Below are 71,927 nucleotides of genomic sequence, written 5' to 3'. Positions count from 1 at the left end.
ACCAGGGGGCATAGATTTAAAGTAATCGATAGAAGGATTAGAGGGGAGTTGAGGAGAACTTTTTTCACCCAGAGGGTGGTGGGGGTCTGGAACTCACTGCCTGAAAGGGTGGGAGAGGCAGAGACCCTCATCACATTTAAAAAGTACTTGGATGTGCACTTGAAGCGCCGTAACCTACAGGGCTACGGACCAAGAGCTGGAAAGTGGGATTAGGCTGGATGGCTCTTTGTCGGCCGGCACGGACACGATGGGCCCAATGGCCTCCTTCTGTGCCGTAAATTTCTATGATAGATTTTTGGGCACTGAGAGAATCGAGGGATTTGGGGATAGGGCGGGAAAGTGGAGTTGAGGTCGAAGATCAGCCGTGATCTTATCGAATGGCGGAGCAGGTTCGAAAGGCTGTGTGGCCTACTCTTACTCCTATTTTGTATGTTCTAATCGCCCAAGTTTGTATTCATGCCCGGGCTGTCACTGGCAAGGCCAGCATTTATTGCCCGTCCCCTACTTTGACACAACTGAGGGGCTTGCTGGGTCACTTCAAAGGGCGGTAAAGAGCCAACTATGTCAGTGCGGGATAAGGATTGGCTCTAAGGGCTGGGTCGGTCGGGCTGGGGTGCGAAGCGGGGCTGGGCACGCGCCGCGGCTGGACGAGGCGCCGCCCTCCGGGGCGGTGGCGACTCTGGACGCGCGCTGGAAAAAAGACCTCCTATGTTTCTATCCAGAGAGTGGTGAACCTGTGGAATTGTCTACCACAGAAGGCAGTAGAGGCCAATTCATTAAATATTCAAGAAGGAGTTGGATATATTTCTTAAGGCTAAAGGGATCAAGGGATATGGGGAGAAGGCAGGGACAGGGTACTGAATTTGGATGATCAGCCATGATCTCATTGAATGGCGGAGCAGGCTCGAGGGGCCGAATGGCCTACTCCTGCTCCTATCCTATCTTCTATAGGCCCAGACCGGGTAAGGACGGCAGGTATCCTTCCTTAAGAGGACATTTGCGAAGCTGTTGGGTCAAATTGGTGACCTTATCCCAAAGTTACACTATAGCCAGGATAGGATAGATAGAAACTATTTCCTCTGGTGGCGGGAGTCCAGAACAAGAGGGCATAACCTTAAAAATTAGAGTCAGGCCGTTCAGGGGTGATGTCAGGAAGCACTTCTTCACACAAAGGGTAGCGGGAATCTGGAACTCTCTCATCCAGAAAGCTGTTGAGGCTGGGGGGTCAATCGGAAACTTTCAAAACTGAGATTGATCGATTCTTGTTAGGCAAAGAGTATCAAGGGATATGGATCCGAAGTGGGCAAATGGAGTTGCGATACAGGTCATCCATGACCTCATTGAATGGCGGAACAGGCTCGAGGGGCTGAATGGCCTCCTCCTGTTCCTATGTTCACACATGGGAATGGTGGCCTAGTGGCCATGTTACTGGACCGGTAATCCAGAGGCCTAGACTGATGATCCTGGAGACTAGAGTTCAAAATCCCACCACGGCAGCTGGAGAATTTTGGCTCAGTTAATTAAATAAATCTGGAATTAAAAAAAGCTAGCATTCAGTAATGGAAAGTACCAGATTGTCATTAAAAAAAAAAACCCCTATCTGGTTCACTAACGACCTTTTAGACTGTCTGGCCTATACGTGACTCCAGACCCACAGCAATGCGGTTGACTCTTAACTGCCCCTCTGGGGGGGGGGAAAAACCCAGCATGTCACTCGGTTGTAACGAAGAAGGCATGCCAACGCCTGTTCTTCCTCAGGAGACTGAAGAAATTTGGAATGGCCACCCAGATTCTCACCAACTTCTACCGGTGCACCATCGAGAGTATCCTGTCCGGCTGCATCACTACCTGGTATGGCAACTGCACCGCCACAGACCGCAAGGCTCTACAGATGGGGGTGAAAGCTGCACAACATACTATAGGAATTAAACTACCTGCTGTGCAGGATATCTACCCCGAGAGGTGCCGGGGGAAGGCCCTGAGAATCATTAAAGACGCGAGCCACCCCAGCCACAACCTCTTCGCCCTGCTCCCATCCGGTAAGAGATACCGAAGCATACGGTCTCGTACCAGCAGGTTTCGAAAGAGCTTCTACCCCCAGGCCATAAGACTCATGAACGATTAATTTATTATTATTTATTACTGTTGTTTTATTTATTATTACTGTATTTCTATTAGTATTTTTATCATTGTTATGCCATATTTATTCCACTGTTGGGGAGGACTCGTAAAAATCAACATTTCATTGTGCAGTACACACGTCTGCTGCATATATGACAAATAAAATTGAATTGAATTGAATTTTGTCAAGAAGGTAGCTCGCCACCACCTTCTCGAGGGCAATTAGGGATGGGCAATAAACACCAGTGGTGCCCTCATCCCGTGACTGAATTTTTTTAAAAATTTAAAAATTGCACCATGCTAAAGTCGTAGGGTGAATGCTGAGTTGGACTGAAACTCAACCGGGAAGGCGGGTGGAAGGAGAGAAGAGAAGCCTTGAGTGGTTTTACCTGCTGTGGAACAATTAGGAAATTCTGAGCACATCTTTCCAGCGATTAACGTTCAGATTGTGATCTATCTCTCTGTGTACGGCACTTCAAATCCCAGCCGGGGATTTGAAGAGAAGTGAATCTGCTCAGCAGTGATGGAAAGAGTCTCTTAAATGCTTCGCGATCATCGATCTGTGCATAAGTTGGTGCGCTTTTTTTTTTTGGTTTTTCAGTCGTGATTTGGCTGCGTTCGCTCAACTGGGTATTGCAATCGGTTTGTTCTATTTATAGCGCAAACACCCTCTTTTCACCTCTCTTCCCCCTCCGCTCGTTTTGCTGTGTGTGGCGGGGGAGGGTTCTTCTCCTCTCGGTCAGAAGGTTGAGTTCAAGTCCCACTCCAGAGACTTGAGCACATTAATCCAGGCCGATACTCCAGGGCTGCACTGAGGGAGTGCTGCCCGGTCGGAGGTGCCGTCTTTCGGATGAGACGTTAAACCCTGGCTCTGCCTGCCCCCTTGGGTGGACATTAAAGATCCCGTGGTACTATTTCGAAGAAGGGCGGGGGGGGGGGGGTTATCCCTGGTGTTCTGGCCGATGTTTGTGGGAGCTTGCTGTGCGCAAATTGGCTGCCACGTTTCCTACATTACACCAGTGACTACACTTTACAGCCAATGAAGTACTTTTTTTTTAAAAGCGCTTTGGGACGACCTGAGGTGGTGAAAGGCGCTATAGAAATGCAAATCTTTCTTTCTTTCCTCCTCCTCCTGAAACTGCTTCCCTCCTTCCTGGGGTGCGGCTCCACAGACGCTGGACACCCCCGCTACTCTGCCAAGGTGGACATGCGTCACGCGCGAGCGCTGTTGGGCTGTGGGAGTCGCCGCGGCTCAGCTCAATCCTGGCCTCGACCCGATGACCACGCACCGGTCCCTCGATTTGGATAACGATGAGGAGCAGGAACCCTGGCTGATCTTTCTTTGTGCCTCACTAACACAAGCACGTTGAGGGCCAATTACAGCAGCCTTGCCAAGTGACGATCCGGCCTGACGCTCGAGTGTAGAAAGAACCAACTTTCACGTTATTGTGAAATATTTAATTCCGTTGAGCGTTCTTATTTTGTTTAATCCTTATTTTGGACACTCTGGAAATTTTCAGTTACTGAGGAAAAATAACGGCGGGCGAAATTGGTGGTGAAATGGTTTTGAATGATTTGTGGCCTTTTTTCTTACTGATTGGTTCTTCCGACTGGTCGTTTGGGATTGGTTGCTACTTCCCATTGGCTGGTTTCTGGCTGCTCTTCTCACTTTACATAGAAACATAGAAGATAGGAACAGGAGGAGGCCATTCAGCCCCTCGAGTCTGCTCCGCCATTCAATGCGATCATGGCTGATCATCCAAATTCAGTACCCGTCCCTGCTTTCTCCCCATATCCCTTGATCCCCTTAGCCTTAAGAAATATATCTAACTCCTTAATGAATTGGCCTCAACTGCCTTGTGTGGTAGAGAATTCCACAGGTTCACCACTCTCTGGGTGAAGAAATTCCTCCTCCTCTCAGTCCTAAATGGCTTACCCTTTATCCTTAGACTGTGACCGCTGGTTCTCGACTCCCCTGCCAGCGGGAACAGCCTTCCTGCATCTAGTCTGCCTAGTCCTGTTAGAATTTTATAAGTTTCAATGAGATCCCCTCTCATTCTTCTAAACTCTAGCGAATATAAGCCCAATCGACCCAATCTCTCCTCATACGTCATTCCTGCCATCCCAGGTATCAGCCTGGTGAATCTTCGCTGCACTCCCTCCATGGCAAGAACATCCTTCCTCAGATAAGGTGACCAAAACTGCACACAATACTCTCAAGGTGTGGTCTCACCAAGGCCCTGTGCAACTGCAGCAAGACATCCTGGCTCCTGTACTCGAATCCTCTCGCTATGAAGGCCAGCATACCATTTGATTGGCTCAAAGTAAAGGTCATCCAATCTGAACTGAAGAGGTGGGAAATGTGCCAATCGTCAAACTGTGACAGGAAAGGTCATGTCAACAGGAAGAACATGTGCAGGAAGAGTACACAATATGCAAAATTTTATATGTGCGCGCACATTGTGTGTGTGTGTGTATATATGTGTGAGTGCTTGTGTGCGCACGTATATACAGGAAACTTTTGATTTACCGGCACCTAAATAACCAGAAATCTCGGTTAACCGGCAAAATTCAGGAGTAGGTTCAGGTAACTTTTATTACTTGCCTTCCTCCATTTGTTGCTGTGCAAGGGTGTGGCTGCAGCTGTTGCTAAGCTACAGAGACGCTTGCAACTTGTGGCCATTGTTCTGAAGCAAGCAACAGGGTTTGTTGCTTTATACGGAGCTCTCCGCTCCGTATCTTTTACTATAGCGTTCGGTTATCCGGAATTTTTGATGAACCGGCACCACGTCGGTCCCATCCGTGCCGGATAAAAAAAAGTTTCCTGTATGTGTGTACATGCGTGTGCGTGTGTAAAAAATATCCTTTTATAAATTCTGTGTAAATGCTGGAAACTAAGAGCTGCCCTTGACTCTTCCCGACAGGTACGCCAGTCTATATTTCTGTTGTGCGATTGAAGATCAAGACAACGAACTCCTGACTCTGGAGCTCATCCACCGCTATGTGGAGCTGCTGGACAAATACTTTGGGAGCGTAAGTGATCCTTTCGTCAATCGTTCTACTGTCCTTTTTGGTCAGGTTAACCCTCCAGCTGGGCGGCAAAAGGCAGCGTCCCGCCAGTGCGCTGCTCTGTACGTGGAGTGCAAGGGAGATCACAGAGGAAGAGTTGGGGTGGGGCCTTGAGAGATTGAAATGATGGCAAATAAAAAGAGGAATTGCTGGAAATACTCAGCGGGTCAGGCAGCATCTGTGGAGAGAGAGACAGAGTTGACGTTTCAGGTCGGTGACCTTTCGTCGGGACGATGATGGGAGGCCAGTCTGTATCTGGCATCACCCATGTAATGAACCCCCGATTTCAGTCAGGCCAATCAGGTAAAAGGAAAAGAAAGACTTGCATTTCTATAGCGCCTTTCACGACCTCAGAACGTCCCAAAGTGCTTTACAGCCAATGAAGTACTTTTGGAGTGTAGTCACTGTTGTAACGTAGGTAACGCGGCAGCCAGTGTGTGCACAGCAAGCTCCCACAAACATCAATGCGATAATGACCAGATAATCTGTTTAGGTGATGTTGATTGAGAGATAAATACTGGCCGGGGATAACTTCACCCCTGCTCTTCTTCGAAATAATGCCATGGTATCCTTTACGTCCACCTGAGAGAGCAGGCGGGGCCTCTGTTTAACGTCTCATCTGAAAGATGGCACCTCCGACAGTGCGGCGCTCCCTCGGTACTGCCCCTCCGACAGTGCGGCGCTCCCTCAGTACTGCCCCTCCGACAGTGCGACGCTCTCACAGTACTGCCTCTGTGACAGTACTGCCCCTCCGACAGTGCAGCGCTCCCTCAGTACTGCCCCTCCGACAGTGCGGCGCTCCCTCAGTACTGCCGCTCCGACAGTGCGGCGCTCCCTCAGTGCTGCCGCTCCGACAGTGCGGCGCTCCCTCAGTGCTGCCCCTCCGACAGTGCGGCGCTCCCTCAGTACTGCCGCTCCGACAGTGCGGCGCTCCCTCAGTACTGCCGCTCCGACAGTGCGGCGCTCCCTCAGTACTGCCGCTCCGACAGTGCGGCGCTCCCTCAGTACTGCCCCTCCGACAGTGCGGCGCTCCCTCAGTACTGCCCCTCCGACAGTGCGGCGCTCCCTCAGTACTGCCCCTCCGACAGTGCGGCGCTCCCTCAGTACTGCCCCTCCGACAGTGCGGCGCTCCCTCAGTACTGCCCCTCCGACAGTGCGGCGCTCCCTCAGTACCCCCCACTGAGTGTCAGCCTAGACTTTTGTGCTCAAGTCTCTGGAGTGGGACTTGAACCCACAACCTTCTGACTCAGAGATGCCAGGTACCACTTCAAGGAAAGGGGGATAAAGGGATAGGGGAACAGGGCAGGCAAATGGGATTAGGACTACTGCCCGTGTGGAGGAGAATCAACAGCACGGACTGGTTGGGCCGAACGGCCTGTTTCTATGCTGTAATTTCTATGTTGGAAGCTAACTAAACCCAGATTGGGAATGCCCATAGGGACCTCGAGGTCGACGTGGCTCAGTACTGCACTGGGCCGTGCTTCGAAGCATTGATCCAAATTGGGAAGCTATTGGGCAGGCTTGGAACTGCTGAGGGAGTATACCCTAAACTGGTTGGAGAAACCTTGGGGGGTGGTGGGCCCCCCGAATGTTTTGGTGCCACTAATTCCTATTTGTTTTCAGGTATGTGAACTGGATATAATCTTCAACTTTGAGAAGGCCTACTTTATCTTGGATGAGTTTATTATGGGGGGCGAGATCCAAGATACTTCGAAGAAGAACGTGCTGAAGGCCATTGAGCAAGCAGATCTCATGCAAGAGGTACGTGCGAAAATGGCGACCACTGGTAGGCACATCCTGATGGTGCGCTGTGTGCTTCTATCCGTGCCCGTCCCATTGAGTGGGGTACAGGAAATTTTTGTTTAACCAGAGGTTAAATGTCCGGAAAGCTCTATCTACCGACAAAATTCAGGAGCCTTTTCCTATAAGTTTTTTTTACTTCTCGTTGCTTTTTTTTTCCCCAGTCAGGCTCTGCAAGGTCTAGCTGAAGCTGTTGCTTAGCTACAGAGACGCTTTTAAGCTGCGGCCGACTGTTTTGAAGCTGTTGCTAAGCAACAGGGTTTGTTGATTCACACGGAGCTCTAAAGCTCCGTATGTTTTAACATTAGCGCTGGTTTCTACGGCAGTTTTGATGGGACGGCACCAGCTCGGTCCTGTCAGTGCCGGATACCAGAAAGTTTCCTGCAATTGGAAATGCCGGGCAGAGGAGTTGATACCAGAGGTTGGAAAGTGAAGGAATGGCGTAAGTTCTTTTATGTAACGGAGCTCGGACTCCTCAACAGCTGGTCTGTGTGAATTGCATACCGATGTCCCGAACATAGGAACAATAGACAGACAGGAAAAGACCTTCTTGGCCCATGCAGTCGCAATGCCTTGTGCCTCCCAACCCCCTGACCTCTACCACCTAGAAGGTACAAGGGCAGCAGGTGCATGGGAACACCACCACCTCCAAGTTCCCCTCCGAGTCACACACCATCCTGACTTGGAAATATATCATGGTTCTTTCATCGTCACTGGGTCAAAACCCTGAAACTCCCTCCCTAACAGCACTGTGAGAGTACCTTCACCACACGGACTGCAGCGGTTCAAGAAGGCAGCTCATCACCACCTTCTGATGGGCAATAAATGCCAGCGACGCCCACATCCCAGGAATTAATATTTTTTTTAAACCAGTCTCTATATAACACACCCCTCACTGCAACACTCTGATATCCCACTCCCTCTCAGTCGGAGACCTACAAAGAATTCCTCCCTTGATGGGGAGGGGTCTGTGGTGTTGTTTCTCACAGGCTTTGCTCCTTGCTTCAATCATCCCCCTGTAGGGCAGGTAGCAAGCGAAGATCAGGAACGAAGATCAGACTATAGGAGCGACGGCTCTATTTGAACGGGACTCTTCCACTTGCGGTGTGGAAGCTGGGATCGCACTGCCTATTAATCCCATTCCCTCAGCATTATTTGTTTTAGCTGAAGAACGAGGAAAGGGAGAGGGAATGTTACTGACTCCCAGGCCACAACACACCACATCCAGGACTGAGATGAGGAGAAATTTCTTCACTCAGAGGGTGCTGAATCTTTGGAATTCTCGACCCCAGAGGGCTGCGGAGGCTCAGTCATTGGGTATATTCAAGGCTGAGGTCGATAGATTTTTGGATTCTAGGGGAATCAAGGGATATGGAGATCGGGCGGGAAAGTGGAGTTGAGGTAGATGGTCAGCCATGATCTTATTGAATGGCGGAGCAGGTTTGAGGGGGGCCGTATGGCCTACTCCTGCCCCTATTACTTGTGTTGTTATCTGACTAGGAGCTCGGGGAGAAGCAGATGTACAGGCGGGCTGCAAGCAAGGTCCCTTCTAAAGTGAACGGAAAGGAACCTCGGGCGGGCAGTTCGCTATTGCCCCAGACCACTTTCACCCCCCGACCTTTCTGTGTCCTCCTCCGGCTCTCTCTCTCCCCGTCTCTTGGCTCCGTTTTATACCTCGCGGCTAGTTTGTGCTTTTTGATCATGATTGATTGAGAAGTGTTTTTTTGGTGAGCATGCAATTAATACATGACATTTGTTAAAAGAAAACATTAAACCCTTTAATTGTGCGAGTTGCGCTTGTTGCGATCTCCTCGAGATTTTAGCACTGACCCGAGGTTTCATTTGATTTGTGTTTCCCTCTCTAGGACGATGAGTCACCCCGCAGTGTCCTAGAGGAGATGGGACTGGCTTAGCTCGACAGACCAGCACGTGGCTGCATTTAGAGGGGAGGTCTCGCTCGACTGGGGGGGGGGTGATGGGGGTGGGCGTGGGGGGGGGGCAAATAAAAACACTACCTGCGTACTATTGATCGTGTGGAGTCGCCGTCTGTCTGTAGTAAAGGATCGAACTTTGCACCCTGAATTTCCTCTTGCTCAGCCTGTGGCCCGCGGGTTTCCTTTAACTCGATGGGGCAGTAAGAGTTCTAACCCCACACTATGCTGCAGCTAGACAAAGCGGGATCTAATGAATTAACGTCAATTGGGAGCCAGTGGGAAGTGGGTGTAGAATCAGCCTTTATTGGGGGGGATGGATGTAAAACTGGGACTGGACTATTTATTGGGAGTGGGTAGTTGAGGGGTGGTTGGGGGGGGGGAGATGGATGTAAAACCAGGGCTGGAGTCTTTATTACAGACAGACGCGCAAGACCTTCCACTCTGACCCCAGTGCTCCCATTATAACCGAAGAGGCTCGTGCCAGAAACTCTTTTATTTTCCTGCAGTTATGTTCCCGTGAGCGCCGAGAAACCATGGAAACCATTTCACAGTTGCGACGTTTCCGTGGTTTCTCTTCGGCTGGGGCGGGGTCCGTTTCCGGGACCGATGGCGAGCCGCTTCCCTGCGGAATGCAGGAATTCCTGTCGAGCTGGGTGCGGCGACGTTCGTCCTCACCCGCCCGCTCCCTCCCACAGCCCCCACCCCCTTCCCCTGGGGGGGTTTCTTGTCCCTCAGTAATATTGGTGACGGCGGTTATCTATCTTTATATATATTTTCGGAGATCTCCCAAGGTGTGGCCTTGTGGAGTTTTATTTCCTGGGCCAGATGGTGATGGAGTTGGGTGGGGGTGGGGGGGGAGCCTCCCGCAGCCACCGCCACCTGGTGAGCAGAGCCGGGCACTACACCGGCACAGTTGACAGCAAAATCAATGGCAAAAGTGTGACCAAAACCCGTGCTGACTGGAAGTGTGCACCCTACACAAGATTTTTAAATAATATAGAGATCGAAATCTTCGCAAGGATACATACTTGATGCAGGGAGATGTAGTGTTTTCATTCAGCTGTTGTTCCACAGATTCTGGAATCGAAGACTCTTCACTATAGAGGTGCCCCCCGCTCATTGCAGTGATTGGCAAGGTGCGTGCGATGGTGAATTTACACCTGTTTTCCACGGGGTTTGGTCTCACTGCCTTGTAGCAATGAGGGTGACTGTAGCCCGTTTGTGTGTGTGTGTGTATTCACAGGCAATACTGGGTTTCGCCATTTTCAAATTGGTTAAATAACAATTGAATGATTTCGATGTTTTATTTTCTCCGGTGGGTGGGTGGGAGGGATTTGGATCAGCTTGCGTTCGATCACCCGTGGATGTTTTGCGTGATGGCGTTTGTGCATCTTTGACGTGCAGGCTGGCCGCCATTTTTAGATGTTGTTGCGGGGGGGGGGTGGGGGGCGCACGAGGCTTGGTGAGGGGCTTACTTGGACCGTAGCGCAGACACGTGTCCGTTGCGCGGTGGGACCCGGTTTCAAACCCATCGACTTGAAGGGAGACGCCCGTTCCTGTGATATGTTGTATAGTGCATCAGGAATCATACAGCAATGACCCAATACCATTAGACTTTGGGGCAGAGCCCGATGACTCCAATGCACGCTCCACCTGTGACTTATACCGTAGCATAATGTTCTCTCATCTTGGACTATTGGCTACGGTACAGCAGGTCACCGGTGAGGGCGCAAAGCTCCGACGCCAACAAGGCAAATCCTCGGATGTTCTGCTTTGTCCGGAACCTTTCAATAATCTGCTTCAGGTCTAACCAGGCTTCGCGCCTCGCAAGTCAACCTTCAAACCCCGCGAGGGGTAAAATGGCCTCCTCCACGGTGTAGCGTGTGACTCGAGGGTCGCGTCCTTTTTTGGAATTGGCCTATAGTTGCCCCCAACCTTTTCCCCCCACACCCCTGCCCAAGTCACGCACAGATTAACTAATCAAATCACTAATTGAGGAATTGGGGTGGGGGGGAGGCAATAAATCATGTCACACATGCTGATCTTGCTCTGCTGTGTAACCTTCCAAAATGGTGGCGCATCTCTTGTTTGTATAAAACAACTTGATTTTTTTTTGTTTAAAATCACTTGTTTCTCCTGTTTCTAAGACGTGAATGATGCTGAATTTCTGATTGTTCGTCCATTTAGAGGGGAGAGTTTGACTTTATCTGAAATCCCACTTATCGGTAAATGTTGAGAAGGAACGGACCTCTTATGCACTTGTCTCAGTTTAGCCTTGGTTACACTGTGCTGCCCATCAGTCTGTTGCCTCCACTTTCCAACATATTAGGACAACGACAAAAGATGTCTCCCCATCAAGGAGTTTACGCTAAACCTTTATTTAAAAAAAAAAAAATCACTGGTGAGGCCCCAGCTGGAGCACTGCGTTCAATTCCGGGCACCACACTTTAGGAAGGATGTCAAGACCTTGGAGAGGGTGCAGAGGAGATTGACCAGAATGGCCTCCTGTGCTGTAAGAATCGATCAACAGCTTCCAACAAGAAAACGGGGCAACTTGAAGTGAGTGGGCTTAAATCCCGCACTCAATCACACCCAGAATGATGTGGGAATTTTTGCTTAATTCAGACCGCGCGCCTCCTTTATCAGAATTTTGAATGTTTATTTTTGGATTATTTGTGAAGTGAGCGTATCCATGTAAATCTGTGAAATGTGAGTTTTTATTTATTAAACATTGAACAGGTACACGCCACGTGTCTCGGGTTTTATTCATATTTAACCCTCGTCTTCCTTCATTTAATGAATTCTGTGTTCGGCAGGCTCAGGGATCCAGGAGTTCTGAAATTAAGCATTTTTCCTTTCAAGCACCCAGTATCATCATCCCTGTCTCCCAGGGCAGGTACTACACGGGTTAGATACAGAGTAAAGCTCCCTCTACACTGTCCCATCAAACACTCCCAGGGCAGGTACAGCACGGGTTAGATACAGAGTAAAGCTCCCTCTACACTGTCCCATCAAACACTCCCAGGGCAGGTACAGCACGGGTTAGATACAGAGTAAAGCTCCCTCTACACTGCCCCATCAAACACTCCCAGGGCAGGTACAGCACGGGTTAGATACAGAGTAAAGCTCCCTCTACACTGTCCCATCAAACACTCCCAGGGCAGGTACAGCACGGGTTAGATACAGAGTAAAGCTCCCTCTACACTGTCCCATCAAACACTCCCAGGGCAGGTACAGCACGGGTTAGATACAGAGTAAAGCTCCCTCTACACTGTCCCATCAAACACTCCCAGGGCAGGTACAGCACGGGTTAGATACAGAGTAAAGCCCCCTCTACACTGTCCCATCAAACATAAGAAATAGGAGCAGGAATAAGCCACTTGGCCCCTCGAGCCTGCTCCGCTATTCAATAAGATCATGGCTGATCTTGGGCTCAAAGCCACTTCCCTGTCCGTATCCCTTCACTCCCTTATCTTGCAAAAATCTGTCTATCTATACTTTAAATGTATTTAATGACCCAGCCTCCACAGCTCTCTGGGGCAGAGAATTCCACAGATTTACGACCCTCTGAGAGAAGAAATTCCTCCTCATCTCAATTCTAAAAGGTCGACCCTTTATTCTGAGACTGTGCCCTCGAGTTCTAGATTTCATCCTCTCTGCATCTACTCTGTCGAGCCCCCTCAGTATCATATTTCGATAAGATCACCTCTCATTCTTCTAAATTACAATGAGTATAGGCCCAGCCTGCTCAACCTTTCCTCATAAGTCAAACCCCTCATTTCTGGAATTAACCGAGTGAATCGTCTCTGAACTGCCTCCAATGCAAGTATATCCTTCCTTAAATAAGGAGACCAAAACTGTCTGCAGTACTCAAGGTGTGGTCTCACCAATACCCTGTACAGTTGTAGCAGGACTTCCCTGCTTTTATACTCCAACCCCCTTTGAAATAAAGGCTAACATTCCATTTGCCATTTTGATTACTTGCTGTACCTGCATGCTAACTTTTTGTGTTTCATGCACAAGGACCCCCCAGGTCCCTCTGAACTGTAGCATTTTGTAATCTTCATTTAAATAATAGTTTGCTTTTTTATTTTTCCTGCCAAAGTGGATAACCTTGCACTTTCCCACATTATACTCCATCTGCCAAATGTTTGCCCACTCACCTAGCCTGTCTATATCCCTTTGCAGATTCTTTGAGTCCTCTGCACAATTTGCATTCCCACCCATCTTTGTATCATCCGCAAACTTGGCTACATTATAGTCGATCCCTTCATCCAAGTCATTTGATGTAGATTGTAAATAGTTGGGGCCCCAGCACCGATCCTTGTGGCATCCCACTAGTTACCGTTTGCCAACCAGAAAAATGACCCATTTATCCCGACTCTCTGCTTTCTGTTAGCCAATTCTCTATCCATGCTAATATATTACCCCCAACTCCGTGAGCTCTTATCTTATGCAGTAACCTTTTATGTGGCACCTTATCGAATTCCTTCTGGAAATCCAAATACACTATATCCACTGGCTCCCCTTGTCCACCCTGCTTGTTACATCCTCAAAGAATTCCAGCAAATTTGTTAAACATGCTTTCCCTTTCCTAAAACCATGCTGACTCAGTTTGACTGCAGTATGTTTATCCAAATGCCCTGCTACTGCTTCCTTAATGAAGGACTCCAGCATTTTCCCAATGACAGATGTTAGGTTAACTGGTCTATAGTTTCCTACTTTCTCCCTCCTTTCTTAAATAGGGGTGTTACATTAGTGGTTTTCCAATCCGTTGGGACCTCTCCAGAGTCCAGGGAATTTTGGTATATTGCAGCCAATGCATCCACTATCTCTGCAGCCACTTCTTATAAGACCCTGGGATGCAGGCCATCTGGTCCAGGGGACTTGTCGTCTTTTAGTCCCATTATTTTACCGAGTACTATTTCCTTAGTGATAGTGATTGTCTTTAGTTCCACACTCCCTGTGGCCCCTTGATTATCCATTATTGGGATGTTGTTAGTGTCTTCTACAGTGAAGACAGATGCAAAATATTTGTTCAGAGTCTCTGCCATTTCCCCATTCCCCATTATTAATTCCCCAGTCTCATCCTCCAAGGGACCAACGTTTACTTTAGCTACCCTCTTCCTTTTTATATACCTGTAGAAGCTCTTACTATCTGTTTTAATGTTTCTTGCCAGCTTACTCTCATAATTCATTTTTTTTTAGTCATCCTTTGCTGGTTTTAAAATTTTTCCCAATCCTCTGGTCTCCCACCAATCTTGGCAACATTGTATGCCTTCGTTTTCAATTTGATACCATCCTTTACTTCCTTAGTTAGCCACGGATAGTGCTCCCTTCTCTTAAATCTTTCTTTCCCCGTGGAATATATTGTTGAGAGTTATGAAATATCTCCTTAAATGTCCGCCACTGCATTTCAACTTTCTTACCCTTTAATTTGTTTTTCCAGTCCACTTTAGCCAGTTCTGCCCTCATGCCATTATAATTGCCTTTGTTTAAGATCAGGACACTGGTTTGGGATACAACTTTCTCACCCTCCAACTGAATTTGAAATTCAACCATGCTATGATCACTCTTTCCAAGACGATCCTTTACTATGAGATCATTTATTAATTCTGTCTCATTACATAGTACCAGATTGGTTGATTGGCCATGATAAAAAAATTGGCCCTTAGTGTTAGGGGGGATTAAATACACGGGGTTACGGGGATAGGGCTTGGGTGGGATGGCTGTCGGTGTAGGGACCGGGTGCTAGGGTTTGGATGATCAGCCATGATCTCGTTGAATGGCGGAGCAGGCTCGAAGGGCCGAATGGCCTACTCCTGCCCCTATCTTCTATGTTTCTATCCAAGATAGCCTGCTCCCTGGTTGGTTCCATTACATACTGTTCTAGGAAAATATCCTGGATGCACTCTATGAACTCCTCCTCCAGGCTACCATGGCCAATTTGATTGGTCCAATCAATATGGAGATTAAAATCACCCATGATTATTACCGTACCTTTTTTACAGGCCTCCATTACTTGTTGATTTATACTCTGTCCAACAGTATTGCTATTGTTCAGGGGCCTGTAGACTACGCCCACCAGAGACTTTATCCCCTTATTATTTTTTATCTCCACCCAAACCAATTCTACATCTTGATCTTCTGAGCCAATATCACTTCTCACCACTGCACTGATCCCATCTTTTACCAACAAAGCCACCCCACCTCCCTTTCCTTTCTATCTATAAAAAGGGCAAAAGCAGGAACTAAGTGTCACAAAACATCTTTGAAAGTTCTCTATCTGAATGCACGTAGTATTCGTAACAAAATAGACGAGTTAATGGCACAAATAACTACATATGGGTATGATCTTGTGGCCATTACAGAAACATGGCTGCAGGGTGACAATGCCTGGGAATTAAACATACCAGGTTATTTAACGATCAGGAAGGACAGGCGGGGCGGGAAGGTGGGGTGGCTATGTTAATAAAGGACGGAATCACTGTAATACAGAGAAATGATATTGGGTCAAAAGATCAGGATAATGAAACAGTTTGGGTGGAGGTAAGGAATAATAAGGGGAAGAAAAACACTAGTGGGCGTAGTCTATAGGCCTCCGAACAGTGGCAACTCTGTTGGACGGAGTATCAATCAGGAAATAGCTGAGGCTTGTAATAAGGGAACATCTATAATTATGGGGGATTTTAACTATCATATTAATTGGACAAATCAAATTGGGCAGGGCTGCCTTGAGGATGAGTTCATTGAGTGTATTAGGGATGGGTTTCTTGAGCAGTATGTAACTGAACCGACCAGGGGGCAAGCAACCTTAGATCTGGTCCTGTGTAACGAGACGGGATTAATTAAAAATGTCCTAGTAAAGGATCCCCTTGGAATGAGTGACCATAACATGGTTGAATTCCATATTCAATTAGAGGGTGAGGAGGTTGGATCTCAAACAAGCGTGCTAAGCTTGAATAAAGGAGACTATGAAGGTATGAGAGCGGAATTGAGTAGAGTGGATTGGGGAAAATAGATTAAAGGGTAAGACGATACATGATCAGTGGTGTACATTTAAGGAGTTATTTTACAACTTCCAAAAAATATATATTCCACTGAGAAGAAAAAAGGGTGTAAAAGAAAAGACAGCCATCCGTGGCTAAGTAAAGAAATTAAGGATAGTATTCGACTAAAAACAAGGGCATATAAGGTAGCCAAATCTAGTGGGAGGATAGAGGATTGGGAAAACTTTAAAAGACAGCAAAAAATAACAAAAAGATTGATTGAGAAAGGGCAGATAGATTATGAAAGTAAATTAGCAAAAAATATAAAAACAGATAGTAAGAGTTTTTATAGTTATATAAAAAGAAAAAGGGTGGCTAAAGTAAATGTTGGTCCCTTAGAGGATGAGACCGGGAAATTAATGGTGGGAAATATGGAGATGGCAAAAACACTGAATGAATATTTTATATCAGTCTTTACAGTAGAAGACACTAAGAATATCCCAACACTGGACAAACAGGGGGCTAAAGGGGAGGAGGAGCTAAACACGATCAAAATCACTAAGGAAGTGGTACTCGGTAAAATAATGGGACTCGAGGCGGATAAATCACCTGGACCTGATGGCTTACATCCTAGGGCCTTGAGGGAAGTGGCGGTAGGGATTGTGGATGCATTGGTAATAATTTTCCAAAACTCCCTGGACTCAGCAAAGGTCCCGGCAGACTGGAAAACTGCTAATGTAACACGCTTATTTAAAAAGGGCAGTAGACAGAAGGCTGGAAACTATAGACCGGTTAGCCTAACATCTGTGGTAGGTAAAATGTTGGAGTCCATTATTAAGGAGACAGTAACAGGACATTTGGATAATAATTTAATAGGACAAAGTCAGCATAGTTTTATGAAGGGGAAGTCATGTTTAACAAATTTGCTGGAGTTCTTTGAGGAAGTAACATATAGGGTGGATAAAGGGGAACCAGTGGACGTAGTGTATTTAGACTTCCAAAAGGCATTTGACAAGGTGCCACACAAAAGATTATTGCTTAAGAGAAAAAATCACGGGATTGGGGGTAATATTCTGGCATGGATAGAGGATTGGCTATCTAACAGAAGGCAGAGAGTTGGGATAAATGGTTCATTCTCAGACTGGCAATCAGTAACTAGTGGTGTTCCGCAGGGGTCAGTGCTGGGTCCCCAACTCTTTACAATCTATATTAACGATTTGGAGGAGGGGACCGAGTGTAACATATCAAAGTTTGCAGATGATACTAACTTGGGAGGGAAAGTAGTGAGTGAGGAGGACATAAAAAACCTGCAAGGGGACATAGACAGGCTAAGTAAGTGGGCAGAGATTTGGCAGATGGAATACAATACTGGAAAGTGTGAGGTTATGCACTTTGGCAGGAAAAATCGTAGAGCAAGTTATTATCTTAATGGCAAGAAACTGGAAAGTACTGAAGTACAAAGGGATCTGGGGTTCCTGGTGCACAAAACTCAAAAGGTTAGTATGCAGGTGCAGCAAGTGATTAAGAAGGCCAATGGAATGTTGGCTTTCATTGCTAGGGGGATAGAATATAAAAATAGGGAGGTAATTGCTTCAGTTGTAAAAGGTATTGGTGAGACCGCACCTGGAATACTGCGTACAGTTTTGGTGTCCATACTTAAGAAAGGACATACTTGCTCTCGAGTCAGTACAAAGAAGGTTCACTCGGTTAATCCCGGGGATGAGGGGATGGACATATGAGGAGAGGTTGAGTAGATTGGGACTCTACTCATTGGAGTTCAGAAGAATGAGAGGCGATCTTATTGAAACATATAAGATTGTGAAGGGGTTGGATCGGGTGGATGCGGGGAGGATGTTCCCGATGATGGGTGAAACTAGAACTAGGGGGCATAGTCTTAGAATAAGGGGCTGCTCTTTCAAAACTGAGATGAGGAGGAACTACTTCACTCAGAGGGTGGTAGGTCCATGGAATATGCTGCCCCAAAAAGCTGTAGAAGCTACATCATTACATAAATTTAAAACAGAAATAGACAGTTTCCTAGAAGTAAAGGGAATTAAGGGTTACGGGGAGCAGGCAGGAATTTGGACATGAGTCTAGGTTCGGATCGGTCATGGCCCTGTGGGTAGCGGAGCGGGCCCAGGGGCCGTGTAGCCTGATCCTGCTCCTATTTCGTGTGTCTAATTCTGTTAGATTCAGGAGATGGTTCTGTGATAGTGGATTGGCGGTTAGGATCAGATCAGCCATGATCTTATTGAATGGCGGAGCAGGCTCGAGGGGCCGATTGACCTACTCCTGCTCCTATTTCTTATGTTCTTATGTTCCGAATTATCAAATACCCCGGAATATTCAGTTCCCAGCCCTGGTCACCTTGCAACCACGTCTCTGTAATGGCGATCAGATCATACCCATTTGTATCTATTTGTGCCATCAACTCATTTATCATCTTACGAATGCTGCGTGCATTCAGATATAGAGCTTTTAAGTTTGTCTTTTTACCATTTTTCCTTGTTTTGGCCTTTTTCCCCCCGTTACACTCTTAATTATAAACATTCTATCCCTTCTGTCACACTCTGGTTATTATTCCCCCATCTCTAGCCTGCTCTATTGCTTTCTCATTTCTCATTGACTTTTTATTTTCCCGCTCACCTGGATCCTCCCACCCCCCCCACAACTATTTAGTTTAAAGCCCTCTCTACAGCCCTAGTTATTCGATTTGTCAGGACTCTAGCCCCAGCATGGTTCAACTGAAGCCCGTCCAAACGGAACAGCTCCCTCTTATCCCAGTACTGGTACCACTGCCCCACAAATCGAAACCCATTTCTCCCACACCAGTCTTTGAGCCACTCGTTCATTTCTCTGATCTTATTTACCCTATGCAAGTTCTCTCCCAGGGAAGGTACAGCATGGGTTAGATACAGAGTAAAGCTCCCTCTACACTGTCCCATCAAACACTCCCAGGGCAGGTACAGCACGGGTTAGATACAGAGTAAAGCTCCCTCTACACTGTCTCATCAAACACTCCCAGGGCAGGTACAGCACGGGTTAGATACAGAGTAAAGCTCCCTCTACACTGTCCCATCAAACACTCTCAGGGCAGGTACAGCACGGGTTAGATACAGAGTAAAGCTCCCTCTACACTGTCTCATCAAACACTCCCAGGGCAGGTACAGCACGGGTTAGATACAGAGTAAAGCTCCCTCTACACTGTCCCATCAAACACTCTCAGGGCAGGTACAGCACGGGTTAGATACAGAGTAAAGCTCCCTCTACACTGTCGCATCAAACACTCCCGGGGCAGGTACAGCACGGGTTAGATACAGAGTAAAGCTCCCTCTACACTGTCCCATCAAACACTCCCAGGGCAGGTACAGCAGCGGTTAGATACAGAGTAAAGCTCCCTCTACACTGTCCCATCAAACACTCCCAGGGCAGGTACAGCACGGGTTAGATACAGAGTAAAGCTCCCTCTACACTGTCCCATCAAACACTCCCAGGGCAGGTACAGCACGGGTTAGATACAGAGTAAAGTTCCCTCTACACTGTCCCCTCAAACACTCCCAGGGCAGGTACAACAGGGGTTTGATACAGAGGATGGACCACTGTCAGCCTTGGCTCAGTTCGGTAGCACTCTCGCCTCTGAGTCAGAAAGACAGGATGTTGTTTCCCTCAGATGCCCAACCAATGAACAGGTCATTAGCGACGTCTGGTCATTCAGAAGGACCCTTCGCACCTGGGTGATTCCTGCAAGGGGGGTTGATGAAAATCGGAACACAAGATCAGCAGAAGGGAGACACCCGCTGTCCTGGATGGTGGCAATGGTTAGGGAGAGTATGTGCCTTTTACGTTGAGTTAGATGACCCACCAATGTCAACAAGGGTATGTGTGTTCTTTGTCTATGTAATAAGATGTGGTAGAAGTTGTACTAATTGTACCAAGAGTGTCTAATCAGGCCCAGCGTTCTGCCTACTGTGGAATGTCCTCTAGACTGAACTATTGCAACGCACTCCTGACCAACCTCCTATTTCCCACCTTCCGTAAACTTGAGCTCATCCGAAACTCTGCTGCCCCGTGTCCTAACTCGCACCAAGTCCCGTTCGCCCATCACCCCCTGTGCTCGCTGCCCCGTGTCCTAACTCGCACCAAGTCCCGTTCGCCCATCGCCCCCTGTGCACGCTGCCCTGTGTCCTAACTCGCACCAAGTCCCGTTCGCCCATCGCCCCCTGTGCTCGCTGCCCCGTGTCCTAACTCGCACCAAGTCCCGTTCGCCCATCGCCCCCTGTGCACGCTGCCCCGTGTCCTAACTCGCACCGAGTCCCGTTCGCCCATCGCCCCCTGTGCACGCTGCCCCGTGTCCTAACTCGCACCGAGTCCCGTTCGCCCATCGCCCCCTGTGCACGCTGCCCCGTGTCCTAACTCGCACCGAGTCCCATTCGCCCATCGCCCCCTGTGCACGCTGCCCCGTGTCCTAACTCGCACCAAGTCCCGTTCGCCCATCGCCCCGTGCACGCTGCCCCGTGTCCTAACTCGCACCGAGTCCCGTTCGCCCATCGCCCCCTGTGCTCGCTGCCCCGTGTCCTAACTCGCACCAAGTCCCATTCGCCCATCGCCCCCTGTGCACACTGCCCCGTGTCCTAACTCGCACCAAGCCCCGTTCGCCCATCGCCCCCTGTGCACGCTGCCCCGTGTCCTAACTCGCACCAAGTCCCGTTCGCCCATCGCCCCCTGTGCTCGCTGCCCCGTGTCCTAACTCGCACCAAGTCCCGTTCGCCCATCGCCCCCTGTGCACGCTGCCCCGTGTCCTAACTCGCACCAAGTCCCGTTCGCCCATCACCCCCTGTGCACGCTGCCCCGTGTCCTAACTCGCACCAAGTCCCGTTCGCCCATCACCCCCTGTGCTCGCTGCCCCGTGTCCTAACTCGCACCAAGTCCCGTTCGCCCATCGCCCCCTGTGCACGCTGCCCCGTGTCCTAACTCGCACCAAGTCCCGTTCGCCCATCGCCCCCTGTGCACGCTGCCCCGTGTCCTAACTCGCACCGAGTCCCGTTCGCCCATCGCCCCCTGTGCACGCTGCCCCGTGTCCTAACTCGCACCAAGTCCCGTTCGCCCATCGCCCCCTGTGCACGCTGCCCCGTGTCCTAACTCGCACCAAGTCCCGTTCGCCCATCGCCCCCTGTGCACGCTGCCCCGTGTCCTAACTCGCACCGAGTCCCGTTCGCCCATCGCCCCCTGTGCACGCTGACCTACCTTGGCTCCTGGTCCGGCAAAGCCTCAATTTTAAAATCCTCGTCCTTGCTTTCAAATCCCTCCATGACCTCGCCCCCTCCCTATCTCTGTAGCCTCCTCCAGCCCCACAACCCCCCAGAGATCTCTGCGCTCCTCCGATTCCGGCCTCTTGCACATCCCCGATTTTTAATCGCTCCACCATTGGTGGCCGTGCCTTCAGCTGCCTGGGCCCTAAGCTCTGGAATTCCCTCCCTAAACTTCTCCGCCTCTCTACCTCTCTTTCCTCCTTTCATACTCCTTAAAACCTACATCTTTGACCAAACTTTTGGTCACCTGTCCTAATATCTCCTTATGTTGGATCGGAGTCAAATTTTTGTCTGATAATCATTGAAGTGTCTTGGGGGCATTTTACTACCTTTAAAGGCAATATATAAATGCACATTGTTATTGAATGAAGCTGCTCTTGAATCGAGATAACCGTCGCCCTACCGAGTGTTAGTGTGGTCTGCCTTCGGTAACATTGAAGGAGCGCACGTGTGTACGACGCGGTGATACAGTGCATAAGACTGTCATACCAGTGTGGCCGAGTGGTTAAGTTGTTGGACTTAAGACCTAATGGACTTGCATCCGTGTGGGTTCGAACCCTACTCTGCTAGGGGACGCAGGTTAAAATTGAGACTTTAAAGCTTCTTTGCACTAGAGAGGAGATTTACGAGGATGTTGCTGGGACTGGAGAATTTTAGCCATGAGGAAAGATTGGAGAGGCTGGGATTGTTTTCTTTGAAACAGAGGAGGCTGAGGGGAGACTTAATTGAGGTGTATAAAATTATGAGGGGCCTAGATAGAGTGGATAGGAAGGACCTATTTCCCTTAGCAGAGAGGTCAATAACCAGGGGGGCATAGATTGAAAGTAATTGGCCGGAGGTTTAGAGGGGAGTTGAGGAGAAATGGTTTCACCCAGAGGGTGGTGGGGGTCTGGAACTCACTGCCTGAAAGGGTGGGAGAGGCAGTGACCCTCATCGCATTTAAAAAGTACTTGGATATGTGCTTGAAGTGCTGTAACCTACAGGGCTACGGACCAAGAGCTGGAAAGTGGGATTAGGTTGGTTCGCTCTCTTTCGGCTGTCACAGACAACTTACTCTGAGGCAAAAATGGGAGGCAGGAAAACTGGCCTCCTTAACCCATCAGGACAACCACCTCCCCCACCCCCCCCCCCCAAAAAAAAACCCTGTCTATATTGGGGAAGGGGAGAGAAATCCCAGTCCAGCTTTTTGGGCCTGAGGATAACTAAATATCGTCAAGTAGTGATTGAGCCAGATACCAACTGATTACATCAAACACGTCAGCTTTTACTCATTTTCCACCATCCTTTAATGCACAAATGGACCCAATCAGATGCTAATGAACCAAGACATCATTACCCTCGATGGGCAGCACGGTGGCATAGTGGTTAGCACTGTTGCCTCACAGCGCCAGGGACCCGGGTGACTGTCTGTGTGGAGTTTGCACATTCTCCCCGTGTTTGCGTGGGTTTCCTCCGGGTGCCCCGGTTTCCTCCCACAGTCCAAAGATGTGCGGGTTAGGTTGATTGGCCATGATTAAAAAATTGGCCCTTAGTGTTAGGGGGATTAAATACGGGGATAGGGTTTGGGTGGGATGGCTGTCGGTGTAGGGACCGGGTGCTAGGGTTTGGATGATCAGCCATGATCTCGTTGAATGGCGGAGCAGGCTCGAAGGGCCGAATGGCCTACTCCTGTTCCTATCTTCTATGTTTCTATGACCATTCAAACCTACAGCTTTCCAATTAGGCGGAGTGTGCTGCTAATTGCATTTTATCTGTGTGATATTAGCAAAGTCTTAGCAACTCGGTGTCTGCCTCAGCTCTGGGAGTTATCCCCTTGGCTAGGGTCAATCCCATTCTCGTTTCAGCCTGTGACTCTGGGTGCCAGTCTTGCACCTCTGAGACATGAAGGTCATGGGTTCAAGTCCCACTCCAGAGACTTGAGCACATAATCCAGGCTGACACTTCCCAGTGCAGTACTGAGGGAGTATTGTGCTGTCTTTTGGATGAGATGTCAAACCGAGGCCCTGTCTGCCCCCTCAGGTGGACATAAAAGATCCCACGGCCACTATTGGAAGAAGAGCAGGGGGAGTTCTCCCCAGTGTCCTGGGCCAATATATTTTTCCTCAATCAACATCACCAATAAAACCGATTATCTGCTCATTATCACATTGCTGTTTGTGGGAGCTTGCTGTGCACAAATTGGCTGCCGTGTTTCCTACATTACAACAGTGACTACACTTCAAAGGTACTTCATTGGCTGTAAAGTGCTTTGGGATGTCTTGAGGTCATGAAAGGTGCTATATAAATGCAAGTCTTTCTTTTCTTTCTCCCCAGTGCCCTGGGCAATATTTATCCTTCAACCAACGTCACTAAAAAACAGATTATCAGTGTCCGCTGTGGCTCAGTGGTGTAGCACACTTGCCTCTGAGTCAGAAGGTTGTGGGTTCAAGTTCCACTCCAGGGACTTGAGCACATAAAGCTAGGCTGACACTCCAGTGCAGTGCTGAGGGAGTGCCACACTGTCGGAGGTGCCGTCTTTCCGATGAGACATTAAACCTGAGGCCCCGTCTGCCCCCTCAGGTGGGCATAAAAGATCCCATGGCACTATTTTGAAGAAGAGCAGGGGGGAGTTCTCCCCAGTGTCCTGGCCAATATTTATCCCTCAACCAACATCACTGAAACAGATTATCTGGTCATTGTCACATTGCTGTGCGCAAATTGCCTGCCGTGTTTCCAATATTACAACAGTGACTGCACTTCAAAAGTACTTCATTGGCTGTAAAGCGCTTTGGGATGTCTGGTGGTCATGGAAGGCACTATAGAAATGCAAGTCTTTCTTTCTGTGACAGATTTATAATGTACGTTATGCTGTGTGTGACAGATTTATAATGTATGTTATCCTGTGTGTGATAGATTTATACTGTACGTTATTCTGTGTGTGACAGTTTTATAATGTACGTTATGCTGTGTGTGACAGATTTATACTGTACGTTATCCTGTGTGTGTCAGATTTATAATGTACGTTATCCTGTGATAGATTTATACTGTACGTTATCCTGTGTGTGTCAGATTTATACTGTACGTTATCCTGTGTGTGACAGATTTATAATGTACGTTATCCTGTGTGTGACAGATTTATACTGTACATTATCCTGTGTGCTAACAGTTTCTTTAATGTGCATTTCCCTTCCTGTGCCAGATTCCATAATGTGCATTTCCTGGATGTATGAATGTCATCCTGTGCAGTTTTCCTGTAAGTTTCCTGTAAGTTCTATACTGTGCAGTTTCCTGGATGTGTCAAATTCTATACTGTGCAATTTTTGTTAATGTGCCAGTTTCTATAATATGCATTAATAATATGCAAAATTCTCTTCCTTGTTTTCAAATCCCTCCATGGCTTCACCCCTTCCTATCTCTGTAATCTCCTTCAGCCCCACAACCCCCCGAGATATATTTGCTCCTCTAATTCTGCGTTCTTGAGCATCCCTGATTATAATCTCTCAACCTTTGGTGGCCGTGCCTTCTGTTGCCTGGGCCCTAAACTCCGGAATTCCCTCCCTAAACCTCTCCGCCTCTCTACCTCTCTTTCCTCCTTTAAGACGCTCCTTAAAACCGACCTCTTTGACCAAGCTTTTGGTCACCTGCCCGAATTTCGCCTTATGTGGCTCGGTGTCAAATTTTTTGTCTTAAAATACTCCTGTGCAGCACCTTGGGACGTTTTCCTAAGTTAAAGGCACTATATAAATACAAGTTGTTGTTGTTATCTTGTACGTGACAGATTCTATGATGTGCATTTCCCTGCCTGCGCCAGTTTCCTGTGGGCAGTTTCCTGTAGGTGTTAGATTCCATGTTACACATTTCGCTGTCTGTAGCAGAGTCTACATTGTGCATATTCCTGTACTGAGAGACGGGGAAAGGCTGTTCCCACTAGTTGATGGTACAAGGACTAGGGGACACAGATTTAAGGTTTTGGGCAAGGGATACAGGGGGGGACGTGAAGAAAAACTTTTTTACGCAGCGAGTGGTGAGGACCCGGAACTCGCTGCCGACGGAAGTGGTGGAAGCGGAGACACTCAATGTTTTCAAGGGGAGACTGGAGAGGCACTTGAGGGAAATAAACTTGCAGGGCTACGGGGATAGAGCGGGGGAATGGGACTGACTGGATTGCTGCACAGAGAGCCGGCACAGTCTCGATGGGCCGAATGGCCTCCTTCTGTGCCGTATGACTCTATGACTGCGCATTATGGTCCATGTAACCCACAGCGGACGGTGTACTATTCGGTGTAACAACCCAGTGAATTTTTGATATTTTGCTGTGTTACAGCATAAGCAAGCTGCCGCCACCGTCCCAATCGATGATGAAGAAAAAGACTACTTTTGAATAAAATATTTGCTTTTTATTCATAGCAAAACTAGTACTCAACCGCTCACCCCCTCCCCCGCCGTGCTATTTACAATGTTGGCTTTTATTAAATGCAAAAAGACATCGGATGCTGTTACATCAAAAGACTTTGTATTTTTCTTCAGATAGATAACAAGACTTGCATACACTCCAAGAAGCAATATTGGCAGACTTGAGAATATTACAATGGAACACAACGTGCAGTTTCCCCCTCCCTCTCCATTTATTTCAACTCTTTTGATTTCACTTTAACTTTCAGGGTGCTGGTAATCTTCACTACGTACTGGCACAGGTGAGGGGTGGCAACACACAGGAGCCGAGCCGAGTCGAATCCTCCCTACACTGTCGTCCATCTTCTTTGAGTAATATTAGTACATCAATCCAAGAGTTCTCAAAAGAACCTCTACTGGGCTCGTCTCTTTGAGAAATGAACGATGCATTAAAAAAAAGTATAATTGTGTTGGTTATTGGTGTACGAATCTCTGTGTGTAACGTCACCAAGAAATCCAATAGGAAATTCAGAAGAAACGTCTTTACCCAGAGAGTGGTGAGAATGTGGAACTCGCCACCACAGGGAGTGGTTGAAGCGAATAGTATAGATGCATTTAAGGGGAGGCTAGCCAAGCAGATGAGGGAGAAGGGAATAGAGGGCTATACTGATAGAGTTAGACGAGGAAGGATGGGAGGAGGCTCGAGTGGAGCATAAACGCTGCCATGGACTGGTTGGGCCGAATGGCCTGTTTCTGAGCTGTACATCCTATGTAATCTTATGACATGGCGAATGCATTCTCTATCCTAGATTTTAGAATGGGCGTTAAGTTAACACCTATGGTGGGGTTAACGCCTGCTTTAGAATAACCCTGAAAGGGGATGAACGAATGAGTGAGGGGGGAGTGAACTCCTTCTGTGATCACGTGTAACAGGATTGTTATCTTGGTTACACAGAAGAGGGGGGGTGATGATTTCATTACACAGCAGAATCCTCCTCCCCACCCCCCACCCGCCACCTTTATGATTTCGTCAGAAATACCTCCAATGTGCGCCTACCAACACTTACCCGCACCAGGTGAGTCATTTTACCTGTTTGTGTTTCTCAACTAAATCCTTGCGGTTAAAAAGCTGAAATTGAAGCAGGAAACTCGATTGAGAAATGAAATCATTTTTTAAAAAGGCAGCGTTTATTTGCAACACCAGATTTCTGATTGGTCCCCTTAGGAGTTTTGCCACTGAGCTGTCTGTCCCACGCGGGTTAATCGGCAGACGAGCTCCGCTTAAAGGGAGCCAGTTCTCCGTTCAGACGTGAGAGCGGATGCAGAAACTGTGGTTGGGGGGGTGAGGGGGGGGGTGTGGAAACATGAACACAGAGGGACATTGCCATCACTGGCTGGCTCAATGTCCAGCAGCAGTGGATTAAAGCAAGGCTCAAAACGTGCGAACCTCATTCCAGTTTAAAGTTTAGTTAGGAAATATCTGTGGAGATTCTATAAGGAGGCTGCCTTATTCTTCAATTTTTTTTTGTCTTTTGGTGAAATTTGAGGCAGTTTTGAATCATAGACTCTGAGCTCGCCCAGCTCAATGCGTTGTAACGCCTATTGTATTGATTTTTTTTAAGGCTCTTATCTTGTACAAGTGTCTGATAAGTGTCTTGGAGGCAGTTCCGAGGCGATTCACTAGGTTAATTCCAGAGATGAGGGGGTTGACTTATGAAGAAAGATTGAGCAGGTTGGGCCTATACTCATTGGAGTTTAGAAGAATGAGAGGTGATCTTATTGAAACATATAAGATACTGAGGGGCCTCGACAAGGTAGATGCAGAGAGGATGTGTCGCCTCGTGGGGAAACCTAGAACTAGGGGGCATAGTTTCAGAATAAAGGGTCGCCCTTTTAGAACTGAGATGAGGAGGAATTTCTTCTCTCAGAGGGTCGTAAATCTGTGGAATTCTCTGCCCCAGAGAGCCGTGGCGGCTGGGTCATTAAATACATTTAAAGTGGAGATAGACAGATTTTTGCAAGATAAGGGAGTGAAGGGTTATGGGGAGTGGGCGGGGAAGAGGCTTTGAACCCAAGATCAACCATGATCTTATTGAATGGCGGAGCAGGCTCGAGGGGCCATGTGGCCTATTCCTGCTTCTATTTCTTATGTTCTTAAAACTTCTGGGAGAGCTGGGGGAAGAATTTGGATCCTGCCCAGGGTGATGTCCCCCCTTTGGAAATTATGCCCCGAGTTTCAGTGTCCGCCACAGCCTCACCTGCTGTCTCCTGTGGTGCGCAGTCACTCCCATCATCTCAAACTGAGCCCTCTTTTAACTGATTGTGCCCATGGGACAATCCTTATTACATTTCTGGGTGGAAACATTTGATGTGATAATAAGTAAAATATATATATATACACACACACACAGAAACATCATCATCACTTCTAACGGGACTATTGTGGTTCTTCTTAAGATTTGAGGCAGCCCCAGTGTGTCACTTTTATGTCACTAAAAGTCAGCCCATATATAATGGTACAAAAATATCAGACTTCGGCTCTGCCATCGCCTTCTCTCTCTTCTAGTATAGTGGGCAGGACAATACGTTTGATGGGATGCGTGTGTTTCGAATGGGTCTTCATGCACAAAGTGTCAGGGGATGTGCCGACACATTGCCTGGCTCATGCACAAACCTCAACAACAGGTACTTTAGACAAAGAAAGAGGAACAGGAATGAATCGTCGGTTTATTTTGTCGGGCCCCACCTCCCGTGCTACTGGAAGACCTCCGGGTGCTTGAGCAAGATCTTCTCGATGTAGTTCTCCAGTTCCTCCTCGTTGTCCTGCGTCTCGTCATCGTAATAGTCTTCGTTCCTGAAGACGGAGGGCGGGGGCTGGTAGTAGTAGGGTCGGTGGCGTAGCTGGTAGGTCCGCGGGCGGATGTAATTGGGGTACGCGTTTTGCTTGGGGCGGTACCTTCTTGGAATGGAGAGTGGCATGCCTTCGTAATCCAAGGCATTGTCAGCGCCCAGCAGGTCCTGGAGAGTCATCTCGCCATTGCCACGGTGCCTGGACTTCTCTGCCCGGTGGCGAGGCAAGTAATTGCTTTCTCGTAAGTCGGGACGAGATGGTGGTGACTTGAACCTGTCCCTTGAAGGTGCCCCGTGCCTGCTTTCTACCCTTTCTGTTGAGTCTTTCCTCTTCTTCTCCACATCATTGATGATGTCAATGACATCATCCGCTGGCAGATGGAGTTTGCTGGAGATCTCAATCAGCCTGTCTATCGTCTGGGGGTCGATGTCATTGTCTTCATCTTCATCCGATCTCTTCTCCTCAGAGACACTTTCCACCTCTTCCTCCGACTCTCTGGGGCTCTTCTTCCTGTCATCCTTTGAACTGTGTTTCCCATTTTCCTGCTCTTTGCTGGCCTCCCCTTTCAGCAGATACTGCAGCAGCAGGTCTGATGCCATATCAGTCATTCTCTCTTCTTCCATGTTCTTCCTGTTTTCCTCCCCAGCGTCCTGACGGCCCAAGTCTTCACCTTCGGGCTCACTCTGATATTTCATCCTGTCCTTCACATCTTCGTCGCTTTCCTCATAGTCAGAGTATTTCTGCTTCCGTCCAACCAGCTCTTCAAAGGCAGCCAGGTCCCTCAAGACATCACTTTCCTTTGACTCATCATCCTTAGTGCTATATTTGGGCAAGGACCGCTGGGCTGTGTTGGACCTCTCCCGTTTGGTGGCTGCACTGTATTTCTCCAGTTCCTGCAACATGGACTCCAACTTCTCGATGTTCTGAGGAGTCAAGGAACCTTCATCTTTCTCATCCCTCCAATCTGAGTTGTTGCTTTCGGGCGTGCGGTCTTCAGAGAGGTGGCTCCTCTGTGTCTTGCCCACTTTTGTCCTGCTCTTTACATTTTCGGTTAAGTCATTCTTTTCTTTCTCATAGACGGGCTCTGGCGAGCCCTGATCCATTGAGAGGAAGGCACTCCCACTGTGACGTCTTGCCTCCTCCTGCCCCTTACCTTCAGGCTTGTCTTCATTTACCTTCAAAGCCTGCAGAAGAATCACCGCCAATGTCTTGGCGTCTATGTCTTTGAATAGATCGTCATCGTAGCTGGGTTCTTGTGGGGCGCTGGGGTGGGAGACGGGCACAGATCTGGTCTGATAGCTCTTGGCCTTCTCAGCCTGATCTTCAGACGTCTTCATGCCTTCTGCGAATGGGACCTCGCCTTGGTCGTGTAGGGAGTGAGGGACCTGACCACTTTCTTTGGGTTTGGTCTGGTGCGAGTGTTCCCCATAGCTCTCTTCTGTGAGGGGCACAGCGCCGATGAAGCTCGGGTACAAGAGAGTAATGGCGAAGAGTACAAGGGTCGGCGAGCGAGTTGGCCAAGTCATCTTTGTGGGGGGAGCAGGAGTAACAACTATGGATACAAAAAACACAGAAAGAAGAAGATGAGACGAATTTCCAATGCCAATCACAGCCTTGAAATCAATAATTTGCAACATATGCCACCAATATATGCAAATGAGTGACCCCTGTCACCCTTGGACTGAGATATTCAGGCCAGTTATAGAAGAAATGCTCGCCCTGGTACAAATAGAGAAAGTTTTATCATGTATAAATAATGCCAAGGGATATGGGGATCGGGCAGGAAGGTGGAGTTGAGGTCAATGATCAGCCATGATCTTATTGAATGGCGGAGCAGGCTCGAGAGGCCGAATGGCCGACTCCTGCTCCTATTTCTTATGTTGTTAATGCATCAAAGTTTTATTTATTTATTTCTTCAATTGACAATATGATTTACTAATAACTAATTTATAATAACTAAGACCTCCCGTGGCATTGCTCATCGTCACCGTTTTATAACGACAGGAGTGTTGTACCGTGTGACACCCAACCGCACTATTCTGCTGCCATGTCTCTTTAAGGTCGCAACGCCTAATTGCTGTTAAGTAAGCACAGGGTCAGGTCATGCTGTTAAGTAAGCACAGGGTCAGGTCATGCTGTTAAGTAAGCACAGGGTCAGGTCATGCTGTTAAGTAAGCACAGGGTCAGGTCAATAAGATTTGATGAGTTCTGGAGTGAATACTACTGGCACTGTATTCATGAGTAAAGGTATTTGTTAAACATCATTTCCCTCTGAAGATGCTTTAAGTTTGCTGAAAACCGTTCAGACAGCACTGAACGGTTGACATTCGCCAGCAGAGGTGGAAGTGTGCTGCCCCCTATCGGCGTGCTTGTGTCTGAGTGACTAACATAGATTCATAATTGATCAGACGATCTAGGTGATGTCGACAATATAATTTCTAATAAGTAACAAGATGGGATCAAACGCGAGGAACATTCCTGACCACAAGCTTCATCCTGGGCACTCTCTTGGGAACCAGAAAATTTGGTGGAAGATTCCTTCATGTGTGAATCATAGAATCCTAGAATAGTACAGCACAGGAGGAGGCCGTTTGGCCCATCGAGTCTGCACCGGCTCTTTTGAAGCGCAATCCAGTTAGTCCCACTCCCAATGAAAGATGTTCCATGGTATTAAATCACAGAGCTGGCTGCTAGTTCTCAGCAACAGTAATAGAGAGAGAAAGGGAGAGGAAGAGAGACGGAGAGAGACAGAAACACAGAGACAGAAACACAGAGAGACCGCGAGATGGAGACAGAGAGAGCAGGGCAAAGAGAGAAACAGAGAGAGATAAAGAGAGCGAGAGACAGGCAGACAGAGACAAGGAGACAGACACACGGAGAGACAGAGAGAGAGACACACGAGAGAGACAGAGAAAGAGAGGCAGATAGACATGAAGAAGGAAAGAGAGAGACACACGGAGAGACAGACAGCGATAGAAAAAGAGTGAGAGAAACACAGACAGAGAGACAGAAACACAGAGATACAGAGTAAAAAAGAGGCAGAAAGAAAGAGACAGGCAGACAGACAGAGAGATAGAGAAACACAAAGAAATAAACGAGAGCAACAAAGAGAGAAACAGATAGAGGCAGACGGGCCGATGGAGAGTTAGAAAGAGAGAGAGAAACACAGGCAGGGAGACAGAGAGATCGAGTAAGAGACAGAACGAGAGCTAGGCAGAGGCAGAAACAGAACAAGGGAGAGAGACAAGCAGGCAGAGAGAGAGAGACAGAGACAAACAGATATAGATACAGAGATAGAGACAGACAGATACAGAAACAGATAGAGGCATAAGAGAGAGACAGAGAGATTGGGACACACAGAAATAGATATCGAAAGCAGCTGAGAGAAAGACAAAGTCAAGAAAATGGCAAGAGAGAGACAAGGACAAGCGGGCAGTCAGAAAGAGACAGACACCGAGATACAGAGAGACAAGCGGGTAAGAGAGAGAGTGAGAGAGAGAAAGAGAGGTAAGACAATGGCAGGGACAGAAATAGAGAGACAGGCAGACTAAAAAACACAGGGCAGTTTCATTAATGCACATTCCCACCCCAATATTCTCTGTTTTTCTCCCCCACCCCCTACAGACACATCTCTCTCTCTCTATCTCCCTGTACAGCGGTATCTGTCTTTCTGTGGCTCTGTCTTCTCGTCTGATTCTGTCTGTGTGTCTGCCTCTGTCTGTGTGTCTGCCTCTGTCTGTGTGTCTGCCTCTGTCTGTGTGCCTTTGTATCCTGGTTTCTGCCTCTCAGTCTAACTCCTTGTCTCTGTGATTGTATCTGTCCCATATATCCCAGATTCGGTCTCTTCCTTTTTCTGTGTGTCTGTCTGTCTGTCTTTGTGTGTGTGTGTATGTGTGTGTGTGTCTTTGTGTATGTGTTTGTCTTTGTGTGTGTGTGTGTGTGTGTGTGTGTGTATGTGTGTGTGTGTGTATCTCTGTGTATGTGTCTGTCTTTGTGTGTGCGTGTCTGTATGAGTATATTTCGATGTGCATGTGTGTGTATCTCTCTGTCTGTATGTGTATGTGTGTATGTCACCTTGTATGTGTGTGTGTCTGTGTGTTTATGTGTGTGTGAATGTGTGTCTGTCTGTCTGTGTCTGTGTATGTGTCTGTGCCTCTTCGTGTGTATGTACGTGTGTGTCTGTCTGTGTGTGTGTCTGAGTGTCTGTCTGTGTGTATGTATGTGTTTGTCTGTGTCTGTGTGTGTCTGAGTATGTGTGTCTGTGTGTGTTTCTGTGTGAGTGTATTTCTGTGTATGTATGTGTGTGTCTGTCTGTTTGGGTCTGTGTGTCTCTGTGTGTATATGTACGTGTGTGTATGTATGTGTGTGTCTGTATGTATGTCTGTGTGTCTGTCTGTGTGTGTATCTGTCTGTCTGTGTCTGTGTGTGTATGTCTGTGTGTGTGTCTGTGTTTATGTGTGTCTGTCTGTGTGTATGTCTGTGTCTGTATGTCTGTGTGTATGTCTGTCTGTGTCTGTGTCTGTGTGTGTATGTCTGTGTGTGTGTATCTGTGTGTGACTCTGTGTGTGTATGTGGGTGTCTGTGTCTGTGTGTGTATGTCTGTCTGTGTCTGTGTCTGTGTGTGTATGTCTGTGTGTGTGTATCTGTGTGTGTATGTCTGTGTGTGTGTATGTGTGTGTATGTGTGTGTATGTCTGTCTGTGTCTGTGTGTGTATGTCTGTGTGTGTGTATCTGTGTGTATGTCTGTGTGTGTCTGTGTGTGTATGTGTGTGTCTGTGTCTGTGTCTGTGTGTGTCTCTGATCCACGGTCTAGTTCGAGCTGTCCAGCTGTATGTAGACTCTAACCCCGTGGGGCTGTCACAACACTGCACTCAGGTGGGTGGTGAATTGTTCTGGCGTGTTTGTTTTGCGCTGGTAAATGTGAGAGTTTACGGCCAATCTGTCTGTGCCACAGCTCTCGGAAGCGCCAACTTTTGAAAGCGGAACAGATGCCCAAGAGTTATAAATAAAAAATGCCTTGTTTTTTTTAATGAACCGATCACACTGTCAGGGTTTAATTCGAAATGCAAATGCATTGCAGAGGGGAGGACCCTGAGTGCGGGATGTGACGCGGCTGTCACCGTGACAACCGATGGATCTGCAGTCCCTGAAGACAGTGCCCACGTCTGCAGCCGTCCGGTCACCATAGCAACTCCGGGATCCTTGCCTGGGATCAGAGGAGCCGACAGCTCAAGGCACTGAATGGTGAAGGGGGCGGCTCCTCTCCCCCTCTCCCTCTCTCTCTGCAGGCTGCTCTCAGTCTCTGCAACATCCAGTTATTGCCTACTCCACCGCTCCTCTCCACCCCCAGCCCGCGGACCCCCGCCCACCAGCCCTGTGCACCTCCCCCACACCGCCGCAATGGCCATTCCCTTCCAGCCGCTGAATGCAGGCAGCGCGGGGGAGAGGGAGTCCTCCCGCATTGGGACTGAGGGAATCTCACCCGGGCAATCCAAGAGGCTATTTGTGTTAATGCAGCGTGCCCGACACCATCACCACCATGTTTACATCTTTAATGTCATACGTCTGTCTGTATGTCCCTCTCTCTCTCTGTCTGTCTCCCTCTCTCTCTGTCTCTCTCTCTATATATATATATATCTCTCTCTCTGTGTGTCTCTCTATCTTTCTCTCTCTGTGTGTCTCTATCTCTGTCTCTCTCTATCTATATATCTCTCTCTATCTATATATCTCTCTCTAGCTATCTATCTCTCTCTATCTCTCTCTATCTCTCGCTCTCTCTATCTCTCTATCTATCTATCTCTATCTCTCTCTGTGTCTATCTTTCTCTCTCCCTGTGTCTCTCGATCTCTCTCTGTCTCTCTACCTCGCTCTCTCTCTCTATCTATATCTCTATCTATCTCTCTATCTCTCTCTCTCTATCTCTCTCTATCTCTCTATCTCTCTCTATCTCTCTCTCTCTATCTCTATCTCTCTATCTCCCTCTCTCTGCCTGTCTGTCTGTCTCTCCCTCTCTCTAACTGTCTCTCTATCTGCCTCTCTCTCTATCTATCTCTATCTCTCTGTCTGTCTCTCTCGCTCTATCTCTCTATCTCCGTGTGTCTCGCTCTCTATCTCTATCTCCGTGTGTCTCGCTCTCTCTCTGTGTCTCTCTCTCTCTATCTGTCTCTATCTCTGTGTGTGTCTCTCTCTCTCTCTCTCTCTCTATCTCTCTGTGTGTCTCGCTCTCTCTCTATCTCTGTGTGTGTGTGTGTCTCTCTCTCTATCTGTCTCTCTCTCTATCTGTCTCTCTCTGTCTCTCTCTATCTCTCTGTGTGTCTCGCTCTCTCTCTCTCTGTGTCTCGCTCTCTCTCTCTTTATCTCTCCGTGTGTCTCGCTCTCTCTCTCTCTGTGTCTCGCTCTCTCTCTCTCTATCTCTCTGTGTGTCTCGCTCTCTTTCTCTCTCTCTCTCTCTCTATCTGTTGTGGATTTCCAGACACGTGCGTGATCAGACCAGTAAAGCCGGGCTCTGCGCCCCTGATCAGAATTGAATCTGAAGCCGAGCCCGATTGGGAAATCCCATCTGTGCGGTTGGCAGGGGCAGGGGTGTCTCACTGTGCTCACTTCAAGCGGAATGTGGCTGCCTGGGATCTTGCCCATCCCCCGATCCACGGACCCAGAGCCAATTCAATCCCATTCACTGTTAGTTTATACACAATAGCATCTCGAAATAAACGCACTGTGAGGTTAAATCATTGATCCCGAGAACCTGCATGGAAAAACAACTGACTTGATACCGACTGTTATAGACATGCCTGCGTTGTGTGTGGGTAACTCCATCTGTGAATACAACTACATCAACAGAATCAAAGATGTACATTATAAGATACACTGATATACAATCAGACTGAATGAAACCATGTTATATTGCCTGCTTTATGTCTAGATATAAATACAATATAGGCATTATATATATATTTATACCTACATAAATAACATAATTATATATTCCATATATAATTTCTTGATGTTTCAATACCTCAACGTAGACATCATTGCAATCGGATTATTCGATTAATCATTTAGCAAATCGCAATAAAATGCATTAGAATATCCCCATTTCGGGCTTGCAAACAATTAATGTCGCACCCAAATCGGCGAGAATAATTTCTTTTTTGTTTCAGATAGTATATTATTACTTTTTGCATCGATTTTACTGGTAGCTGGGGGAGACTTTCCGTGGTCTCTTATTTTCAGACTTATCATTTCGCAGCCTGTGCCTGAGACCTCTCTCTCTCTCTCTCTCTTACCTGGGACCGTCGGCCGGTGTCGTAGGGGATGAAACAGAAAGTGCAGGCGCTGGGCTCCAAGGCAGACTGGACGCTGAGACTCCGGCTCTGGGCTCCAGCACCGCGGACAGCGCCGGTCCCCTTTATAAGCCTTTCCAGGGAGCCCTCCCCGCCTGACCGTGACATCAGCTGGGCATTGACGTCAGCGGCCCATTCATTCATTTCATTCATTCATTCATTCCATCCCCCCACCCCCCTCCCTCCCAATTGGCAGCCCAGAAACTCATGAATGAAGCGTTGCTCCATTCACGCCGATGAGGAAGTGGGGACAAGCGCCGCCATGGAGCTGCAATCCTCCTTAGTTCTACCTGCAGATTGCAACTTGAGTGCAAAAAAAAACCAAAAACAGCTTTGTGTGTGGAAACAACCAAAAAAAATACTCGCCAGATTTTTTTTTGCAGGGGGGGGGGAGGGGTGTGTGATCAGGAAAAAAGATCAAAGTATGCACATTGCGACGAAAGAGAATGACTTCGGTTGTGTAAGAGTGCATTGGGGTAGGATAGCTACCAGGCGTTTCCTGAAGATACCAGGGAATAGTAGTGGGATTCCGCCATGATTGTACCGGGAGGAATCTTTAAAATCAGGATTTGAACCAATTTATTACAAAAAAATCCCAGCCACGTATATGCAAACATCAACCAACAGCTGCATAATATTAACAATGCTATTCTGCACTTACGCATACCGAATTAACGTTCATAATATATATGCGCACATAAATATATAGTACATAAAGGTACCATGTATAGTCTACCTATTTAGATATAATATATAAAATTAGCATCATATATACCCTAGATGCATAAACGATATTTCAACATCTGTTTGGATGTAATATATAGAAATTAAACATTCTATCAATGCATAAAATGAACATTATATGCGAGTATTGTCGCTACAATCTGAAGGAATAGTGTCATCCTTCGCTTCTGGTGGAAGTGATAGTATGCGCGGCAGGACCGCCACAGACCTCGTTTGATTGACATGTGCCTGGTTTCCACACAGTCTTGTTTTGACCGGTTTACAAAAAATCACTTTTTATTAACAGCGATAAACGACTGCTTTCCCACTCAAGCTGGGACGCAGAGGCTTAGCTCCCTCTTGTTTCTCGAGTCAGTTCAGGTTTTTCTGCCACATGGGTGTCAATGTCCCCGTCGCTGATAGATTTCACCGACAATCTATTCCTATCCACATGAGAATTTCACCACGCTCGGAATCCCCTCACTTCAGGTGCTGGTTTTAAGGCGTGTTTGACAGAAATTCCGTCTCTTGCTTTGCTTGCTATCCATACTTGATGGTTGAATTGCAGGCAAGGGTGCACACAATTGTAATGGATATGTATTTAGCCAAAACGGGAGCTTATAATTTATTTCCCTCAATTGTAATGGTAATAACACATGACTGATCAAGCATTTAGCATGTGTCAACAGTGGCTCAGTTGGTAGCACCCTCACCACTGAGTTAGAAGGTTGTGGGTTCAAGTCTCACTCCAGAGACTTGAGCACAAAAATCTAGGCTGACACTCCAGTGCAGTGCTGAGGGAGTGCCGCACTGTCGGAGGTGCTGTCTTTTGGATGAGATGTTAAACCGAGGGTCTGCTCGCTCAGGTGGGCAAAAGATCCCGTGGCACTATTTCAAAGAAGAGTAGGAGAGTTCTCCCCAGTGTCCTGGGGTCAATATTTATCCCTCAATCAACATCACAAAAACAGATGATCTGGTTATTACCACATTGCTGTTTGTGGGAGCTTGCTGTGAACAAATTGGCATTTCCTACATTACAACAGTGACAACATTTGAAAAAGTACTTAATTGACTGTAAAGCCCTTTGGGGCGTCCTGAGGTGGTGAAAGGCGCTATAGAAACGCAAGTCTTCCTTTTTTGTTTCAGATCAAGCTCTCATGAACAACTACCCTTTCAGTACCATTGGCAGCAGGTCCTTGCCACCTGCTACCGTTTCAATACAATGGACTGCAAGGCCCAGGCATCTGCTACCCTTTCAGTACCATGGACAGCAAGTCCTAAGCTTCTACTTAAAGGAAACCTCTCCGAGGGATCCCTCCATCCGCGACAACCTGGTCTACTCCTCGATCACCCCAACACCCCCTCCCCTTCCCACGGCACCTTCCCATGCAAGCGCAGGAGATGCAACACCTGCCATTTTACCTCCTCCCTTCCCACTGTCCAGGGCCCAAAACACTCATTCCAGATGAAACAGCGATTTACTTGTACTTCTTGCAATTTAGTATACTGTATTCACTGCTCACGATGCGGTCTGCTCTACATTGGGGAAACCAAACATAGATTGCGTGACTGCTCTGTGGAGCACCTCTGTTCAGTTCTCTCCACTCCCCCTCTAACTTCTCGGATCCTCGGCCTCTTACACTGTTCCAACGAAGCTCAACATAAGCTCGAGGAACAGCACCTCATCTTTCAGTTAGGCACTTTACAGCCTTAACATCAAGTTCAACAATTTCAGACCATAACCTCTGCCCCTATTTTTTTAAATGGCAGCTGTTGATGATTCTGCCATTCCCATTTACACCTCATCTAGACCCATCTCTCCTTCCTTTACTTGCCCCATCACCATCTCCTTTTGCTTTGTACTATCATCCCTTTTGTCATTTAATCTCTCCTGCCTTCCACCCTATCACAGACCTTCCTTTTTGTTCTTTCCTCCCCTCCCCTCCTTTCCTTGCCCCTACACTTGCTTAAAACCTGTTACATCTCTAACTTTTTCCAGTTCTGACGAAAGGTCATCGACCTGAAACGTTAACTCTGTTTCTCTCTCGTCAGATGCTGCCTGACCTGCTGATTGTTTCCAGAATTTTCTGTTTTTATTTCAGATTTCCGGCATCCACAGTATTTTGCTTTTGTACTAAACCTCCGCTACAATTTCAGCACCATGGACAACATGCCCTGGGCATCTACTACCAGTGGATGTGGTGTATTTGGATTTTCAGAAGGCATTCAATAAAGTGCCATACAAGAGGTTATTAAACAAAATTAGGACTCATGGGATTGGGGGTAATATGCTAGCATGGATTGAGGATTGGTTAATGGACAGAAAACAGAGAGTAGGAATAAATGGGTCATTTTTGGGTTGACAGGCTGTAACTAGTGGGGTACCACAAGGATCAGTGCTTGGGCCTCAGCTATTCACAATCTACATAAAATGTAATATATCCAAGTTTTCTGATGATACAAAGCTGGGTTGGAATTTAAGTTGTGAGGAGGATGCAAGGAGGCTTCAAGGGAATATAGACAGGCTAAGTGAGTGGGCAAGAGCATCACAAATTGAATATAATGTGGAAGAATGTGAAGTTATCCACTTTGGTAGGAAAAATAGAAGAGCAGTATTTTTTAAATGGTGAGAGATTGGGAAATGTTGGTGTTCAGAGGGACCTGGGTGTCCTTGTACACGAATCACTGAAAGTTAACATGCAGGTACAGCAAGCAATTAAGAAAGAAAATGGTATGTTGGCCTTTATTACAAGAGGATTTGCGGATAAGAGTAAAGATGTCTTACTGCAATTATATATGGCCCTGGTGAGACCACACCTGGAGTATTGTGTACAGCTTTGGTCTCCTTACCTAAGGAAGGATATTCTTGCCATAGAGGGAGTGCATCGAAGGTTCACCAGACTGATTCCTGGGATGGGGGAATTGTCCTAAGAGGAGAGATTGAGTACACTAGGCCTATATTCACTGGAGTTTAGAAGAATGAGAGGTGATCTCATTGAAACATACAAAATTCTTACAGGGTTTGACAGGGTAGATGAAGGGAGGATGTTCCCCCCTAGCTGGGGGCTCTAGAACTAGGGGTCACAGTCTCAGAATAAGGGGTTGGCCACTTAGGACTGAGATGAGGAGAAAGTTCTTCACTCAGAGGGCTGTGCACCTTTGGAATTCTCTACCCCAGAGGGCTGTGAATGCTCAGCCATTGAGTATATTCAAGACAGAGTTCTATAGATTTTTGAATGTTAAGGGATCAAAGGATATGGGGATAGTGCAGGAAAGTGGAGATGAGGTAGAATATTAGCCATGATCTTATTGAATGGTGGAGCAGGCTCGAAGGGCCGAATGGCTGACTCATGCTCCTATTTCTTATGTGATTATGTACCCTTTCAGTACCATGTAGAGCAAGTCCTAGCCATCTACTGCCCTTTCAGTACCACGGAGAGCAAGTCCTAGCCATATACTGTCCTTTCAGTACCACAGAGAGCAAATCCTAGCCATCTACTGTCCTTTCAGTACCATGGAGAGCAAGTCCTAGACATCTATGCCCTTTCAGTGCCATGGAGAGCAAGTCCTAGCCATCTACTGCCCGTTCAGCACCATGGAGAGCAAGTCCTAGCCATCTACTGTCCTTTCAGTACCACGGAGAGCAAGTCCTAGCCATCTACTGTCCTTTCAGTACCATGGAGAGCAAGTCCTAGACATCTACTGCCCTTTCAGTGCCATGGAGAGCAAGTCCTAGCCATCTACTGCCCGTTCAGCACCATGGAGAGCAAGTCCTAGCCAGCTACTGCCCTTTCAGTCCCACGGAGAGCAAGTGCTAGCCATCTACTGTCCTTTCAGTACCATGGAGAGCAAGTCCTAGACACCTATGCCCTTTCAGTGCCAAGGAGAGCAAGTCCTAGCCATCTACTGTCCTTTCAGTACCATGGAGAGCAAGTCCTAGCCAGCTACTGCCCTTTCAGTTGCCATGGCTACCGACCATAGAGCACATATACCAGAAACGCTGTTTACGGAGGTCACGGACCATCATCAAAGACCCTACCCACCCCAGCCGCAGTCTGTTCGCCCTCCTGCCATCTGGGAGACGCTACAGATGCATTCGCACCCGTACGACCAGATTTAGGAACAGCTTCTTTCCCAGGGCTGTCATCCTACTGAGCTCCACAAATAAACTCTAAAGCCTGCACATCTGCCAATGCACTTTATTATGGTTATGTTTATGTTAATATACTACAAGCCAAATGTATGTTGAATGTTTAAATGTCTTAATCTAAACGTACACTCTCGGGAGCCACAAGCCTACATTTCGTTGTACTGCACTTGTGCACTAACAATGAAAATAAAGTTGATTATTATTATTATTATTATTATTATTATAAGTCCTAGCCATCTACTGTCCTTTCAGTACCATGGAGAGCAAGTCCTAGCCATCTACTGCCCTTTCAGTTCCATGGAGAGCTTCCTGATTGACAGCGGGTACAGCCCAGTCACCAGCACTAACTGACCCTCACAGAATCACAGAATCACAGAAACCCCACAGTGCAGATAGAGGCCACTTTGGCCCATCGAGCCTGCACCGACACATATCCCACCCGATTCCCGTAACCCCTACACCAACACATATCCCACCCTATCCCCGTAACCCCATGTATTTAATCCCCCTAACACTAAGGGTCAATTTATCATAGTCAATCAACCTAACCCGCACATCTTTGGACTGTGGGAGGAAACCGGAGCACCCGGAGGAAACCCACGCAAACACGGGGAGAATGTGCAAACTCCACACAGACAGTCGCCCGAGGCCGGATTCGAACCCGGGTCCCTGGCGCTGTGAGGCAACAGTGCTAACCACTATGCCACCCTCTCAGAACCTTTCACAATGGAAGGGTGTATAAAAGGAGCAACCCAGTACATTTTACTCTTTTTTTACAAAGTTAGAAGCAATTGATTATAATTTAATCAGTTTCTTTGTAGGATCCACAAAATTAGATCATTCAAACCAGAAATAAAACAGCTTTTAAAGTTTAATTAATTTATTTTAGTTGGAATTGTTAACTGAAGAAAATGGAATGGTATTCAGATCTCCCTCTCGAGCACATGTTTTGCATATACAACTTACCAATAAATCAAATTGTTTCCACCTTCCTCTATCACGTTCTCTCCCACTCTAAAACAACAACAGAAAATGCCAGAAACATTCAGCAGGTCGGGCAGCATCGTGGAGAGAGAAACCGAGTTAACGTTTCAGGTCGATGACCCTTCGTTAGAACTGGAAAAAGTTGGAGAAGTGACTGGTTTTTAAGCAAGTTTAGGGGCAGGCAAAGGGAGAAGGGGAGGAAAGAACAAATGGGAAGGTCTGTGATAGGATGGAAGGCAAGAGCGATTAAATTCTCTCCCACTCTACCTTTCCACTATTTTCTGTCCACTTCATGTCTCTTTCTCTTCTCTTTTCTCTCTCCTTCATATCCGACCTTTTCTTTCTATCTCCTCAGCCCTTTTTCTCTCTCTCTCCTTCTCTCTCTCTGCCTTTCTCTACCCCACTCTTTCTCTCCTCTCTCTTCTTCTCTTTCTCTCTCCCCCACTCTTTCTCTCCTCTCTCTCTGCCTTTCTCTCTACCCCACTCTTTCTCTCCTCTCTCTCCTTCTCTTTCTCTCTCCCCCACTCTTCCTCTCCTCTCTCTCCTTCTCTTTCTCTCTTTCCCTACTCTGTCTCTCTCTCTCCTCCTCTTTAAGGGCTAGAAATTCGGTATCGCCCCAGTTGGGTGCGCTAACTTTTGAGAAGTTGGGAGTTTAGTGCCTGGCGCTAATCAATTTTGCTGCCCACTAAAATCAGTCTCAGTGCTCAAAGAATGCAGGGGAGCACTAAATCAGGTGCTAATGGTGTAGGTGAGTGGCATCAGACTCCAAGCGATAAGGAATATGAGGTTTTGTGTAACCCTGGAGTGAGTATTGGTGAAGGTGCCTTCCGGCCATTAAAGGGGAGGATCACTGGAGCCCACACACCAGCCCCAGTGATTCGGGGAGTCCAGAATGGCAATATGCTGTGGGCTGAAATGCAAAGTCCTTTGATGGCCCTCAACATTCCAGGGACTAAACAGCCTTTATTTGGCTGCAGACACATCCTGCACTCTCTACCACTCATAACTGACCTTCGGAATGGAAGTTAATCGACAGCAGGGATGCATCCCTGTGAGTAGCGCCCCACCAGCCACCAGCCGGCTGGTTCATGCCTCCACTCCTGGCGCCATTGGCTCAAGACGGCAAGGCGGGGGCGCGACTGAAGTTTGCAGCGGGCGTCCAGCGAGTGTTGCACACTCACTGATGTCACGATCTGCATGGCAAAAGGTGCCGCGATGTTAACTGTTATCGCCGGCGCTACAGGGCCAGTGAATTTGCGATGCAGTGCAGGATTCGCCCTGCTACTGCCTGAATGCCCCATTAGCGCCTCTGCTAGGCGCCAACAGGGGGCGTGAACATGCTGAATTTCTTCCCCTTTCTCTCTTCCCTACTCTCTCTCCTCCCTCCAACTCCTCTCTCTCTGTTCTCTTAACTCCTCTCTCCTACTCTTCCTCTCTCTGCCCTCCTCTCTTCCCTACTCTAGCTCTGCCCTCTCTCCTACGTTTTCTCTCTGATCTCACTCTCCTTTCTCACCTCTGGTCACAATGCCCATGCAGACACCGAGTAAACAGGACTTCACGACATATATCAGACAGTCAGTCTTTCCAATAGTGGGTAAATGTAACACACTTGCACCACCCAAAAAAATACAGAAACAGTTTAGTTGACTCAAAAATCCTGTTGCTTCCTCGCTGTTGCCCTGACACTGGGACTGGGCCATGAAGTAGCACTCAGAATAACTTGCACCTACTTATACTATATTTACAATGTTGCTTTAGCAGCATCCCATGATTTGATCCGGTGATGTGATGCACCACTGCCTCTCCATGCTATCGTTGTCTCTCTCCCTCCCTGCTGGTTGCTCGCTCTGTTCTGTCTGCTCTGCATGTCGCAGTCATTGGCTGCCTCCTGTCTCTCTCTTGTTTGCAAGCCAACTCCCTCAGTGAGTTCTACCAGCATTCAGTTACAGCAGGTGGCCCAGGGGATATGACTAACTATTGATCACCGTGCTCTTATGTTTATCGTGATTTTTCCCTTCTGTCCTCCTACTTTCTCTCTTTACCTCCAGCTCTCTGTATTTGTCCCATTCTCTCATCTTTCCTTCCCTTTAATTTCATCCTCTTTTCTACTCTTTCTCTTTCCTGCCTGAATTCCTCCCTTCCATGCCCTCTCCTCTTTCTCCTCTACGCTCCCTCTCTTTGCAGTCTTTCCTTGAACTTCCAGTCCAGTCTCTTTCTCCTTGTCTCTGCCCTGTTCATTTTCTCTCCCAATTTCTCCCATTTCCCTTGTATTCATCTCCCAGCATCTCAATTTTTCCATTTATTTTTCTTCTCTCTATTGCATCCTCCTCTCTCGCTATCTCTTCTCTTGCACCTTCCTCTTTCACTGTCTCCTCTCTATTGCATCCTCCTCTCTCGCTATCTCTTCTCTTGCACCTTCCTCTTTCACTATCTCCTCTCTATTGCATCCTCCTCTCTCGCTATCTCTTCTCTTGCACCCTCCTCTTTCACTGTCTCCTCTCTATTGCATCCTCCTCTCTCGCTATCTCTTCTCTTGCACCCTCCTCTTTCACTGTCTCCTCTCTATTGCATCCTCCTCTCTCGCTATCTCTTCTCTTGCACCCTCCTCTTTCACTGTCTCCTCTCTATTGCATCCTCCTCTCTCGCTATCTCTTCTCTTGCACCCTCCTCTTTCACTGCCTCCTCTATATTGCATCCTCCTCTCTCGCTATCTCTTCTCTTGCATCTCCACTCTCACTATCTCTTCTCTTGCATCTCCACTCTCACTGTCTCCTTCCCTCTCTCTCTCCTCTCCACCTTACTTCCCCTCTTGAACTGCCGCCTCTTTGCCTGTCATTTTTCCCCTCTCTCTCTCCCCCAGTGCCTCCCTCCTCTTTCTCCCCTCTCCCTTTCTCTCTCCTCCCTATTCACCCATCTCCCTTTCGCTCTTTGCTCCCTTATAACCCTTTTATTATTTACCAGTCGGCGCTGTGGGCAGTGTCACCCAACCCCAGTCCACTATCGGCGGGCCAGAGGACTGTTGCACCCCACCCCGGTGGTACAAAGATGTTGCTGTCCTATTCCACGCTGTTAGGAGAGGCGGTCCTGAATCACAATTGATCGCAGTGTTTCCATTAAAAAAAATCCCATTGTCATGTTAGAGGCCAAAGGATGAGATTGCAATGGCGGTGACGTCAGCACCTACGCACATCCAATCGATCACAGCTCCTCTGTTCCTTTCAAGATAGGCTTCAGGCAAATTACAGCGGATGCACTTTCCAAAACGGGGCTGCAGTGCTTTTGTGCTGGCTCCGGGCAATCACACTTAACATCCTTGGAGACTCTTGCTGTGCTCGGAAGCGCTTTGTGTGTAAAGGTGCAAGTCCTTAACCTTGATCCAAAATTGGTTTGAAATGATAACACGTTTGCTAAATTATAAGCAGCGGGAGATTATTGCAGCTTTGTACTATACTTGTAAACGCCACCGAGTGTCTTCAGAATGGAGAAGACAGCAACTGGCCAAGGCTTCTTCGGCAGCACCTCCCAAACCCGCGACCTCTACCACCTAGAAGGACAAGGGCAGCAGGCGCATGGGAACACCACCACCTCCAAGTTCCCCTCCGAGTCGCACACCATCCTGACTTGGAAATATATCACCGATCCTTCATCCTCGCTGGGTCAAAATCCTGGAACTCCCTCCCTAACAGCACTGTGGGAGTACCTTCGCCACACGGACTGCAGCGGTTCAAGAAGGTGGCTCACCACCACCTTCTCAAGGGCAATTAGGGATGGGCATTAAATGCCGGCCCTGCCAGTGACGCCCACATCCCATAAACGAATAAAAAAAAATTATATAGGGCCTTTCACCACCCCAGGACGACCCAAAGTGCTTTAGAGCCAATGAAATACTTTTTGAAGTGTAGTCACTGTTGTAATGTAGGAATGAGGCAGCCAATTTAATCACAGCAAGCTCCCACAAACAGCAATGTGATAATGACCAGATCATATGTTTTAGCGATGTTGATTGAGGGATAATTATTGGCCATGACACCGGGGAGAACTCCTCTCCTACATTGCAATAGTGACTACACTTCAAAAGTACTTCATTGGCTGTAAAGTGCTTTGGGACGGTCCTGAAAGGTGCTATAGAAATATAAGCCTTTCTTCTCCATTCAAAAGACACTTAAGTGTTTCTTTCTGCTCTTATTCGGAATAGTGACTGTGGGATCTTTTACATTCAACTGAGAGGGCAGACGGGGCCTCGGTTTAACATCTCATCTGAAAGGCGGCACCTCTGACAATGTAGCATTCCCTCAGTACTGCATCTCCGACAATATAGCACTCCCTCAGTACTGCATCTCCGACAATGTAGCACTCCCTCAGTACTGCATCTCCGACAATGCAGCACTCCCTCAGTACTGCATCTCCGACAATGCAGCACTCCCTCTGTACTGCATCTCCGACAAGGTAGCACTCCCTCAATACTGCATCTGAGAGTAGCAAGGGCACAAAATGTCCTCTGGGTGGGGGACTTCAATGTCCATCACCAAGAGTGGCTCGGTAGCACCACAACTGACCGAGCTGGCCGAGTCCTAAAGGACATAGCTGCCAGACTGGGTCTGCGACAGGTGGTGAGGGAACCAACAAGAGGGAAAAACCTACTTGATCTCGTCCTCACCAATCTACCTGTTGCAGATGCATCTGTCCATGACAACATTGGTGGAAGTGACCACTGCACAGTCCTTGTGGAGACGAAGTCCCGTCTTCACGTTGAGGATACCCTCCACCATGTTGTGTGGCACTACCACCGTGCTAAATGGGACAGATTTCGAACAGATCTGGCAACTCAAAACTGGGCATCCATGAGGCGCTGTGGGCCATCAGCAGCAGCAGAATTATATTCAACCACAATCTGTAACCACATGGCCCGGCATATCCCTCACTCTACCATTACCATCAAGCCGGGAGATCAACCCTGGTTTAACGAAGAGTGCAGGAGAGCATACCAGGAACAGCACCAGGCATACCGAAAAATGAGGTGTCAACCAGGTGAGGCTACAACACAGGACTACTTGCAGGCCAAACAACGGAAGCAACATGTGATAGACAGAGCTAAGCGATCTCACAACCATCGGATCAAATCAAAGCTCTGCAGTCCTGCCACATCCAGTCTTGAGTGGTGGTGGGCAATTAAACAGTTAACAGGAGGAGGAGGCTCCAAAAATATCCCCATCCTCAATGATGGTGGAGCCCAGCACTTGAGTGCAAAAGACAAGGCTGAAGCATTTGCAACAATCTTCAGCCAGAAGTGCCGAGTGGATGATTCATCTCGGCCTCCTCCTGAGGTCCCCAGCATCACAGATGCCAGTCTTCAGCCCATTCAATTCACTCCATGTGATGTCAAGAAATGGCTGAAGACACTGGATACTGCAAAGGCTATGGGCCCTGACAACATTCCGGCAATAGCACTGAAGACTTGTGCTCCAGAACTAGCTGCGCCCCTAGCCAAGCTGTTCCAGTACAGCTACAACACTGGCATCTACCCGTCAATGTGGAAAATTGCCCAAGTATGTCCTGTCTACAAAAAGCAGGACAAATCCGACACGGCCAATTACCGTCCCATCAGTCTACTCTCAATCATCAGCAAAGTGATGGAAGGTGTCGTCGACAGTGCTATCAAACGGCACTTACTCAGCAATAACCTGCTAACTGACACCCAGTTTGGGTTCCTCCAGGGCCACTCAGCTCCTGACCTCATTACAGCCTTGGTCCAAACATGGACAAAAGAGCTGAACTCAAGAGGTGAGGTGTGAGTGACTGCCCTTGACATCAAGGCAGCATTTGATCGAGTGTGGCATCAAGGAGCCCTAGCAAAACTGAAGTCAATGGGAATCAAGGGGAAAACTCTCCATTGGTTGGAATCATACCTAGCACAAAGGAAGTTGTCTGTGGTTGTTGGAGGTCATTCATCTCAATCACATGACATCACTGCAGGAGTTCCTCAGGGCAGTGTCCTAGGCCCAACCATCTTCAGCTGTTTCATCTATGACCTTCCCTCCATCATAAGGTCAGAAGTGGGGATGTTCGCTGATGATTGCACACTGTTCAGCACCATTCAAGACTCGTCAGAAACTGACGCAGTCCGTGTCCATATGCAGCAAGACCTGGACAACATTCAGACATGGGCTGACAAGTGGCAAGTAACATTCGCACCACACAAGTGCCAGGCAATGACGATCTCCAACAAGCGAGACTCTAACCATCTCCCCTTGACATTCAATGGCATTACCATCGCTGAATCCCCCACTATCAACATCCTGAGGGTTACCATTGATCAGAAACTCAACTGGACCAGCCATATAAATACTGTGGCTACAAGAGCAGGCCAGAGGCTGGGAATTCTGCGGCGAATGTCTCACCTCCTGACTCCCCAAAGCCTTTCCACCATCTACAAGGCACAAGTCAGGAGTGTGATGGAATATTCTCCACTTGCCTGGATGAGTGCAGCTCCAACAACACTCAAGAAGCTCGACACCATTCAGGATAAAGCAGCCTACTTGATTGGCACTCCATCCACCACCTTCAACATTCACTCCCTCCACCACCGGCGCACTGTGGCTGCAGTGTGTACCATCTACAAGATGCACTGCAGCAACTCGCCAAAGCTCCTTCAACAGCACCTTCCAAACCCGCAACCTCTACCACTTAGAAGGACAAGGGCAGCAGATGCATGGGAACATCACCACCTACAAGTTCCCCTCCAAGCCACACACCATCCTGACTTGGACCTGTATCGCCGTTCCTTCACTGTCGTTGGGCCAAAATCCTGGAACTCCCTTCCTAACAGCATTGTGGGTGTACCTACACCATATGGACTGCAGCGGTTCAAGAAGGCAGCTCACCACCATCTTCTCAAGGGCAATTAGGGATGGGCACTAAATGCAGGCCTAGCCAGCCAGCGACCCCCACATCCCATCAATGAATAAAAAATTTAAAAAAATCTCCGACAAGGTAGCACTCCCTCAGTACTGCATCTCCGACAAGGTAGCACTCCCTCAGTACGGCACCTCTGACAATGCAGCACTCCCTCAGTACTGCACCTCTGACAAGGTAGCACTCCCTCAGTACTGCATCTCTGACAATGTAGCACTCCCTCAGTACTGCATCTCCGACAATGTAGCACTCTCACAGTACTGCATCTCTGACAATGTAGCACTCCCTCAGTACTGCATCTCCGACAAGGCAGCACTCCCTCAGTGCGGTACCTCCGACAATGTAGCACTCCCTCAGTAGGGCACCTCCGACAATGCAGCACTCCCTCAGTATGGCATCTCTGACAATATAGCACTCCCTCAGTACTGCATCTCTGACAATGTAGCACTCCCTCAGTATTGCACCTCTGACAATGTAGCACTCCCTCAGTACGGCACCTCCGACAATGCAGCACTCCCTCAGTACTGCATCTCCGACAATGCAGCACTCCCTCAGTACTGCATCTCCGACAATGCAGCACTCCCTCAGTATGGCACCTCCGACAATGTAGCAGTCCCTCAGTACTGCATCTCCGACAATGCAGCACTCCCTCAGTACTGCATCTCTGACAATGTAGTACTCCCTCAGTACGGCATCTCTGACAATGCAGCACTCCCTCAGTACGGCACCTCCGACAATGCAGCACTCCCTCAGTACTGCATCTCTGACAATGCAGCACTCCCTCAGTACTGCATCTCCGACAATGTAGCACTCCCTCAGTATGGCACCTCCGGCAATGCAGTACTCCCTCAGTACTGCATCTCCGACCATGTAGTACTCCCTCAGTACGGCACCTCTGACAATGCAGCACTCCCTCAGTACTGCATCTCCGACAATGCAGCACTCCCTCAGTACGGCACCTCCGACAATGTAGCACTCCCTCAGTACTGCACCTCTGACAATGTAGCACTCCCTCAGTACTGCATCTCCGACAATGCAGCACTCCCTCAGTACTGCATCTCCGACAATGCAGCACTCCCTCAGTACTGCATCTCCGACAATGCAGCATTCCCTCAGTACTGCATCTCCGACAATGTAGCACTCCCTCAGTACTGCATCTCCGACAATGCAGCACTCCCTCAGTACTGCATCTCCGACAATGCAGCACTCCCTCAGTACGGCACGTCCGACAATGCAGCACTCCCTCAGTACTGCATCTCCGACAATGCAGCACTCCCTCAGTACGGCACCTCCGACAATGCAGCACTCCCTCAGTACGGCACCTCCGACAATGCAGCACTCCCTCAGTACGGCACCTCCGACAATGCAGCACTCCCTCAGTACTGCATCTCTGACAATGCAGCACTCCCTCAGTACTTCATCTCCGACAATGCAGCACTCCCTCAGTATGGCACGTCCGACAATGTAGCACTCCCTCAGTACTGCATCTCCGACAATGTAGCACTCCCTCAGTATGGCACTGGAGTGAAATGTTCTCCCTAATTTTAAATTTAGGTGGGTGGTCCCTTTAACAGGCTGCAGGGCCCATTCAAAGTTTGGCGTCTGTGAAGTTATCCACTTTGGTAGGAAAAATAGAAAAGCAGAGCATTTGTTAAATGGTGAGAGATTGGGAAATGTTGGTGTTCAGAGGGAATTGGGTGTCCTTGCACATGAAAGTTAACATGCAGGTACAGCAAGCAATTAGGAAAGCAAATGGTATGTTGGCCTTTATTACAAAAGGATTGGAGTATAAGAGTAAAGACTTTTTACTCCAATTATATAGGGCCTTGGTGAGACCACACCTGGAGTATTGTGTACAGTTTTGGTCTCCTTACCTAAGGAAGGATAAACTTGCCATAGAGGGAGTGCAACGAAGGTTCACGAGACTGGTTCCTGGGATGGGGGGATTGTCCTATGAGGAGAGATTGAGTAGACTAGGCCTATATTCTCTAGAGTTTAGAAGAATGAGAGGTGATCTCATTGAAACATACAAAATTCTTACAGGGCTTGACAGGGTAGATGCAGGGAGGATGTTTCCCCTGGCTGGGGAGTCTAGAACCAGGGGTCACAGTCTCCGAATAAGGGGTCAGCCATTTAGGACTGAGATGAGGAGAAATTTCTTCACTCAGAGGGTGGTGAATCTTTGGAATTCTCTACCCCAGAGGGCTGTGGAGGCTCAGTCGTTGAGTATATTCAAGGCAGAGATCGATAGATTTTTGAATATTAAGGGAATCAAGGGATATGGGGATAGTGCAGGAAAGTGGAGATGAGGTAGAAGATCAGCCATGATCTTATTGAATGGCGGAGCAGGCTCGAGGGGCCAAATGGCCGACTCCTGCTCCTATTTCTTATGTTCTTAAGTTCTTATGTAAGTCAAACTGCAATCCATTATGATAATTTTAGGTGAACAAATCTCTTTTTGTACAATTGTGTTACAGTTACCCATGATAGGAAAGATGGACTATCGAATGTACTTTTGTAAAGTCCTGTTTACTCAGTGGCTGCATGGGCAGTATACACAATGGTACCTGGCTGCACAATACAAGCAAGGCTTTTTTATGCAGCGAGTTGTTATGATCTGGAACGCGCTGCCTGAAAGGGCGGTGGGAGCAGATTCAATAGTAATTTTCAAAAGGGGAATTGGACACATACTTGGAAAAAGAAAAACAATTGGAAGGCTATTGGGAAAGAGCAGAGGGAGTGGGATTAATTGGATAGCTTTATCAAAGAGCCGGCACAGGCACGATGGGCCGAATGGCCTCCTTCTGTGTCCATACTTAAGAAAAGACATACTTGCTCTCGAGTCAGTACAAAGAAGGTTCACTCGGTTAATCCCGGGGATGAGGGGATGGACATATGAGGAGAGGTTGAGTAGATTGGGACTCTACTCATTGGAGTTCAGAAGAATGAGAGGCGATCTTATTGAAACATATAAGATTGTGAAGGGGTTGGATCGGGTGGATGCAGGGAGGATGTTCCCGATGATGGGTGAAACTAGAACTAGGGGGCATAGTCTTAGAATAAGGGGCTGCTCTTTCAAAACTGAGATGAGGAGGAACTACTTCACTCAGAGGGTGGTAGGTCCATGGAATATGCTGCCCCAAAAAGCTGTAGAAGCTACATCATTACATAAATTTAAAACAGAAATAGACAGTTTCCTAGAAGTAAAGGGAATTAAGGGTTACGGGGAGCGGGCAGGAATTTGGACATGAGTCTAGGTTCGGATCGGATATGGCCCTGTGGGTAGCGGAGCGGGCCCAGGGGCCGTGTAGCCTGATCCTGCTCCTATTTCGTGTGTCTAATTCTGTTAGATTCAGGAGATGGTTCTGTGATAGTAGATTGGCGGTTAGGATCAGATCAGCCATGATCTTATTGAATGGCGGAGCAGGCTCGAGGAGCCAATTGGCCTACTCCTGCTCCTATTTCTTATGTTCTTATGTTCTTATGTTCTGTGCTGTATTATTCTATGATTTTAAGTAAAGGAATTTTTATTCTTGTCCTCCTTCCCTATCCTCACTGTGTTGAGATTGAGACTCATCACACCGTCTCCTACTCCAATTCATTCTTCCCAGCACCTCTAAGATGTGGAACTCCTCCCCTACCCAGTCTTCTGTTCCTCCTGCATTCAGGGTCATAAAACTCCAAGCTTTGCGTCACATAACCGCAACTTCCTGATCAATGGTGTCTGCTTCTTTGTGATGTCCTGCACGGTGCAACTTAATCCTTCATCTGAGATTCACACAGAAGAGAGAGAAAAACAACAAGAACAATGAAATATGGATGAGTGTGGGTGACTCCTCCCTCCATCGCATGGGTTGTGGAGCCCATAAACCCTCCTGCCGTATAGGACTAACCTCCCCCCCCCATCAGCTGGTATGCAAAGGGTTACAGCCATGGAAGGAGCATTCATAGAAACATAGAAACATAGAAGATAGGAGCAGGAGTAGGCCATTCGGCCCCTCGAGCCTGCTCCGCCATTCAATGCGATCATGGCTGATCATCCAAATTCAGTACCCTGTCCCTGCTTTCTCCCCATACCCCTTGATCCCTTTAGCCTTAAGAAATATATCCAACTCCTTCTTGAATATATTTAATGTATTGGCCTCTACTGCCTTCTGTGGTAGAGAATTCCACAGGTTCACCACTCTCTGGGTGAAGAAATTCCTCCTCATTTCTGTCCTAAATAGCTTACCCCTTATCCTTAGACTGTGACCCCTGGTTCTGGACTCCCCGACCATCGGGAACATCCTTCCAGCATCTAGTCTGTCCAGTCCTGTCAGAATTTTATAAGTTTCAATGAGATCCCCTCTCATTCTTCTAAACTCCAGCGAGTACAAGCCCAATCGACCCAATCTCTCCTCATACGTCATTCCTGCCATCCCAGGTATCATGTGGTGTCCTGTCAGACTGTTAATCAGCTTGAGAATCCATCCATTGCTTCACACTGTTCTCCAAGGGGAGCGAGTGTGAAGATACGAAGTAACGATTCACGGTATCCATGCTGCATTCATTCCACCTCGATTTAGCCTGTCCATCTGGTTCTGCTGCAGGCTGACTGGGGAATCACTTTGATCCTTACAGAATCTGCTGCTCTCAGCATTGTGTCAGCCGTGGCTCAGTGGGCAGCACTCTTGCCTCTGAGCCAGAAGGATTGTGGGCTCATACTCCCACTCCAGAGATTTGTGCACAAAAAAGTAAGCTGACACTCTCAGTGCAGTGCTGAGGGAGTGCCGCATTGTCGGAGGGGCCGTCTTTCGGGTGAGACGTTAAACCGAGGCCCCATCTGCTCTCTCAGGTGGACGTAAAAGATCCCGTGGCCACTATTTCGAAGAAGAGCAGGGGAGGCGTTCCTCCCGGCGTCCTGGGGCCAATATTTATCCCTCAATCAACATCACTAAAACAGATTATCTGGTCATCATCACATTGCTGTTTGTGGGAGCTTCCTGTGTGCAAACTGGCTGCTGTGTTTCCTACATTACAACAGTGACTACACTTCAAAAGTACTTAATTGGCTGTAAAGCCCTTTGTGACGTCCTGAGGTCGTGAAGGGCGCTATGTAAATGCAAGTTTTTCCTTTCTTGCTAACAAGTGTTTTGTTACCCAGTTGGTATTTATTCTCCACATGAACAATGGCCCTAATCTCTGTGCCTGGTCCCTTCCTTTGATGCCACGTTCTTTCAATCAGCTATCTTTAATGTTTCGTGTTGTAATTTAAAGTTGCTGAGGTTTGACACACTGTCACAAGTGTTTAGAACCATAGAATCACACAGCACAGAAGGAGGCCATTCAGCCCATCATCAGTGTCAGCTCTTTGAAAGTCCCAATCCACTGCTCTTTCCCCATAGCCCTACAAATATTTCCTTTTCAAATATTTATCCAATTCCTTTTTGAAAGTTACTATTGAATCTGCTTCCACCGCCCTTTCAGGCAGCGCATTCCAGATCACAACAACTCACTACGTTAAAAAAATTCTCCTCATCTCCCTCTGGTTCCCTCACCAATTACCTTAAATCTGTGTCCTCTGGTTACCGACCCTCCTGCCATTGGAAACAGTTTCTCCCTATCTACTCTATCAAATACCCTCATAATTTTGAGCACCTCAATTAAATTTCCTCTTAACCTTCTCTGCTCTAAGGAGAACAATCCCAGCTCTCTAGTCTCCCTACATAACTGAATTCCCTCATCCCTTGTGAATCTCCTCTGCAAACTCGTCAAGGCCTTGACATCATTCCTAAAGTGTGGTGCCCAGAATTGGCCACAACACAAAAAAAATGAGGAGAATCTTTTTTACGCTGCGAGTTATTGGACCCGATCTTGTTTTGAGTGGTGAATGAACAGCTGCACTTGCGCATGGACTGTCTACGGGGTTTTGCACAGCAAGTTACTGCCAGCCAAACATCCAAACAGCCCTCTAAGGGCACCTGGGACCTGTGTGAACCGGGCAAGCAACTGTGTATCGCCTTAACCAATCAGATTGAAGAATCATTAATGAGCAGCGCAGCGTCTAAACCAGGAAGTGCCAATTAGAATAATGAATTCAACATCAAATCAGTTACAGAAAGCAAAATAATAAGAGGGGAGGAAAGAATGGATTAAGAGAGAGAAAAGAGACAGAAAGAAAAAGAAAAACATTTAATTTAAATTTGAATGAGGAATGCGACTCCACACTTGTAAAAGTTAATTTTCAGTGCCAGAGAGGTTGTTTGGCAGTAATTAACACTTAGCACATCGTTAAAAAGGTACTTGGATTGGAATGGACAAGCCCTCACTTTTTTGGCGAGTTTTGTCCGTATCTATGAGGTAAGTGGAAAGGGGGATTAATTGGATCGCTCCACCAAAGAGGCAGCACAGGCACGATGGGCCAAATGGCCTCCTTCTGGGCTGTATCACTCTACGATTCTAAGTACAGGAACATCGTGGCATTCAATACATCTGGCGAGATGTCAGAAAGTGTATGGAGGAACGCCGCATCTCGGACAGCAACTTCCAGACTTCCGCGTTTAACTGCGCAGGTGCAATCACCGGGGGCTGCTGTCCGATTTTCACACAACTAACGCTGAGCGCGGTTAGCCTCACCGTTATTTACACAGCGAAATCCGGCCCATGCACTGCCTGAGAGGGCAGTGGAAGCAGATTCAACAGTAATTTTCAAAAGGGAATTGAATATATATTTGTAAAGGAACAATCTGCATGCATATGGGGAAAAAGCAGGGGCCGGGCGGGGAGTGCGACTAATTGGGCAGCTCTTTCAAACAGCCGGCACAGGCATAATGGGCCGAATGGCCTCCTTCTGTGCTGCCAGATTCTATGAGACAAAGTGCTTATTTTTCCTTCCTCTGCGCAGCACTCCGCAAGAGAGAAAGGTGGAAGAACCGGAGGGAGAAAGGAAGGGGAAAAGAGCCAGTGAGATAGAGAGGACCCCCCCCCCAAACCAAAGATAACAATCAGTTCACAGTAAAGCCCGATGCCAATCCGGGTAGCTTTAATGTGAGCGCCACTTTGATATTTGCTGCTGTTAATACAATTAATAGAAACATAAGAATGGAGACAAACACGAACAGTATTTATTGCCTTCCTCTGCACCAACTAATGTCACACTTATAAAAACCATTTGTCACGAAGTTGCTTTGTGTGGGTGTCTCTGATTCCTCTGAATGGTGCTGTAACCCTGTGCTTAATATATAATTTCACAGATTGACTCCTCTTCAATGCAGTGAACCCCTCGGCCTCTCGCAAGGCGTCATTTGTTACAGACTCCAGTGCACTGATAATTCAGCAGCTGTCGTTTAAAGGGGCTCTTCCTTTTAGGAGAATAATAAACTGCCCGGCAACTAAAACAAAGGCTTGCATTTATGCGGCGCCTTTCATGACCTCAGGCTGTCCCAAAGCGCATTACAGCCAATTAACTACTTTTGAAGTGTAGTCTCTGTTGTAATGTAGGAAACGTGACAGCCAATTTGTACACAGCAAGATCCCACAAACAGCAATGGTCAGGACAGCGGGGATAAATCCCCCCCCCCCCCAGCGCTCTTCTTTGAAATATTACCATGGGATCTTTTACGTCCACCTGAGAGAGCAGATGGGGCCTCAGTTTAACGTCTCATCCGAAAGACGGCACCTCCGACAATGTAGCACTCCCTCAGCACTGGCACTGGAGTCTCAGCCTAGATTTTTGTGCTCAAGTCTCTGGAGTGGGACTTGAACCCATAGCCTTCTGGCTCAGAATTAAATAGAATTTACAGCAAAGAAACAGGCCATTCGTCCCAACAGGTCCATGCCGGTGTTTATCCTCCACATGAGTCTCCTCCCACCCCTCTTCATCTCACCCTATTGCATAACCTTCTATTCCTTTCTCCCTCATGTACTTATCCAGCTTCCCCTTAAATGCATCTGTGCCATTCACCTCAACCACTCCATGTGCTAGCGAGTTTCACAGTCTAGAAACATAGAAACATAGAAACATATAACTGCTCTCTGGGTAAAGAAGTTTCTCCTGAATTCCCAATTGGATTTATTAGTGACTCTCTTATATTGATGGCCCCTAGTTCTGGTCTCCCCCACAAGTGGAAACATCTTCTCTACGTCTACCCTATCGAACCCTTTCATAATCTTAAAGGCCTCTTTCAGGTCACCTTTTTGAGGGAAAAGTGCCCCAGCCTGTTCAACGTTTCCTGATAGGTGTAACCTCTCAGTTCTCACAGTATCCTTGTAAAGCCTTGCTGTGACAATCGAAGAGCCCTTGGCATCAGTCAGCTAAGGTTGGCACAACTTGCCGTTGCCAAGCTTCACCCCTACAAGTGGCGAGTGAGGAACAGTGCCTGCCTCCTGTACCCTTGGGAGTTTTGGTGGGGGTCATTGCTCACATTGGGGTATCGCTCTCCAATGCTTCACCAATGGGATTAATACAGAGCATATAATTACATTTCTCCCATGGCATTGCTCCCAGTTAGTTACTGGTATGGTGTTGAGGACAGGAACGTTGCACCATGTAACGTGTAATGTATTATTCTGCTGCTGAGATGGAGCTGGGGCCTTTTAAGGCTAATGGGGTCAATTAGATGGCAATTGTTAATGTGTAGGTTGATAGCCGATTGCAAAAACCCTAGGTCCCCAAGGTTAGTAAAAAACCCAGCAGACAATGATTGGCTTCCCTTGCATCTGTAAGAGTGTGTGACAGCTGGAATATAACGTCTGATTTGCAATGTCTGTACTGTGCTGTCTGGAGTGTGAATCCCTCTATTCTTTTTAATAACGGATATGAAAATCTAGCGACAGTAATATGTCCGACAATGAACTACATTTATTAATGTTTCAAAGCATTCATCTTAAGACTGCATACAGAGCAGTACATGCAGCCTTACAGCTAGACACTCATGCATAAAGAACCCCCCGGGAATGGTGAACATTGCTTATCCAAAGCCGTTCACAGTCCCTCGCCTCGAAGGCAGCCAAAGTTCTTACTGAATTTTGCTTCATAGCTATCCTTTATACTATTTTGGAACACAAGCTTCTGTTGTCTAATTCTTGCTGAGCTTTAAACGCTGTTTTATTACCCTCAGGCCACCAAACGTACAATGATAGGTGCCTCATGTCCTGATTAATATCCTGACACATTGTCATCTCAGGAACCTTTGCTTCTTACCTTTGCTCTTCTCGAACTATAGGTTTTTCTGCCCTGGAGTGTCATTGCGCTGAAAATAGAGTCATAGAGTCATAGAGTTATACAGCACAGAAAGAGGCCCTTCGGCCCATCGCGTCCGCGCCGGCCATCAAGCCCTGTCTAATCTAATCCCATTTTCCAGCACTTGGTCCATAGCCTTGTATGCTATGGCATTTCAAGTGCTCATCCAAATGCTTCTTGAATGTTGTGAGGGTTCCTGCCTCTACCACCCTTTCAGGCAGTGAGTTCCAGATTCCAGCCACCCTCTGGGTGAAATTTTTTTTCCTCAATTCCCCTCTAAACCTCCTGCCCCTTACCTTGAATCTATGCCCCCTTGTTATTGACCCCTCTACTAAGGGGAAAAGTTCCTTTCTATCTACCCTATCTATGCCCCTCATAATTTTGTACACCTCAATCAGGTCCCCCCTCAGTCTTCTCTGCTCCAAGGAAAACAACCCCAGCCTGTCCAGTCTTTCTTCATAACTGAAGAGCTCCAGCCCAGGTAACATCCTGGTGAATCTCCTCTGCATCCTCTCCAAAGCAATCACATCCTTCCTATAGTGTGGCGACCAGAACTGCACACAGTACTCCAGCTGTGGCCTTACCAGCGTTTTGTACAGCTCCATCATAACCTCCCTGCTCTTATATTCTATGCCTCGGCTAATGAAGGCAAGTATCCCATATGCCTTTTTAACCACCTTATCCACCTGTTCTGCTGCCTTCAGGGATCTATGCACATGTACACCAAGGTCCCTCTGATCCTCTGTCTTTCCTAGGGTCTTACCATTCATTGTGTATTCCCATGCCTTGTTAGTCCATCCAAAATGCATCACCTCACACTTTTCAGGGTTAAATTCCATTTGCCACTGTTCCGCCCATCTGACCAACCCATCTATATCGTCCTGTAGCCTGAGGCTTCCCTCCTCGCTATTTACCACCCCACCAATTTTCGTGTCATCTGTGAACTTACTGATCATACCCTTTACATTCACATCCAAATCATTAATGTAGACCACAAACAGCAAGGGACCCAGCACCGATCCCTGCGGTACCCCACTGGACACAGGCTTCCAGTCACAAAAACAACCTTCCACCATCACCCTCTGCCTTCTGCCAGTAAGCCAGTTTTGGATCCAATGTGCCAAGGCACCCTGAATCCCATGGGCTCTTACCTTCCTGACCAGTCTCCTATGCGGGACTTTATCAAAAGCCTTACTGAAATCCATGTAAACCACATCTACTGCACTACCCTCATCCACATATCTAGTCACCCCCTCGAAAAATTCAAACAAATTGATAAGAACTGCCAGTGTACAGGTCAAACCAGTTTTGATTTACTCATGTGGCTTAACCATAATTGCTACATTAGCTGTTCTGTCTTTGTTCTACATTAAAAAAGAAAGACTTGGATTTATATAGCGCCTTTCACGGTCACCGGACGTCTCAAAGCGCTTTACAGCCAATGAAGTACTTTTGGAGTGTAGTCACTGTTGTAAGGTAGGAAACGTGGCAGCCATTTTGCGCACAAACATCAATGTGATAATGACCAGATAATCTGTTTTTTTAGTGGTGTAGATTGAGGATAAATATTAGCCAGGATACCGGGGAGAACTCCCATCCTCTTCTTCAAAATAGCACCATGGGATGTTTTATGTCCACCTGAGAGAGCAGACGGGGCCTTGGTTTAACGTCTCATCCAAAAGACGGCACCTCCGACAGTGCAGCACTCCCTCAGTATTGCACTGGGAGTGTCCAGCCTAGATTTTTTGTGCACAAGTCTCTGGCTTGGGATTTGAACCCACAACCTTCTAGACTCAGAAGGTGGGAGTGCTACCCAGCTGATCCACAGCGGACACAGCTAAAGTAACGTATAAACGTATATTTTCACATTCAAAACTTTTCTCTCTTTCATAAACAAATGGCTTAAGGATGAGATCTGCAAAGGTTCGCGGTATTATAATAGTCTAATGACTATTATGAAATTATGCAGCTTTTCAGCTCTTGTGCCAAAGCATTATGCAAATTTGGGCCATATTGTCTCGACTAGATACGTGCTCATGGATGTGGCCATGTTCCCAGGTCCAGGATCAGCTTATAGTACAGCCTAACCTTCCTGCTTTGCATGATTAGAACTTTCTCAAGTAGGAAAAACAATGCGGATGTAATGGGCGATTTTGATTTTTGCACAGCGTGGGAGAAGCAGAAACGCTCACGTAGTGAAGGCAGCGAATTTGAGGAGCGTATTTGGGTCATTTTTCTAGAACGATATGTATTGGAACTGACAAGGGAAAAGGCCATACTGGGTTTAGAGATGAGTAACAAACCAGAATTAGTTAATCATCTGACAGTGAAGGAGCATCTTGCAAATAGCGATCATAATTTAATTCAAATTGGTGTCATGTTTGAGAGGGAGAAGGGAGAGTCACAAACCAAGGTTTTAAATTTACGTAAGGCAAACTTCGATGGGATGGAAAATAAATTGACTCCAGTAAACTGGGCTGAACTGTTCAAAGAAGAAAAGAAAGACTTGCATTTATATAGCGCCTTTCACAATCTCAGGACGTCCCAAAGAGCTTTACAGTCAATGAAGTGCTTCTGAAGAGTAGTCACTTTTTTAAGGTAGGAAACGCCGCAGCCAATTTGCACACAGCAAGCTCCCACAAACAGCAATGTGACTGACCAGATAATCTATTTTTTTTAGTGGTGTTGATTGAGGATGAATATTGGCCAGGACACTGGGGAGAACTCCCCTGCAATTCTTCAAAATAGCACCATGGGATCTTTTATGTCCACCTGAGAGAGCAGATGGGGCCTTGGTTTAACATCTCATCCAAAAGACGGCACCTCCGACAGTGCAGCACTCACTCAGTACTGCACTGGGAGTGTCCAGCCTAGATTTTTTGCGCACAAGTCTCTGGCGTGGGATTTGAACCCACAACCTTCTAGACTCAGAAGGTGGGAGTGCTGCCCAGCTGATCCACAGCAGACACAGCTAAAGTAACGTATAAACGTATATTTTCACATTCAAAACTTTTCTCTCTTTCATAAACAAATGGCTTAAGGATGAGATCTGCAAAGGTTCGCGGTATTATAATAGTTTAATGACTATTATGAAATTATGCAGCTTTTCAGCTTTTGTGCCAGAGCATTATGCAAATTTGGGCCATATTGTCTCGACTAGATGCGTGCTCATGGATGTGGCCACGTTCCCAGGTCCAGGATCAGCTTATAGTACAGCCTAACCTTCCTGCTTTGCATGATTAGAACTTTCTCAAGTAGGATAAACAATGCGGATGTAATGGGCGATTTTGATTTTTGCACAGTGTGGGAGAAGCAGAAACGCTCACATAGTGAAGGCAGCGAATTTGAGGAGCGTATTTGGGTCATTTTTCTAGAACGTTATGTGTTGGAACTGACAAGGCAAAAGGCCATACTGGGTTTAGAGATGAGTAACAAACCAGAATTAGTTAATAATCTGACAATGAAGGAGCATCTTGCAAATAGCGATCATAATTTAATTCAAATTGGTGTCATGCTTGAGAGGGAGAAGGGAGAGTCACAAACAAATTTACGTAAGGCAAACTTCGATGGGATGGAAAATAAATTGACTCCAGTAAACTGGGCTGAAATGTTCAAAGAAGAAAAGAAAGACTTGCATTTATATAGCGCCTTTCTCAATCTTAGGACATCCCAAAGTGCTTTACAATCAATGAAGTGCTTTTGAAGTGTAGTCATTGTTGTAATGTGGGAAACGTGGCAGCCAATTTGCACACAGAAAGCTCCCACAAACAGCAACATGACAATGACCAGATAATGTTTTTTTTTTAGTGATGTTGATTGAGGATAAATATTGGCCAGGACACGGGGGATAACTCCCCTGCTCTTCTTCAAAATATTGCCATGGGATCTTTTACGTCCACCTGAGGGAACAGATGGGGCCTCAGGTTTAACATCTCATCCAAAAGACGGCACCTCCGACAGTGCAACACTCCCTCAGTACTACACTGGAGAGTCAGCCGAGACTTCTGTGCTCAAGTCTCTGGAGTGGGTCTTTGAACTCACGACCTTCTGACTCAGAGGTGAGAGTGCAACCCACTGAGCCACGGCTGATGGTTAATAGGGAATCCCATGGACAAACAGTGGGAAGTATTGAAAGAAATATTGGTGCCTACCCCTAAACGGCAAAGGCTCGTTTGTGTGGTTAAGCAAACATGGTCAACAAGTAAAGTAAGCTAAAATAAAAGGCATAGAAAAATGCGAGGTAAAGTGGAAATTCAGCAGACTGGGAGGGGTATAAAAAGCAACAAGAGGATAAAAAAAAGTAATAAGAGGTGCAAAAAGGGAATCTGATAAAAACTTGCAAGCAATATTAAAGCTAACAGTAACATTTTAATCAATATATTAAAATACAGGAAACTTTGTGCTATCCGGCACCGACGGGACCGAGCTGCTGCCGTTCCCTCAAAACTGCCGGACACTCCAGAGTTAATGTTGAAAGATACGGAGATTTTTTATCTCCGTATCTGACAACAAACACTGTTGCTTAGCAACAGCTTCTAAACACTCGGGTGTGGCTGCAAGCGTCTGTAGCTGAAGCTGTTGCTATAGCTACAGACCTTGCAGAGCTCGACTGTTCAAATAAAGCAAAGAAAAGAAACGAAAATAATAAAAAACGGCTCCTGATTTTTGCCGGTGGCTCCAGCTTGCCGGATGGTTCGCCTCCGGATAACTCAAAGTTTCCTGTAAAGTGATTGGTAAAAGGGAATGTGTAACGACAGAAGTAGGTGATACTCTAATGGACAATAGCAGACTTGTTAAATTAATACTTTATATCCATTTTTACAGCGGAGAAAAAAGAAGAAATATCAGCAGTATGAGAATCTAAAAATAAGTCAAGGGGAGGAACTTAGCGGATTAAATATAAGTAAGAAAATGGCAATTAAATGGCAATGGAGAAAATAATGGGACTTAAGCTATACAAATCTCCGGGACCTGATGGTTTCCAGACCACTGTATTAAATATATTGGGGAAAATATAACAGATGCATCAGTCATAATTTTCCAAAGCTCTCTAGATTCTGAGCTGGTATTCTTCTGTCCAGGCTGGGCAGGATTTCCAGTCTCCCTCCACTCCCACTCCAGAGACTTGAACACAAAAATCTAGGCTGACTCTTCAGTGCCGTACTGAGGGAGTGCTGCACTGTCGGAGGTGCCGTCTTTCGCATGGGACGCTAAACCGAGACCCCATCTGCTCTCTCTCAGGTGGATGTAAAAGATCCAATGGCACTATTTTGAAGAAGAGCAGGGGAGTTCTCCTCGGTGGCTTGGCCAATATTTATCCCTCAATCAACATCACTAAAACAGATTATCTGGCCATTATCATGTTGCTGTTTGTGGGAGCTTGCTGTGCGCTAAATGGCTGCTGTGTTTCCTACATTACAACAGTGACTACACTTCAGAAATACTTCATTGGCTGTAAAGTGCATTGGGACATCCTGAGATCATGAGAAATGCTATAGAATGCAAGCCTTTCTTTCTTTAGATTAGGGACTCTGTGGTCGACTGACAGTGGCCCTACTGATTGCCGCGGCTGGGATCGGGTTAACCCGGCACAGCGCAGCAATGGAACCTGGGGCCTTCTGGTCTTCATGGGCCTGTGGTGTACACTGGAGTAGGGCTGCTTCAGTTGGCCTCAGTGCCCCAGGGTTGTGGAGGGGAAATTTCAGCCCAGTGGGAAGTGGGGTGGGGTCCCAAGACACCCCACTGGAAATCGCATGGGTCTGGACCTCGGGAGCGGACAAGATTGGCCTGTCACCTGAGATGCATTCCACAGTCGAATAGCCAGGCAATTTTCGCCCTCACCGTAAAGCGCGGCCAGCCAGGCACGTTCCACTGAGCAAGAAGACGCCTTGCATCCTTTTGGAAGGCAAAAGCAGCCACCGCTTTCTACAGCATTTGGAGGTGCAGCATCAGAACCACAGTTGCAAAGAGCGGCGGGGACTGATCGAGGGATTTCCCCTTTGCGTTCGATTTCATGTGACGCGGTAGTCATCGACTGGCTGGGAGGCTGCAATCCAGAAGGAGAACGTTGTGTCACAGCTCGACATTTGTGTAATGGTCTTTGAGTTAAAACAATCCACTAGCTGTGACCTGGTTAATTACAAAGAGTCTCCAGGGTTTAAGTCAACACAATTAATTTGCTTAATGACATTGCCACAAAGATGCAGGTGGGTGGCTGACGTTACGACATTATTTTTTACTCTTCCAAAAGGACATGCAGTTATACAGCGCCTTTCACGGCCACCGGACGTCCCAAAGCGCTTTACAGCCAATGAAGCACTTTTGAAGTGTAGTCGCTGTTGTAAGGTAGGGGACGCGGCAGACAAGTTGCGCACAGCAAGCTCCCACAAACAGCAATGTGATATTGACCAGACCATCTGTTTTAGTGATGTTGGTTGAGGGATAAATATTGGCCCCAGGACACCGGGGAGAATTCTTATTCCAAAAGTGGCCGTGGGATCTTTTACATCGAACTCAGAGGGCAGACGGGGCCTGCATTTAACGTCTCATCTGAAAGACGGCACCTCCGGCAGTGCAGCACTCCCTCAGCACTGGCACTGGGAGTGCCAGCCTGGATTTTGTGCTCAGGTCCTGGAGTGGAAATTGAAGCCACCATCTTCTGACTCGGAGGCGAGAGTGCGAACACATTCTGAGAACATATTTTATAAAAATCGAAGTTGGCACGCTCTAAATAGAAAGGATATACAAGATGGTTCTGGGACTGAATCTATTTGGCTGGAGTTGAGGAACAGAAGGGGAGCTGTTACATTGCTGGGAGTTTTTTTTAATAGAGCTCCAAACAGTGAGAAGGCGATAGATGAGCAAATTTGTTGGCAACCTTCAAAGGCGTATAACAAAAATAGAGTAGTAATACAGGAAACTCTCGTTTAAACGGCACCTAAATATCCGGAATTCTCTATTAACCGGCAAAATTCATACTCCGAAAACAACAGCTCAATAACTGGCAATATTGCCGAGTCCGAGTCTCCCGTGGTGGCCGAGTTAGTCAGTGGGGGTAGTTCTCCAAACTGCCACTACTCGGCTTCTTGGCGCTGTCGGAAGTCCGAACACCTCAATAACAGGAGTCTGACTCTCCCGCGCTGTATACAGTCATTCACTGTATAAGTTTTGTTTCACTGTTAAGTAATTAAAGAGTTATGGATTACCCTCAACTGGCAGTACTGTACTTAATCAAGCATTCTGTAGGTGAGTACCCAATTACTGTATACTGCACATTTCTTGATTTTTAAAATTTTTGTTTGTTAAAAATAGCCTCGGTAGATAACCCTCTCCGTCATCCGGAATTTTTAATCAACCGGCACCATCCCGGTCCCGTCGGTACCGGATACCAAAGAGTTTCCTGTAGTAGGAGACTTTAATTACCCTAATATCGACTGGGAAGAGCATGGTGCTAAGGGTAGGGAAGGAGAGGAATTTCTGAAGTGCCGACAGGAGTACTTTCTCGATCAATATGTCTCCAGTCCAACAAGGACGGAAGCAGTTTTGAATCTGGTTCTGGGAAATGAAGTGAAGTGTGTTACAGTAGAAGATCATCCAGCTAACAGTGACCACAACATAATTCGGTTTAGAGTAACTACGGAAAGAGGCCAGAAAATATCAATGGTAAAAAGGCTCAACTGGGGAAGAGCTCATTTTAGTGATTTAAGAATGGACCTCACGCAGGTAGATTGGAAAAACAATTGCTGGGTAAAGCAGTATCAGAGCAATGGAGGGCTTTCAGGGAAGAGATAGTTCAGGTACAAACTAGGGATATTCCTTTAAAGGGACTAAAAATTAAAATAAAGCAGAAAAAGAAGGCTTATGACAATTGTCAGGAGCAAGATTATGGAAAGTACAGGAGTTAATACGGGAGGCAAAGAGAGATAATGAGAAAAGATTAGCAGGCAACATTAAATTGAACCCTAAAACATTTTATATACATATAGGGGGAGAAATTCGGTACCTTAGCGCCTCCAGTTAGCGCCTGGCGGGGGCACTAATGGGGCACTCAGGCAGTCGCGCCACAGCGAGGTGAATCCAGCGCCACACGCCAAATCCGGTCCCCCTTAGTGCCGCCGTGAACATTTACCGCCAGGGACTTTAACGCCAGGCAGATCGTGATGTCAGTGAGCATGTAATGCTCAGTGGGCGCCCGATTTGCAAAATTCATTGTCACCTTAGCGCCTTGACAATGACAGGGAGAGGAGGCGTGAAGCAGGCGGATGCCTGCACCAGGGCCGTGACTTAAAGGGATCTTGAGTAATGAGTCACAGCTGTCAGGTTAGTGTGGTTTCACTGCTTCCTTGTCAGTTTGATATTGTGCAAGTTTCAGGAGTGTTGTGGCGACTAAAAATTAGTTACATTTATTCTCACAACATATCAAACTGCTGCACTTGGTTACATTAATGGGGGCTGTACTGCCAGTCAACCTTGCCCTCCAGGATCTATGGCGGAGGGAGCAGAGGCAGCGAAAAAGATTGGAACATGTGGCCAGAGGGAGGAGGATGGCCATAGGGTTCTCAACAAGAGGCCTTACCCTCTGAGGGTATTCCGAGAGCACTTCTCCTACCTTCAATTAAGCGAGGAGCAGTGTATTAGAAGGCTCCGCTTCAGCAAGGAGGTGGTCACAGAACTCTGCCACCTCCTGCAACCAGACCTCCAGCCTCAGATCAGGTCGACCACGACTCTCTCAGTGGCAGTCAAGGTCACCGTTGCCCTCAAATTCTTCGCCAGCGATTCCTCCCAGTCTGCAACACCAGATATAGCGAACATCTCGCAGTTTGCCGTCCATCGCTGCATCCGGGAGGTCACAGAGGCTCTCTACAGTAGGAGAAGGGACTACATTGCCTTCGCCATCACCAGAGAGAAGCAGGATGAACGAGCAAATCAAATCAAATCAAATCAAATCAACTTCTATTGTCATTGTTAGTGCACAAGTGCAGTACAACGAAATGTAGGCTTGCGGCTCCCGAGAGTGTACATTTGGATTAAGACATTTAAACATTCAACATACATTTGGCTTGTAGTATATCAACATAAATATAACCATAATAAAGTGCATTGGCAGATGTGCAGGCTTTAGAGTTTATTTGTGGAGTTCAGTAGGATGACAGCCCTGGGAAAGAAGCTGTTCCTAAATCTGGTCGTACGGGTGCGAATGCATCTGTAGCGTCTCCCAGATGGCAGGAGGGCGAACAGACTGTGGCTGGGGTGGGTAGGGTCTTTGATGATGGACCGTGACCTCCGTAGACAGCGTTTCTGGTATACGTGCTCTATGGTCGGTAGCCGGGTGCCGGTAATGCGTTGGGCAGTTTTGACTACCCGCTGCAGGGCTTTCCGGTCATAGTAGCTACAGTTGCCATACCATACTGGTGATACAGTTTGTCAGGATGCTCTCTATAGTGCAGCGGTAAAAGTTAGAGAGGATCAGGGGTGACAGATTACATCCCTTCAGCCTCCTTAGGAAATATAGGCGCTGCTGGGCCTTCTTCACCAGAGAGGAGGTGTTGAGGGACCAGGAGAGGTCTTCCGTGATGTGGACTCCGAGGAACTTAAAGCTGTCCACCCTTTCCACCACAGCCCCATTGATGTGGATGGGGGTGTGACTTCCGCCTTTGGACTTCCTGAAGTCCACAATGATTTCTTTTGTTTTCTTGGTGTTAAGGGCCAGGTTGTTATCGGCACACCACTTCACGAGATGCTGGACCTCCTCCCTGTAGGCTGACTCATCGTTGTTGGTGATCTGGCCTACTACCATGGTGTCATCCGCAAACTTGATGATGGTGTTGGAACCCTTAACAGCCACACAGTCGTGGGTGAAGAGGGAGTAGAGGAGGGGGCTCAGCACACATCCTTGTGGGGCCCCCGTGTTCAGGGTCAGGGGGGTGGGAGGTGTGGTTACCTAATTTGACAGACTGGGGTCTGTTTGTTAGGAAGTCCAGGGTCCAGTTGCAGAGGGAAGTGTTCAGGCCAAGAGTTTGGAGTTTGGTGGCCAGCTTGTTGGGGACGATAGTGTTGAATGCTGAGCTGTAGTCTATGAACAGCATTCTGATGTAGGTCTCCTTACCATCTAGGTGATTCAGTGCCGAGTGTAGAGCAGTTGTGATTGCATCCTCCGTTGATCTGTTTGCACGATAGGCAAACTGGTGTTGGTCAAGGGAGGCAGGAACACTGGCTTTGATGTGGGCTAAGGCCAGTCTCTCGAAACACTTCATTATGATGGGTGTGAGTGCGACAGGTCGATAGTCGTTCAGGCACGTCACAGCCGTTTGTTTTGGCACATGTGGCTTTGCCAGGATAGCGGGATTCCCCATGGTGCAGGGCACCATTGACTGCACCCACGTCGCTTTACGGGCACCACATAACAATCCTGAGATCTTCCGTAACCACAAAGGCTACCACTCACTTAATGCGCAGTTGGTGTGCGACCACAGACAGCAAATCCTCAATGTGAATGCCCGCTATCCTGGCAGCAGCCACAATGCCTTCACCCTGCGCCAGACCGGTGTGCCAGCACCCGTCCAGCCACCACATGAAGCTCGCGGCTGGCTGATCGGAGACAAAGGCTATCCACTCTCCACCTGGCTCATGACTCCCCTCCGCAACCCCAACGCTCCTGCTCAGCACTCATATAACGAGAGCCATGCCGCCACCAGGAACATCATCGAGCAGACCATCGGGGTACTCAAGCAACGGTTCCGCTGCCTTGACCACTCGGGAGGAGCCCTCCAGTACTCGGCTGAGTGGGTGTCCCTTTTCGTCGTCGTCTGCTGCGTGCTCCACAACTTGGCCATGATGAGGGCCCAGCCCTTGCCACCAAGGATTGCAGGACCACCTCAGGAGGAGGCAGAGGGAGAGGAGGAGGAGGAGGAAGATGAGGAGGAGGAGGAGGAAGAGGAGGCGGAAGAGGAGGAACAGCAGCGAAGGAGGAGGCAGCCACTCAATCGGCCTTCCATGACCGCCTCATCAGACTGCGGTTCCATTAAATTAAATCCTTGTCGCAGGCCATATCACAGAACAAAGCTGAAAAGAGAGACACCACAAAATAATCCAAAGTGAATGAATAAATTTATCAATCATCAGTGAACACATATTTACAACAACAATATTACCTAATCACCCTTGTGCAATCCCTTAGTGCCTCTCGTTACAGTGCCTTTGCCTACTCTAGTGCCCCTACGAAGTGTTGGCCCAGTGGCTGCAGCAGGGCGGGTGGAAGGCTGCAGAGTGTCCATGCGGGAGACTTCAGATGGCCTTGCAGGACGCCCTCGACCAACTCTGGGCCTGGAAGGCCCGGCTGTAGACTGCACCGCCTCAGCAATGGCAAGGGTGCCTGAGAGCCTCTCGGCATTGGTAAGGAGCGTGGAGGAGTCCACCGCCAACATTGCACAGAGCTCTGCGCACACCATGGAGCCCATCATTTCCAGTCTGCAAAGGATGGTGGACTCCCAGAGAGACCGTGGAGACCCAGACCTGATGGGTGATCTGGCAGCTTCCATTGCAGCACAGGCGGAAGTGACGCAACGTCTTAGAGCTGTAATGCAGTCTATGCTTGGTGGCATCCAATCTCAGACTGCTCTCAAGCAGTCTCAGTTTGATGCCACGCAAGCTCTGACTGCTGCCATCGTGGCTGGGTCTACCACCGTTGACCGGGGCTTTCACGGTGTCGCAGCAGGCCAGCAATCTGTGCTCCAACAGATTGCTAGTGATGCTGAGGTGCTGACCCGGGAGAGCAGCAGTAGGTCAGTGGAGCAGGAAGCTGCTGTCCTCTGTCAGGATGACAGCATTCCTGCTCCCACCACTGGCACTCCGCTATTGCCCTTGTCGCTGCCTGTCATCCAGCCAGCTCAGACTGCTGCTGCTATCATCTCCGTGTGCATGCCCATCACCCTTCTTCTAAAGGTCTCCCCATCGAGGTCCTCATCTGAGTCCTGTGCAGCAGAACTCACACGTGAACTCGCCCTCCGGGGAACTGGCCCCTGAGCTATCCTTTCCCCCTGGCCTTGCTGCAGCCCACTTGTCCCTGGTGCCTCACCCTGTGCAGATCCCGCTACTATACTAGCCTCTAAAGAACACGCAGTGCCAGTATCTGAGCTGGTGCCTGCGGGTGAGACATGCAGTTCTTCCTCCTCCTCTTCTTCTGCCTCGCTCTCAACGGTGCCCTCAGGAACAGGCTGCTGATTATCTGAAAGCATAAAGGCACAAGAGTCGGGTTAAGGTGAGGGGAGGGGTAGGAAGGGAGAAAGGCATGCATACAGCATGGTTAGCTGGAAAGTGGGAAAGGCTTGTGGGGTGAGGGGGAAGTGGGATGTGAGAAGAAGGAGTAGGGATGAACATACCGTTGCTGCCCCAAGGGGGTCAACGTCGCCGGTGACCACGACGCCCACCACCTCGTGCCCAATAACCTGCAGCACTCTATTCTCCAGCTCAGACAGTGGTTGGGTGTCGGCTTGTCCCCCTGCCTGTGCGTTCCTGCTCCCTCCTGTTGTGAGCCACCTTGGCCAGCTAGAGAAAGGAAAGTGTGTGAGTGAATGTGGAGCAATGTGTTTGGGAGGCGTGCCTGCCATAGTTGAATAGCTGTGATTGTGTGCAAGGTGTGAGATGAGGGTGTGAGTGTTGCTAGGTAGAGATTGTTGGTGGGTCAGGGCTGGGGGTGTGGTGCTTTGGCCAGTGTGTGCAGACTGTGGTTCAGATGGTGGTATGTAGCATTTGTTGAGGCATTGACTCACCCTGACCACCTGAGTGAGGTCGTTAAATTTCTTCCAACTCCTCCAATGCTTGGTCCAGAAAATCTGCAGGCTCTCTCCCTGGGGCATGGATCTGCCATGAGTACAGCTGGTTGAATCGTCCGGCTCTTTCGACTTGGCCTGCTCCTGCTTGCTGACACAGGTTCACAGGCAGCAATGAGGTTCTGCAGCATCAATGAACCTCCCCTTTATGAACTGGAAAGAGCCTGTGGCAATGATGACTTACAATTAGACTGCAGCTGAAATTGGTTAGCGCTTTGAGTGTAAAAACGACTCCCTCTGGCGAGTGGGTCAATAACCAAAGGTCACAGATTTAAAATCATTGACAAAAGATCTAGAGGGGAGATGAGGAGAAATATTTTCACTCAGAGAGTGGTGGGGATCTGGAACACTCCACCTGAAAAGGTGGTGGAAGCTGATTCCATCAATCATTTTAAAAGGGAGTTGGACGGGTCCTTGAGGATGAGGAAATTACTGGGTTACGGACAAAAAGCGGGGGGGGGGGGTGTGGAGCTCAGCATCACTGCTCTTTCAAACAGCCAGTACAGGCAGGACGGGCCGAATGGCCGCCTTCTGTGCTGTAAGTTTCTATTATTCTAAGATTCTAACCAACATCACTAAAAGCAGATTAGCTGGTGATTCAGCCCATTTGTGCGTGGGATCGTGCTGTGCGCAAATTGGCGGCAATGCTTGTCCAGACAACAACAGTGTCTGCACTTCCAAAGTAATTGATTGGCCGTAAATCACCCTGGCACATCGTGAGGTCATGAACGGTGTAGTATAAAGGCCAGTTTCTGTCCCATTGTTTCAGGCGCAGCCTGTCCCTCTAAAGCTGGCACAGTCCATGCTTTGGCAGAATTCTCCCAGATATTTCTTGAAGCTAATTAAATAAAAACGAAGGTAAGGAGTCTGAGCGTTGGTGGGGTGTGAGCAACAACTCGAAGATGTCACGGCTTTGCTGTTGATTGCAACCCACAATCGTTCCACATTATCATATATTCATAGAATGATACAGCACAGAATGGCCACTCGGACAGAAGGATTTTTGGAGATAAGGTGAAGCCTCACGGAAGATCCAGGTGTAGATTTCAGGAATTAGCACCGGGAGTGGCGGGAACACGTATTGGGATTTGACAGTGGAGATTCTGTATCTAACCTGTGCTGAGGGAGCAGTGTAGAGGGAGCTTTACTCTGTATCTCACTCATGCTGTACCTGCCCGGGGAGTGTTTGATGGGACAGTGTAGAGGGAGCTTTACTCTGTATCTAACTCGTGCTGTACCTACCCGGGGAGTGTTTGATGGGACAGTGTAGAGGGAGCTTTACTCTGTATCTAACGCGTGCTGTACCTGCCCTGGGAGTGTTTGA

The 71,927-nt window shown here is 47.8% G+C and overlaps 2 protein-coding genes across 4 annotated transcripts in view; one reads left to right on the top strand and one right to left on the bottom strand.

The window, feature by feature from the left end:
• The window catches only part of LOC147090650 (AP-1 complex subunit sigma-1A), a 65,799-nt gene extending 54,131 nt beyond the window's left edge, over nucleotides 1-11,668 (top strand). For all 3 annotated transcript variants that reach the window (XM_085977416.1, XM_085977418.1, XM_085977417.1), the window contains exons 3-5: nucleotides 5,046-5,154; nucleotides 6,814-6,951; nucleotides 8,856-11,668. In XM_085977416.1, the coding sequence (XP_085833542.1) occupies nucleotides 5,046-5,154; nucleotides 6,814-6,951; nucleotides 8,856-8,903 (295 nt within the window). In that variant the 3' untranslated portion in view covers nucleotides 8,904-11,668. The remainder of the gene's footprint in view (nucleotides 1-5,045; nucleotides 5,155-6,813; nucleotides 6,952-8,855) is intronic.
• Nucleotides 11,669-25,319: 13,651 nt separating this feature from the next.
• On the bottom strand, nucleotides 25,320-35,839 carry LOC147090649 (uncharacterized). The gene is made up of 2 exons (XM_085977415.1): nucleotides 35,731-35,839; nucleotides 25,320-29,996 (listed from the first exon to the last, which is right to left on the bottom strand). Exon 2 carries the CDS (start codon nucleotides 29,968-29,970, stop codon nucleotides 28,348-28,350), a length of 1,623 nt encoding a protein of 540 aa, XP_085833541.1. The 5' UTR covers nucleotides 29,971-29,996; nucleotides 35,731-35,839; the 3' UTR covers nucleotides 25,320-28,347.
• Between the last annotated feature and the right edge of the window lie 36,088 nt (nucleotides 35,840-71,927).

The sequence above is a fragment of the Somniosus microcephalus genome, unplaced genomic scaffold, assembly GCF_052327205.1.
Source record: "Somniosus microcephalus isolate GS21.2 unplaced genomic scaffold, FLI_Smic_1.0 unresolved_chr4, whole genome shotgun sequence".
Classification (NCBI taxonomy): Eukaryota; Metazoa; Chordata; class Chondrichthyes; order Squaliformes; family Somniosidae; genus Somniosus; species Somniosus microcephalus.
Note: the sequence above shows the minus strand (reverse complement) of the source record. Positions and strands in the feature narration are given on the sequence as shown.

Bases quoted from the DNA above. Each gene is read 5' to 3' on its own strand.
- LOC147090649 (XM_085977415.1), bottom strand. From the start codon at position 29,970: ATGACTTGGCCAACTCGCTCGCCGACCCTTGTACTCTTCGCCATTACT.